We start from the raw sequence: 62,196 nt of genomic DNA on the forward strand, positions 1-62,196 counted from the left end.
GGTAGCTATTCATATAATAGTATTAAGTGCATTTTTACCATATTCAGAGTCTCTGAAATTTGGAGTGAACTTAGAGTGAGAAGATCCGGATTAGAGGCTGGGTCCTGCCACTTCTTCACCATTCCTTATGTCCCTCTGTGTCTTGCACCTCTCCTCCCTCAGCATGGGGGAAGGGAAATCTGCTCCACTGTGTTGTGAGGACCAAAAGAGACAACCCCGGGAAAGGGTTTTGTGAATGGAGTACAGTGTGGATTGAGACAATTATGAACCAAGGGCATTCCTGGCTTCTGTCCCGTGTCTGCGGTGAACACTACCTGGTACCCAGAACTTCCTCCCCTCCCCTGACGTCTTCCAGTCCCTCTTGGGAATGAAGTGTTTCCACCTGATTCTACATTTGACTTCTCCCCAGTCTCCAGTGAAACTGTAAGTCTCTTGAGGACGGACCCATGTTTATACACAAAGAGTAGCCTTCCACTGCATTCAGGACACGCCCAGCATTCTGTAGGCATCATATCATGTTCGTCTCCCCAGATCCCTGCCAGGAAGGGACTGCTGTTATCCCCATTGTCTAGATGAGGGAATTGACACTTCGACGAGTTAAACACTTTGCCAAAGATCCAACAGCCAATGTCTGACTTTTTCACCAGGACCCACAGCACATGTTTGAACCTAGATCAGTCTGACCCCAAGCCAACCTCTTAGCCCCATGAAGAGCCAGGCCCAGGCAGGCACCCAATACATTCATTTTGCTTGATTACTTTCGATGTCTCTTTTATTCCCACCTCACACATATAAGAGAGAACCCCATGCGAGAATTCCCTAATCGTAACCCCACAGCCCTCTTGAACATTCTGTGGGAACTGAGAAATGCACATGGGTGACCAGTATAGGCATAGTCTCTGTCCTAATCCCATCAGCAGGTTTCTGAGTACCTATGATGGCCAGACCCTGTTGGAAGGGCTGGGACTATAGTCAGTGACCTAGTAGATGAGGTCCTGTCCGCAAGGGGTGCGTGTTCTGATGAGGAAGATGGACAATGGCCAGCAGTGAATAGAACTGTGGGGAGAGGAAGTCCCCATAAGATAAGGAGAATAAGGAATAAGGGCCGGAGTGTGACAGAGTGGTGTACTCTTCAAGTTGAATAGTCAGGGGAAGATGTCTCCAGGTGACATTTGAGCAGAGACCTGAATAAATGAGGAAATGAGCTACGTGGATGCCAGGGAAGGGGTAGTGTAAAAGGCATTCTAGGCAGCGTGAAAGGAGAGTACACCAATGCTAACAAGGGAACAGGCTGGGTCCACATAGACAAGAGCAAGCTGGCCAAGCGGCTGGTGTGGAGCCAGCAAGGGGAAGAAATGTCAGCTGAGGCTGAACCAGGGGACCACGAAGGAGCCTGGAGTGCTTGGTAGGCTCTGAATGAGACCAGATCCCCGGAGGTTTGGGTAGTCTAACGGAGAAACAAAATCACTCTTTGTCTTTCCTAGTAGAGGCCAGTGGTTCTCAACTGAGGGCAGTTTTGTGGGACATCTGGCAAAGTCTAGAGACATTTCTGGTCATCACAAATGGGGGGGGATGTGTGGGCTACTAGCATCTAATGGGTAGAGGTCAGTGATAATACCAAGCATCCCCAAATGCACAGGACAGCCCCCCTCCTCCCCAGCAAAGAAGTCTATGGCCTAAAATGTCAACAGTGCCAAGGCTGAGAAAGATAGGTATAGGCCCAAGCATGGGCAGTATGCTCTTGGGAGGACAGCCAGGACTCACCCATGCGGGGTCCAAGTCCCGGGAGCCCTGGACTCGCCCAGAGTCAATATTCCCTGCACTACTGTTGGTATTTCCTTCTCTGCTCCAAGAACCACTTAATTGGGACACATTCCAGGCCACTTCCTGCTGTGTGGCGCCTGCTGTGAGTCTCAGCTCAGGATGATGAATTTTCTGTGCTCAGGGCCGTCTGTATGTGTATGCGGCCTTGACGTTTTGTGCGCATCCTGAGTCCTGAAGTGTAATTTATTAGGCCTAAGCCCTGTCTGGGGTAATGGTAAGTCCTCCCTGTAGAAACGCTGGGGAAGAGGATATGCCCCATTATTATTTCATTAGGACACCGCCGGGTATTCCGGGAGTCCCTGAGTAGGGATCACGTGCTCCTCGGATGATTTAGGCAAGACAGCTGGGGAGCCGCGTTCCTCCCAGAACTCAGGACAAATAGCCCCAGATTTCCACTCAGGCATCTTCGGCTCTCTCCTTGCTACTGAGTTCCTTCTCTTCACTTCATGCCGGCGTTGTTCTTGCACAGCAGGAGAATACACAAACACCTTAAAGAAAGCGTCAGGCATTTCCTGCTTTCTCAACAAGGCGAGTAGTAGATCGGAGAGCTGAACGTCAGCAGCAGAGGTTCGAACCTCACAACGTGTGCCTCCAGGTTCCCTCTGAAATCGGCGTCGATGGAGGCTGCTAGGGCAAGTTGGCATTTCATACATTCTCGGTCCTCCTTCGGCCCAGCCTGTCTAAACATGTGGAGTGAGGGGAAAGGCATGGAACCATCAGGAGACTTCCAGCCCCCGCTTCCCTCAAGGATACTCAGCACTCTCTCAATCATCGGGCTTTGCTCTTCCTTCCCACCCCACTTCTCATGTTCAGGGTCAGCTCTAACATGCCCTGGGTGGTAGGTATGAAGGTCACTGCATCCTAATTCCCTAACTCATGAAGATAAATTGTTCTTTGCATGTTCATTTCAGCTCAGAGATCCCTTCTTCTGGGTCCTTCTCTTTCCCATCCTATTGAGTCTTCAACTGATTTGAGTTGGGATGGATTTATGGACCTTCCTTTTCCTAATCCCACAAGGGGCTCTTGCTTTGGCCAAGGCCCCACTGCCACTCAGCTCACAGTTTCACTCATCACTATGGGCAACAGGTGGACCAGGAACGGGCTGAGGGAGGGCTGCAAACTCAAAACCTTGGGTTCCATCCACACTACACCTCAGTACCTGTACTTTAACTCGGGAAAGTCTTTTCCCCATTGTGAGCCTCAGTCTCCTCATCTGGGAAATGGGAAATGGGAATCACTGTACTCTTTGTGTTGTGTGCTGCAGAAAGTGAAACAATGCATAGCAAAGCAGTTTTCAAAATGCAAGGAGCAACTTGGAGGTTATGATTCTATTCTAACACAGTAGCCCCCTCATCCACAGGGGATATGTTCCAAGACCCCCAGCCGATGCCTGAGCCATAGATAGTACATACGTACATACAAACGTACATACAGGATACATACATACCTGTGATGAATTTATTATAAATTAGGCACAGGAAGAGATTAACAACAATAATAAAATAGAACAATTATAACAATGTACTGTAATTGAAGCTATACCGTATTGTCCTGTATTCACCCGTCTTCTGTGTGATATGAGACGATCAAATGCTTCAGTGCTGAGATGAAGTGAGGGGAATGGCCCAGATGGCCCAAGCACTGTCACATAGTGCGAGGCTACCATTGACCTTCTGATGATCCGTCGGGAGGAGGATTGTTTGCTGCTGGACCACGGTTGACCGCGGGTAACTGAAGCTGGAGGAAAGCGAACTGGTGGACAAGGTGGGGGGACTACTCATGCCATTTGCCTGTGACTCATGGAACGAGAAGCTGTAGGGGGTATGAAAGGAATAGCTTCTCTTCTCAGGGTTTGGCCAGAGCGCCCGGGGCATGGTCTGTGCTGGGCAAGGCTGTCATGCCCATGGTCACCATTCGAAGCTGAGTGGGTAAAAGGAGAAGGGAAAGGCTACTCGGCTCTCCTTGTTGGGCAGGTTCAGGGTTCCGCATTGAACCTCCTGACGGCCGGCCTTTCTGCAGGAGGAAATCAGCTGATAACAGAAGACAACGTGAGGACCCTCGTTTCCTCCTTTTACTTGATGTCCGGCAATGCAGTTACGGAGGCAAGTTCACACAGTAAGTTTGGAAGTCGTTTCTGTCTGGCTCATCGATAGTTGCCTTATAAGGACTCTTCATGCCTAAGAAGCCTTGTAAGCCTTTTTAAGCTCCAAAGATTAGGGCGAAACAGGGAGGGGCATGGGAGAAGGACAGATAGACAGCACACTGGAGAGCATTCTCCATGCAGAGAAAGGGATTCTGTACTTCGGTTAGCTTAATCCCCAAATTGAAAGTGGCCGTGAGCATTGTTCTGAGAAAGGAGAGCCCAGATAATAGAAAGCCCCTCCGCAAAGCCCCTGCATTGAGCTGTTTGTGGAAATGAGGATCGTGTCCTTTCCCTGCAGCCAAAAGACGGGAAGACAAGCCCGCAGAGGACAAATAGAGGGTGAGAGTTTCCTTGGGACAGCCCGGGAAGCAGGAGATGGAGCGGCCCCACGGTGGCCCCACGGGTGAGGCTCACACATTCTGCCAAACCACCAGCCCATCTTTCCTTCTCAGCCTGGGCACCCCCAACCCACCCGTTTTCACACCATGAGAAGCACAAGCGTTGGCTTCTTCAAAGACCGAGCAGCAGGACAGGCCAGCCTTGCTTCCAGTCCACCTGCAAAGGACCCGAATACACGCACGAGAAAGCCAACCCCTCTCTTGTGGCAAACTTGGTTTCCAAGCCCAAGACCTCGGTCTTGTCGGGAGAGGCAGGCTTTGGGTCCAAAAGACTCCTCCAAGTCTATGCTTGAAGGCTGAAGGTTGCCATCAGAGGGGCTAACGGGACATGGGTGGGTCCTGACGTGATTCATGTGGCCTGATGAGAATTTGTGGGTCATCCAAGAGAGCTGAGAGTTTCCAAGAAGACAGTGCTCCTTTGGAGGGGCCGGTGACTTAAAATAACAGTCACAGGAGCTCATAATCCCACCTAAGGAGACTGCACTTCAGCGTCTGCGGTGGGGCCCCGCCCGCTCCACGGCAGGGGCAGGGATGTGACGAGCCAGAGCAAAGTAAGACCCTGCAGGGGGGGCTGGCGGGGGCAGGGGCTCCAAGGGCCGCAGAGTGATGGGCCCAGTTCTGTTACAAGTTGAGAAAGAAGAGGAGGAGAGTAAGCGTCAGAAGGGCATGAGAAGGCTCCTGGCTGGAGGAAGAGCTGCCGTGTTCCCATCCACTTCTGGAACTTTGAAGAACGCTGGTTGATTTCAGACCAGTCCAGGACCATGGACGCGGAGAAAGGGGGGGGGGTGATGCCAGCTCCCCATCCTCACTCCTCCAGGCTCTGTGAGCACAAGGACGGACACCTCCCCCCCCACAAAGGGATTTGGGAACCGCAGGGACATGTCGGTTTCCAAGTGCTGCTTACTGACTGGGCTCAGGGTCCCTGGGCTTCTCTGTAACTGGTTTTCTCCACCCACAATCAGGTGGTGAGGAAGGGTGTTGGGCTTGCATGCCTTTCTGAGATATTCCCAGGAGCACAGGGTGGGGGCAGGATGGGGGGAACCTGCCAGAAGAGCCAACAGTCTGTGCAACCTGCCCAGGGAGTCTGAGGAGAGGTACAATGATGGCAACTCCCACAGTCTTACCTTGTTTCCCAGGTTTTACGTGGCACCCAGCACATTCCTTTTGACCTCTTCCCTTTACCCTGCTGCCATTTTTACCTGTCTTTACCTTTTGGGGGGAAAAAATTAAATGTATGAATATTTTAGGAAATATAAACTATTTTAAAATATTTATGAAAACCACTGAAATGATACACCAAAAAAATTTTAATTATATCAAAGTCCTATGTACACATGATTAAAAAAATAATAGCATCCAATGGCATCTAATGAAAAACCACCCTCTTCTGTCAAGCCCAGAGGCCACCTCTCAATTTTTCACATCACTTCTGTTTTTGGTTCTTCTGGTGATCACCCCCACACTCCAAATCTGCTGCTGTTTCTACCACTTCTTGCCTTATCAACGGTGCACTTTATCTCCCACGCTTCTACTTGGAGAGATGAGGACTCGGCTCACTCAGGAACACTCGCCCACTTCTCATCCTTCCTTCTTCCTGATAGAACTAAAGCACAGTCTGACTTCCTCTGTCGGTCACCTTTGTCTACATAATGCGTTCATCTGTGCTATTTTAAAATATCTACTGTTTACATACACCCGTGTGTGTGTGTGTGAGTGTGTGTGTGTGTATGTGTGTATCGACCAGAATGTCTCTCTTTCCTGTCTTTCATCCTCTCTCTTACCATATCTTCATCTACACAATCTCACATAGCTGAAAAACTCTGGTCGGACGGGTGGAATCGAGCACGCACAGGCTCGCTGCTGTCCCGGAGAGAAGCAAACAGGAGAGTGAAACGTGAGGAGCTGGTGTCCCCAGCCCTGGAAACCGGCCCAGATAAAACGAAGGCATCAAGGTTCGCCCCGCTTTTACCTACACACATCTGCCAGTGGACGGTCAGATGCCAAGAGAAGGGCTGGAAACAGAAAATCCTGGAAGGGAGATCCGCACAGGCGGCTGCTTCTTGCCCGCAAGGACCCCCAGCTCCATCATCTTCCCTCTTCACCAGCCAGCTCCTAGCTGTTGACTCTGTGTTCCTAGCTACGCCAGGAACAGTCACCCCAGGAATAGTCATTCCCAGGAATGGTCATCCCTGGGAACAGTCACCCCCAGGAAGTCGTCCCCAGGTTCAGTCATCCCCAATACAGTCACCCCCAGGTACAGCCACCCCCAGATATAGTCACTCCAAGGAAGAGACCCCCAGGTATAGCCACCCTTAGGAACAGTCCCCCCCAGGAATAGTCACCTTCAGGAAGAGTCCCCCCCAGACATAGTTTTCACTCTTCTTGCCGCAGTTCCCACCTCTGCGTCCCTGCCTCCTGTCCTTCGTCAGCCTCTCACAGATGCAACAGATAGTCACCAAGCAGCCACCCTGTGCCTAGACACTGAGAACAGAGGCACGTACAAGACAGACAAGGTCCCTGAACTCTGGGAAAGGGGCTTAAGTGGCCTTTGAAAGGACACTCAATAAATAAAGTAACTACACAGTGTAGAAGTGCCTTAAAGGATGTCAAGATAGAAAATAATAGAACTTCTCTTCTCTGAAAAGAAATGCCACTAGGCATTTAAGCTGAGACCACAAAGACAAGGAGCTAGGCTTGCAAAGGCAGGAAGGCCTGAAAGAAGGATGGAGAAGAGGAAAGTGAATGTGCAAAGGCCCTGTGGCTGTAATGGGGAACAGGGTGTCTTTAGGAACTGAGAGGAGGCCCTTCAGCTGGAGCTTGTCAGGCAAAGGGGAGAATGGTCCAAGGTGAGGTTGTCAGAGGCAAGGGCCGGACTTTGCAGGCCTCGTTGACCAAGTAAGGAGTTCGATATCAGTGGAAACACAATATAGAAAGGCACTCAATGCTTTTAGCAGAAAAGAGACATGACCCCATTTTTGTGCTTTAAGGTGTCCTTTCCGAAGAACGGCTGAAAACATGGGGATTCCTCTGTCTTAACTAGAGCCCCATTTTTCTTGGGGATAAGGGTCTCTCCAGGTGGTATCACCCAGGACTACCAAATGGTTCAGGGGTCTGGGAGAAAGGAAGGCGGTTAACAGAAAAGCCGTTCACACCAGGGTGCCTGCTTGGTCACATTTCACAGGGAGACCTTCGCACCACAGACAGCAGAAGGTGCCCGGGGTCTGAGCGTCCTCACCCTGGGTGAGTGGGGTCCGGCTGGCGAGAGAAGCACCAGCGTGAGAGCGTTCTTCCCGGGATTGCAGACTCAGGACCTGAGGACTGGAATTACAGCCAAATGCATTTCAGTCCTCTATTAACATTCTTTTTTTCTTTCTTTTTTTTTTTTTTAATCACCTGAACTCTTTTCCGGTCTCCCTGGCTCCACAGCAGGGGTTCCCATGTAATTTCTGCCGGGATCCACCCCCACTTTCAGGGACCGGGTTTGAGGCCCAGCCCCTCCACTTTCAAAGCCTTTCCCCTGGTCATCAGAGAGTGTCTCATTGGGGCTGGGCTCTGTGAAATCCTGACTCTCTCTTCTCGCCCCGCCTCCTCTCTCTTCCTCTCCCCTCCTTCCACCCCTCCGTTTTTTTTCCTGTCCTTTATATTGAGTTATCTGTTCAGAGCAAAGCCATCTCCCGGAACTGTGTGGATGGGATCTTGCCTCCCATCAAAGCCGAAGAACCTTTCTCCAGTTAGTGGTGTCTGTCAAAACTTGAACTGCCGCAGCATTTCGAGGCCGCACTCCGCTCCTTGGAGCTGTAGGCACAGGTGTTACTCGTGAAGGCCCAGCATGGTCTGCTGTCAGTCCCCGGGGCCGGGAGGGTCATGGGGGTTGATTACAGCGAGGCCTGAGCCAGCCCCCAGTTCTGGAAGGCACTTGCCTTGGTGAGCAAGGGCTCTGTACAGCCCGACTGCCTGGCTCCGCATTCTGGCTGGTTTGTTGACTAGCAGTTGGGTGGACGGCAGGCTGATTAACCTCATCCAGCCATTCCTCAGCTGCTAGAGGGCACCCCCATTCTTGGCACATGGCCCTCCTCCCCCATCCTCGAAGTCTGGTCTCTCTCACACTTTGAATTTCTCCTTTTTTTTTTTTTTTCTTCTGTCTTGTCCCTTTGACCCAGCCAGGAAAGTTTTTTAGGGACTTATTTCTTTAAGAAATTGGGCCCACCCAGATAATCCAAGATGATCTTTCCATTTCAACGTCCATACCCTTACCCACATTTGCAAAGTCCCTTTTGCCATATGAATAGCTTCCAGGTTCCAGGTTCCAGGGAATTTGGGCATGGGTATTTGGGGGCCATTTCTATTCTATTCTATTCTATTCTATTCTATTCTATTCTATTCTATTCTATTCTATTCACATTCCCTTAAAAGCCCAATTCAAGTCTTACAGCTTCTAAGAATTCCTGCTCAACCATTTCTCATTTCTCCTCTAAGCCACTGAGCTGTGTAACCCTGAGAAAGTCACTTGATCTCTGTTTGTCATTTCTGTTGGGTACATTTGTGTGCTCGTGAACACTTAACAGCTGGCTCTCCAGGGTGGGGGAGCCCGGATCTGCGGCATTTGCCGATTTCTGTGTGGCTGATTTCAAGCTACCAGTGTGGTGCTCCCAAAGGTCAACCTGAGAAGAGATGTCACGGTCAGCTCTCGGGAACTGGTATGGGCCGGCTCCAGCTCGCACTGTGTGCGTGCCTGTAAAGCGAGGAATTGACTAGGGGATTCAAATATCACTGGTGAATCAAGGATTCCTCAAAATCTTGGAAACTTCTGATAGCTTTCCATATAAGTGTGTCCCTCTCGGCGGCGGGTGGCATCTCCAGTGTGAATGTTGGAAAGATACCTCTGTGAGGAACATGTGGGAGAACTGGTCTCATGAGAAAGACTGGAAGAAATGCTATCTAGAAAGAGATCTGAAGACCTCTGCGGTCTGTCGGCCACATCACAAAATGTGCTTGGCTTTAGGAAAATACGTGATTTTTTTTCTAGAGACGAATCCAGATGTGTAACGGTTTTATTGTGATTTCCTTAGGTACACGCAAGCAAGAGTTGGACTCCGATGAAGAACGCCAACCTCATGGAAGAACCACTAGGATGTCACGTAAAGTACGTTAACCTTGCCTCGCAATCTGAGCATTTCTCTGTGGTGGTGGGAAGCCCTGCTTTTCGGCAGCCCAGGGAAGTAACGGCCGCATCTGCTCAGTCTTTACTGCATGCCAGGTACTGGGCAAAGACCTTCGTGCATATTATCGAATTCAATCAGCCTCCTGGGTCCCTGTGGGTTGGATAACCGACCAGTCCCAGATCATTGAGCTAGAAAACGGAGGCACTGGGTCCAAACCCTGAACTCCCCAGCTCCACCATTCCTATGTGTGAACACCAACCCACAAGACAGGCTCACAGCAAAGGTCCGCATGGGAGCCAGCAGGAGGGGTCAGCCCGAGCCCCCACTGGCGGGAACACGAGTATTGACAGGGAATCCCTGGGTGCCTGTTCCTGAAAGAAGCAATTCCCGTGAGCCCACCGACCCATGCCCCCCTTGTTTATTTGCTGTTGCTGCCACTGCTATGTATGTACTCGAAGTCAAGGGGAACCTCTGAATAGGCTCAGACGAGGTTTGGGGACCTGTCATCCCCAGAGGGCACCACTGCTTGGTGTCTAAGCCTGTCTTCATCCCTCTTCTCCTTCCTTTGCCCCCTTCTGCGGTCCCTGGGATCTCAGTTACCCCTATGGTGACAGACACACCTCCATAGAAGCCAGAGGCTACTGCAACAGTCTGGGTAGGGTTGCTGAGGGCGCGAGCCACACCGTGGCAGTGCTGGCAGAGCTGAGAGGACAGACGTGCGAAAGATTCGGAAAGCGTATGTACAGACGGGCACATCACCTGAATCCTTTACAGGGACCCCCTGCCTGGGGCTGGGGCTGGGGGTGGGGTTACAGGGAGCTAGAGGTCGCAGGAGAAAAGGAACTCTGGGGAAAGGAGGTGATTCGAGACAAAATCACCTGTCTCCAGGCCAACAGATAAGCCCAGACAGCACAACTGCACAAGTGGCTGCTGGGGAAAGGCACGGTGACAGCACACACATCAGTATTTTACGGTTCGGGAAAGAGGGAGATCAACAAGGGCGAGCGGAGAACCCACTCTTGCATTCGGAAGGTCATTGTGACCATGAAGCATTCCAGCCCTTCCTCACCACACTGGCAAAACTGGTGGAATGCACGACCTTTTCGTTAAACTATTGAGGCTTCTGGAAGTCGCCGATTTGCCCAGAGGCACCAAGTTGTCACAAGAGGGCGTTAGAACTAAACTCGGATGTATGGAGAGGGAGACCCCCACTCAGCTTCTGGCCACAAGGTCCTGGCTTCCTCTTCTCCAAGTCTGCTACTCCTGTTGGCTGCTCCATGTGATCTAACACTTGGCCAGTCTCTATGTCACGGGGAGGTAATGGCTTAACATTTGAGGTCTGCGCTACGTGGCAGGGGCTGTGCTAACCTGACCCAAGCCATCCGTTCCACAGCTGTCCGGCTTTTGGGGGAAGCACGAAGAGTCTCTGCTCATTAGAGGGGGATGGGAGTTGCATGGCTCCCAACCTGCTAGCTGCTGGCATTGTGATAAAAGCAGTCTGCCACACGTAAAAGGAGGCATCAAATCACCCACGTGTGGGGCCTCGTATGTCTCAACTCTGCTCTCGCAGGCACTCTGACAGCACTCTGCAGGGAACAGTCACTTTGCCAGGGTAGGTCAGCTGGCCTTTGGTTGCACCAGGAATCAGAGCCAAGACCAAAAGGAAATCTAGACTGAGAATTTTTCTCTGCAGGGTTGGACGGCCAGCTTCACCAGATTTTTTTATTTTGTGCACACCAGGCCAAGGTGCCCGCTCCGTCATTTCAGTCAACCTGCTATCTCGAATATCACTCATTTCACCCCCCAAATTTATTTTTTAACATCCTGTATGCTAATTAACAGGGCCTTTGGTGCAGCTTTAGATAGGAGTATTTGAAGCCCCTACCATAGGCACTCTGGAGGGTAGGTCATTTAACAAATGTTTGTAAAACATTCCCTACGAGCTGGAACAGTTTCAAGCATTTTGAATTTTACACACCATAACCCATTTAATTGTCGTAACAACCCCATGAGGTGCATACTAATACTGCCCTCATGTCCCAAATAAGGAAACTGAGTCATAGAGAAATTATGCCTCCCCAGATGGGGGGGTGGGGGCCTTGAAAGTAGAGACTGTGTGTGTAATCCATCCTCCAATCTCTATCCTCAGAAAGACACAAGAAATACATGTTGGTGATCGTTAGTAATTACCAACATGGCAACTGATTTTACGAATGGTGTGAGGTTGGAGTGAGTGGGTAGGTATGAGTGTTAGCTGAATTATTCCACAATGAACAAAGGGACCCACATTGCACCTCCCGTTCTTCCAATATGCCTTCCTCCAATTTCTCTGTGTCCTGCGTGGCTCAGAGTTGGCCTCAGCAAGGACCTGGTTTTACAGCTGTTTGTAGATTTCCTATTTAGATTTCCCTTGACAGAGATGGAAATCTCCATGCATATTAGAATGCCATAGTACCCCCCACACTGAGTGAGTTCTTCCAAACTCAGTGAAAGAATGCGTGATTCAGGGGGGCAGATCACACACCTGCATGTCTGTGTGTGTGTTGTTTCCACTTCTAACTCCTTCACATATATCATCACATTTAATTCGCACAGAAATTATTTAAGACAGGCTCAGAGAGATTAAGAAATTTGCTCAAGATCACACCACAAGTGTGTGGCTTGGCCACTGGCTCTAATGCCAACCCAGGCTCTTGCCACCACAATACAGAGCCAGCGAGCAAACGTGCTTAGAAAAGATGTCAATGTCAGGCTGCATCTGCTACATATTTTGGGGGGGTGTTCCAAGGTCTGTCACCCCCAAAAGGGAAAACGCTTTTGAAAGCAGCACATTCTGCTCAGAAAGCCGACAAGTCTAGACAAAAAGGGACACCCAAATCTCCAAGTCCCACCTCTTTTTCAGGTTTTCTATTACACTGAAGTGGGGAGTGGAGGGCTTCCCAACATGCAAAACGTATGCAGAATTTTATTCAAAAATGTTTAATAAATCAAAGGTGCACTTAGAACAAGGAGCATCACACAGCCCAGGTGATAGCCCTTTGTGAGTCTGAAGATCCAAGGGGGTGGACTTGTGTTTTTGCAGAACTGATTGATGGGATGGGAGAGATCGGGGGAAAAAAATACACTCCCTGCCATAGACAACCACCGAACAGAGGAAATTTAAAATATGAGAGGGAAGATTGAAGTCCTGCTGAAAGATTAAAGAAAGGAAAGAACTACAAATGGGCAGATCAATTGTTGTGTGAAGATCCTGAGGTGTTTAATTCATATCGGGCTGTGCTGTACTTGGAAGTCACATGGTTGTGCTGCATGGATGGTTCTTGTATCTTTCCAAACCTCGTAGATCACAGGAGCCACAACCACCAATGACCAAAGACCAGGGTTCATTTTGGCTAGAGATTGCCAGCATGTCAGTGGAATTCCCCATATGCTGTTTACCCAACTCCAACCTGTGCTCATCAGATCTTAAGGGTTTTGTTTCTTTTTTTTAATCAAAACTGACCTGGAATTGACCAAAGAGGGGGAAAAAAAAACACCCTTTATTTTTCCTGGAAAACTGATTTAGTATAATGAAAATCATGCCAGACGATCAGGGTTTTCCTTTATCTTTGGCCAACAGGGAGCTTAGCTATAAATTTGTAGCTTGGCTTATTAACTGTGTAACATTTATGATTTCCATAATAGCAGTCTGGTTTTCTGTTTGATACTGATTGCCCCAATTAAACATCTGCAATTGCTCCATGGACCTGGATCAGCCTGGCCATGTTTGTGGCTCCAACCATCTCGAACTAGACCAAGGATAGACGGGGGATTCTCATCCACAACTTGACTGAGCCATTCAGGTTTCCTGACTTTGGATTTGCCAACTAAGCAATGTGAAGGAAATTTCCAGTCAACAGTTGGAGTGGATGTTGTAGAGTTCCACCAATCCCTCTTCACAAATGAGGCCCACTTTCTCTCAGCTGCCTGGTGTTGGCTCCTGAAGGCTCTCAGTTGAGTTCCTCTTGGAGAATTACCCTTACCCAGGGATGCCTTGACCAAACTCATGTTCCTTCCATGGGGATAGCCCATGTCCCGTGACACTGGGTGTTATACGCAACTAACGAATCATTGAACGCTACGTCAAAAACTAATGATGTACTATATACTAGCTAACTGAACAGACTAAAAAAAATAAAATAAAGGGTCAGAATAAAGATTAGATAACTGGAAAAAATAAATAAAATAAAAGGTATTATAACTCCTTTTTGACAGGGTGATCCCAGTACAAAATCCTACCCCATGGCTCATGGCAGGACAACACTGAGGGCCAGTCCAGCTCTAGAACTTTCCAGGGGATGGGCCTCTGTTGTGACTACATGGCAGCCCAACTTCTACCTGTCCTGCTCCCCTCATTCCCCTATGGGCGTTGGTCCTAAGAGAATTCCCCTGTAAGCTTCCTGCCCACAAATCTCAACATCTCCATCTGTTTCCCAGGAAACCAGCCTAAAATACTAGTGGCTGCTGCTGGAGGAGGACAGGGTTTCTCCACTACCCACTGGGTACATGGCCACCCCTAAGAATATGTAGTTGCCAAGATGGAGAAAATGTGGAAATTGGCCAGGCAATGGATAATCTTTGCTTTCAGATATGGTGTTTTCTTCAACAAGTTCTTGGGTGGCTTGGAGTAAACGGCAAAACTACCACCCCAAGACCCTGGAGTCCATGCAGTAGAGTGGGAGGGGCTTCCAACCTGACTCCGTCTCAAGCTGGGTGACCTGGGGCAATTTATTGAACCTCTCTGAGCATAGGTTTCTTTAACTGTAAAATGGGTCAGATCACCTTGTGGGGTAGTTATAGAGACTATACGAGCTTAGGGTTATAAAGGCCCCTGGAACACAGAAGCTGCCCTAAAATGTTGGTTTTCTTTTACAAACACTGCAAGGTGGTAGACATCTAGTATCTTCCAGGTAAGAAAAGAGGGTGGGCAGTACCAATGAGTTTACCATGGATACAAACATCCTGGAGAGCTTTGAGACAGCATGGGAAAAGGTTACCCTCCCATGACAAGTTAATGGGGCATCTCCCCATCTCCCTTCCCCCCAGAGGAGGGTGCCCCTGGAAGTTAATGGATCAGGCAGGGGCCTTTGGAACAATGGGAAGGAACAGTGGCACTTCCCTGCAGGATGTCTTCTCTTCTCTGATTAGGAATGACTTTAAGAATGTAAAGGAAGGGGCTTCTGGGTGGCTCAGTCAGTTGAGCGTCTGACTCTTGGTTTCAGCTCCTGTCACGATCTCTGGGTCCTGGGATCAAACCCTGCGTCAGGCTCTGTCCTCAGTGTGGAGTCTGCTTGAGATTCTCTCCCTCTCTCTCTCTGCCCCTCCCCTGCTTGCACACATTCTATAAATAAATAAATAAATAAATAAATAAATAAATAAATAAAATCTTAAGAAAAAAGAATTTAGAGGAAGTCCAGCCGTGTGACTCTGAGTGAGGGTCATTATGAGAATGTCACTTCATGAGGCTGGCACCTGGCATGTTGTAGGTGGCCAATAAATACTTGTGCGATGAACGAGCACCCATTGAGTCCCCACAGCCCACAAAGTTCTGATGATTCTGGAGCAGGGGGCTTAACTTCTGGGGGAACCCTCGGAGGGCAATGATGTCACATTGGTCCAGGCTCCACCCCTGGTTTCCGGTGTGTCTCCACAGGGACCCCTGCAAGTTGTGCAACACTCCGGCTACATCCCATCACTTTCTCCTGGGTCCGTGCGTCACAAGCCATGGCCTTTTTTTTTTTTTTAATTAACTTTTTTAGAGAGAGAGGGAGAGCATGAGTGGAGGGAGGGGCAGAGGGAGAGGGAGAGAGAATCTGAAGCAGACTCTGTACTGGGAGCAGAGCTCAATGCGGGGCTCAGTCTCAGGACCCTGAGATCATGACCGGAGCCGACACCAAGAGCCAGATGCTTAACCGACTGAGCCCCCCAGGCGCCCGCCATGGCTCTCTGTTCGTAGATACTGTGTCACCGGGACCCAGCCACGCTCACGGGTGTAAGGACTCTCGGCAGCTACTTCTGAGTCACAGTCCCAGGATTGAGGAGTTACTGAGAAATGGACGGCAGGAAAAATCTAAGATTTTTATTATCTAGCCCTTTCAGGAAAGGTTTGCAGACCCCTGTCCTAGAGAGAACAAATGAGATAAGGGTTTCTCCCCACGAAGGGGCTCCTTCCTTCCCTGGGTTGGAGGCTAGACTTACTGAACCCAGGGCCCTTTCATCTCTGAGGGTCTGGGGGCTCAGCTAGTACCATCCCATAAAAAGACTTGACTGATGTCAAAGGCAACATGTTCTGCAAGCCTCGCCTATGCCAGCCGCCGCACGAAGACACCTCCAGGCTCTCAGGCGCGCCCCTCAGCAACGGCACGGAGCGGGAACAATATTATCCCTACTTTACGGATGAGAAAACGGAGGCCCAGAGAGAATAAATGACACCCACAGTGTCCCATAGTGGGGCTGTGGCAGAGGGGGGACTCTCCCAGGTCTGGTTTGGCTCCCAGCTGCTGTTCATGGGCACGCCTCTGTCTGCTCCCTGTGCTGAAGGCCCAGCAGGAGGACGGTTGTGACTTCAACGCGAGTAAACTTGAACCAGGTTGGTTCTGGCCCCACCAGTGGGTGGTGTGTAAAAACAACCCCTAACCCAGTACATGGAAGAGTGGGTATCCAGCCAGGGCATCAGGAGGAAGAGTCAGTCCATAGACACCCAGAGTCCCAAGCCCACCCAAGGCAGGATAGGGGCTCTCGCCAGCGGGATGTGACCCACTTCGTGAGCAAACGTCGCCCACAACTCGGACAGAACAGACCGACTTGATCGCAGCTGACACCCACGCCAGAATGAGGGCGAAGGGTTCTGCGTTTGAATTCAGAAGAACAGAGATCGCAGGTAGGGTGCTCCATCTCCCCAGATAAAGACAGACTGCACGAAAAGCTCACCCTTTTGTCTTCCTAAATTAAAAGGGCTACACATCTTTTAGCGAACACTCTCCTTTCGGGCCAGGCGCAGACGTTTATTCAGTTTCACATTGTTGTGATAACAAGACTGTAGGGAAATCAGAGGATGTGGGAGGCCTGCAGTTACTACACAGAGAGCAGAACTGTTTTTTGCTTGAGATAAAGGGAAGATCACATGTGAGGGGAATTAATCCGGATTAAAAAAACGGACAGCACGCGCCCAGAGGTCACTTCCAGTCGACACAGGAAGAAAAGCCGCTGGTCTGTTTTCTGAGACTCTGTCCACAAAGTCGGACGGTTTCAAATTCACGCAAAGCTGTGGAGGGGGAAAGAGATGCCCCAGTCACACGAGTGATGCAGCGATTCGACTTCGCTGAAAACTTCGCTTTCCACTTCCTGCTGACCGTAGGGGGCTGTGAAGTCCCCCAGATCGAGTTTGGAAAACAGCAAACTCCCTGCTGCTCTGCCTCTTGGGCCCTCGCTCTGCGGTCGGATAACCACCAGCGGGGTCCCCAGCCCCATGCGGGTGACCTGCTCTGCCCACATCACCACCTTCACTGCCTCCCCGTCTATGGAAACCTCCCACCCACAAGGATTTCTGGTCCGTGACCTTGTTTCCTTCTTTTTCACACCTGTCACTAACTAAAATGCACTCGCTCGCTTTTTCATTGTCTACCTGCCTCCAGACGGAGCGGGTGGTCCTTAAGAGCAAAGTTTGTGTCTGCCGGCTCTGTCCCTGCGTCGCCAGCGCCTGGCTCACAGCAGATCCCTGGTGCCTGTTCGATGGGTATTAATGGAGTCTTCATGCACAAGTTGTAGTGTGTTTAAAATTTCACAAATACTTTAGTTTTTCACATGAAGTTGGCTCTGCTGTTTTAGCTGTCCTGGTTATAAGGTACCCAACTGTCAGTTTAATAAAGTGCTTTTTCATTTAAGATATATTTATTGAACACCTCCCATGGGCCAGGCAAGTGCCCGACGTCTATGCTAGGAATTCAATGGCAAGCAAAATAGAATGTCCGTCCTCAGGAGCTTTGAGTCTGGTGGGGACAGTGGGGAGCAGGGATGAATGAAACAGCAATGCAAGCATGGGAGGCTGACCTCGGTCAGGGCTAGGAAGGAAAACCACAGGCAGGGCTCCTGAGGAAGTCATGTCTGTGCCGAAACCAGAAAGATGTATTATGCATTAACTAGGGGAGTTAACTAAGTAAACTTGCTAAAAAGGGATTAGGGTTGGACTTAAGAACAGAGTTAGGGTGGGAGTAAAGATTAGGGGAAGAATAGGGTGAGTCCAGAGAACTTTCCAGAAAAAGGGACTAGTGCATACATGCGTCATAGAGGTCAGGTGGATGTTGACCAAGAGTGAGTTGATGGCTGCCTAAAATAGGTGGAGACAGGCAAAATAAGTAGAGAAAAGAAGACAGATTTTGGAGTTATTTAGGAGGTAAAATGGCATGGCTCGGTTTGTCCTGCAAACATCTGTTGGCCGAGGCATTGAGTTTGGCCTTCTCCTGGGCTGGTTCCTGTGGGGCCCTCCATGGCCAGCAGCCTGGCTTCCAGAGCTGAAAGCAGCCACTGAGCTGTCCGAGCCCATGTGCCAAACAGGTTAGGGCAGATGGGCAAGCGGGAGGTCCAGGTGAGCCCCTGCCTGGGTTGGCAGCAAGGTTTTAGAACTTGGATTCAGGACCCGGGCGGGAGGATTCCTGGAGCCCTTACATAGATTACTGTGGGCAATCAGGTGATTATGAGAGCTCAAGATGATGCCTATTAAAGAAATCAATCGTGTTCCGGAGAACCCACGCTTCATAGGTAACACTGCTTTATATAGCCGTCCCTGTAACCAGTGTCGCTAAATAAGGAACAGAGGGAACGATAGGCCCCAAATATGAGCGTCGTGGTTTCTTCACCCTCTTGATCAAAGAAAGACTCCAATGAAAGGGAAAAAAAATTAAAAATAAAAACCTTATGTAATGAGATTTAAAAGAAAACTTTTGAAGCCAACAAGCAACCACGGGCAATGCTTCAAAGGGCCCAGAATCAATGTTTGTCAATAGCAGTTTTGCATCCTTTATCTTTCATGAATAGAAAGTGTGATGTTATTAGGAGCCCATCCATGCCTTAATTCTGTTTCAGATTTGATGAATCAGAACTCTGTTAACATTCTGTCTGAATCAGCAATGGCCAAGGCCCATGGCAGAAGCCTTCCCCAAACCGGGGCTTTCATCCTGCGACTGGGATGGTGGTTAACTCTCGCACCTTCTGCACTGAACCCTCAACAGCCCCCCGCGTGCACCCAGGGGCCGGGGCTCTTGAACTCTGCCACTTTCTTTGGAGACTTTCTCCCCAGAGAAGAAACCACCCCATGACTCAGCCTAGCTCCAAAGTTACCATTTGTTTAATCAAGATAGTTGGTTTGCAAAACATTAAACATTAAACAGTATTTGATGCCTAGTTAATAATTGGCATCCTCTTCATTTGTTCCTGAATCCTTGGAGACTGACATTTTCCCACCCTGAGGGCATAGACAACAAAAGAAATTGTGCGTTGGGCAACACAAGGGTTCTTGAACAGCAGAGACCCTCGCCAGAATGTCTGATCTCCGTATTCTGCTGTTAATGGTTCTGGCGGGAAAGACAGCCATCGGGGTAAGTGTCCTTTTCAAATGTCTGTAGTTGAGAGACTGAGGTAATGAGGAGGAGCAAAGCAGCTGGGCCAGGAGTGACTAGAAGCTTCAGTTGTGAAGGGCTGGTGTGGCCATGTGGGCCATGTGGGCTACGGCCCGATCGTAAGGGTCAGCGCACACCTGCAATGTTGGCTGCTCTTGAGCGGCCCTTTCCATTAGGCCATGCAACTGACTTGAGCCCTCTTGGAGCAGAGTCTCCATGAGCACCTTCCAGCTAAAGGGACTGGGGCAAGAAAATCTGCTAAGACAGTGGGCGGTGATCTGGCATGGATCTTAGAAAACCCTTTGAAAAGCCTTTGAAAGCTACTGACTCTCCTGGGACCCGTTGATAGACCTACACGGTTTTCTAGCCGTTTCAGGCCATACTAGGGTAAGATGCCCTGTGATCTGGCTCTGCAGGAGAATCCTGCTGGTTGCATATGATCCTGGCAACAGGTTTACTTAGATGGATTCCTTTTGGAGAAAGCTTTGTGGGTAATACTGTTTCTCCCTTTTCACAGGACCCTAGCAGATGGGTCAGGGAGGGGAAACAGGGGCCGAAGGGAGGTGGTGATGAGTAGGGAAAGGCAGTGCCATCCGAGGGTCTTGCATGGGGATGCTAGGTATTTGGGAACAGGGGTAGAGATGTTGGCTCCTGCCCTGTGCCGTTGTGGTCCCGGAGTATTCGCTGGATCTCTGTGGGCCCAGGAGAGGGGCCATCAACAGAAACAGAGCCTCCTGGAGTGCCCTACCAGATGTGGTTGAGGCATGAGTGTGGGTTTGGCAGCCAGTGCCTTGAGTCACAGCTTTGCCACCTTCTAGCTGTGGAATATTGGGCAAGCGACATAATCTCTCAGAGCCTCAGTTTCCCCTACTGCAAACCAAGTGATAATCTCTCACAGATCTGGGGAGGGCCACGGCTGATTGAATGAGGCGATGCATTGGCCTTCAATAAATGTTAGTTCTTTTCCCTTAAAAGTTCTAGAACGAACACGACTTCTCTATAAAAATCAGAGAATGTACCCCTTTGTGGGGGGGGGTAGGGAGTGGGTAGAGAAGGGGCAAGGGATGGGAACTGAATTAACAGTCATACCCTCTTTATCTTACGAAATACCTTTGCCTTTTATTTCCTGTTTTACTCATAGAGATTTTCCTGTAGAAAGCAGATTCGGTTTCAGGTTTTCTGATTAGATACTTTAAAAACAAGAGCCTCTCCTTCCCTTTCAGTAAACTGTCCTTAGCCCCATATTAACCTGTCAAGTGTCTCACCTCTGAGAGAGTTTTCTTTTCCGATGATGACTTGTATATGTGTGCTGGGGTTGCAATTACACGTTTTCAAGCACCTACCTCATTTGATTGTTTGGGGACGTCTGGGGCAGAGACCCAGCAGAAATAGCACAGGTCTAGAGGAAGAGATGGAAATTATCAGAGGCCCACAAGGGGCCCAGAGAAAGTACCGGTCGGAAAGAATTAGAGCCTAAAGTTTGCAGTCAAGGAGAGAGTTGATACAGTCTGTTTGAAGTTCACAAAACGATAATGGTCCCAAAAAATCCCTTTTTTGCAAGCCCCAATGAATTTTTAGGGTTAGCAATGAAATTATAAGTCAATAATGGATAAAAGAGAAAATATGAGAGATAGCCTTCAGGCAATGAGCTTAGTCGGTTCCAGAGAGAGGATTCAGGGCTTTGGAATGTTTTCTTACCCCAGATGTGTGCCAGACAGGTGGTCGGGAAGGAGGCTTGCATTCCACAGGCCAGGCCACAGACATCCAGGGGAAAGCGGCCAACTTGCTCAGATGCTTTGGAGAGTTCAGGGGCATCATCAGGGGGAAGAAGCCACACCGCCAGATGGGCTGGGCAGCCTCTCCCACCCCACATAGCTAAAAATAATAAGCAACTGCTGTCCTTTAATGAGAAGTCCTGCGAGCCAGGCTGTGTTTTCGGTGGATCAGTTCATCTCGGGAAAGACCATGAGAAGGAGGTACTGCGAGGGCTCCCATTTCACAGGTGAGAAGATGGACAGCTTGGCCTCAAGTCATACCCCTAGGAAGTGGCAGAGCCGAGCTCTAGACTATGGGCTGCTGTCCACTCTCTGGACCAGGTCTTTTGCCTGGACCCTGGGTAAAGATGAGATTTCTTCTGCCCACAGAACTTCAAGGGCATGGTCCTTTGTGCAGAAACAGGAAGCTCTTAGACCAGGGGTTTGTTTGCTGGTTGGGGTATAACGGGCTCCATGTGCCTCCGGAACTTTGGAGAAAAGCAGTCACGGGGTCTGTGATCACTATCCTTTGGAAGGATGTATGGACACTCTCCCATGAATTTAGGTCATGCAGCAAACCTTATAATGCCTTCCCTCTGAGCTCATACCTAACTTAGATTTTTATTCAGCTATCTGTGATCCAAAGAGTTATAGGTCAAATATGATTGCCCTTAACACCAGCAATTCATCCATGGGGCCTTTCTGGCTGGGGCTAGATTTGGTTTTCCTTAATGAACACCTGTCCCCAGCACAGCCTTGTATGGTTGTCCCCATTTTGTGGGTGAGAAACAGACCTAGAGTTGTTAAACTAACTTCCCAGCCAGGATTGAGGCCCATGTCTGCCCGACTCCTTCCCCATGACAGGAACTGTGTGAAGGAAGGGCACTGCCAACCAGGGCTCAGAAATCTCTTCTTGCTGTGGGCCTTGGGTGAATAGGGGGTCCTGCTGGGCTCAGCCATAATGGAATTTGACCTCTTCCAGGGACAGGAGCCAGAGGACAAGGTTTGTTCAGGCCTGCCCTACTTAGCTCGGCCCGTCACCAGAGAGGACAGAAGACAATGGCTCCTCCTCTCTCCAATGCATTTGCTCCTACTTCTGGACTTTTTAAATCCTAGAGTTTAGACCTAAGAACTCTAGAACTCTAGCATCCTCCCAGGGGAGCAGAAATTTTTGAATAGGCCAGAGTCTGAAAATTGGCAGCTTGGGGTATATTCCACTCACAGTCCGAGTTCTATTTGGTGGGTAGAAGGTCAGCCTAAGAGAATTTTAATTTCCTTTCAATTGCCTGGCAACATTTGCAAATCAGAACATTTCACATGGAAATAAAAATTCCCGGCTTCTCTTGAAAACTAGACATTCTAGTAATGTGGGGCTCACATTCCTACTTGGCACCAACCGGCTGAGGGGCTATTGCCCTCATTTCTAGAAGGAACTCAAGCCCCCCAGTCCACAGGCCCTACCACTTTCTACTGTTGACTCCCTTTTGCTTGACAGATGTACATTATCTGCCGGGTCCTAGCTTGGGGAGAGAGAGAGAAACAAGAGAGAGCCCGGCTTCTCTGTTATGACGAGGAACTGTGTGGATGCTGAAGGATTGGAGCCAATTTTGGATGGCCGAGTAACTGGATTCAATGTCTGATTAATTTGAGCATCCAAATCTCATGTCCCCCCCCAACGAGGACTAAACCAGGCCTTTTATGGGAAGATACAAGCCACCCCTTTCTAAGCCTCAATGTTCCAGAATGTCCAAATCTCTTTCACACCCAGGAGGGACATCCCTCCCTCTTGCTGGAAACCACACAGCATCTTCCAGAAAAGAAAGGGACTGAATTTCACTGTGACTTCTCATACATTTTTTTTTCTTAACTGATCCAAAGCACAATTCCAACTCATTAGCTTCGGCGGTGTGCACTGGTATTTAGGGAAATCAGGTCGCGGGAAATCGCATGTGTATATAGGCAAAGATATATTTATATTTTAAATTCATTAGGGTTTCCTAAATGCAAAAACGATGCTGCTGTCACAGAGAAACAGCACAGCGGAATATTCGGCAGCCGGGATTTTAAATAAAACATGCTTTTCTTCATAATTAATATAACAAGGTTTTCTGGCTTAGGACCTGGCAAGGATCCCAGGAAAAATGAAGAGGTGGGGGTAGATGTGACGTGCCTCTGACCCTACAAACAAATGCCAGGAAGAGTTTATGCTTAGTGAGCCCTCCTCAATCACTCCCACACTAGAAAAGAAAAGAAAAGAAAAGAAAAGAAAAGAAAAGAAAAGAAAAGAGAAAAGAAAAGAAAAGAGAAGAAAAAGAAGAAAGAAAAAAGGAAGAAAGAGAAAAAAGAAGGAAGGAAAGAAAGAAAGGAGCTCCAACTCATTGATAACAGTGGCTAATAATCATAATCATAGTGGCAACCATTTATTAAGTTTAAGTCTCTACCATATGTACTGTGTGCCTAAAATTTATGATCTCATTCGAGTTTCCCAACAGCCCCACGAGTTAGGGACATGTCATCCTCATTTGACAAATAAGAAACTAAGCTATAGAAAAGTTCAATAATCTGCTGCAGACCAGGGAGGGGTGGGGTCACAGAGTCGGGATTCAAACCCGGGTCTGCCCAATCCCAGCTCCAAGCTCATGACCACTGTGCTGGAGGTTGGCAATGCCAGGTGCTACCCAAGAACAAAGGAGAAGGTTCAATGTGGCATGGAAGGTGTCAGAAGAGGCAACATCTCAGACTCCAGCTTCAGGGAGGAGACAAAGTTACTCCTACACGGAAGCAACTTCCACAGTCCCTAAAGTTTTTCTTTCTCACGCCAGAACCATCGAGGCTTGCCAGATAGCTAACCAATCAGTTCAGTGTTTTCAAACCTTACTCATGAATGAAATCTTGCTAAAACCAAGCCAGTTTCTCAATATGTTCCTTAAACATATTTATCTTTTCTCTATCTCGATAGATTTATTTTTAAAGGAAACTGTCCCTACTATAAATGGAAAAAAAAAAATCACAGAAAATGGTGTCATCGAGTTCTAACTGGCTACACTTGTCACGCAGATGCTTACAGCTTGAAGCCTGCTTTCTCCTTGTGGGAAGGCGAAACTAGCAAGAGAGGGAGAGGATAGAGACTTGCCAGCTCCTCCGAGCTTTTCTTTGTGATGGGTTTGGAAGGGNAATCACAGAAAATGGTGTCATCGAATTCTAACTGGCTACACTTGTCACGCAGATGCTTACAGCTTGAAGCCTGCTTTCTCCTTGTGGGAAGGCGAGACTAGCAAGAGAGGGAGAGGATAGAGACTTGCCAGCTCCTCCGAGCTTTTCTTTGTGATGGGTTTGGAAGGGTTGACAGTAAAATCGGGAAGGGAGTGAACGCCTCATGCTGTGTTTGATGTCACGCCTTGGCCAAGCGCCACCCGAATCAGCTTGGGGATCCCCGGTTCCACCTTAACGAAAGCACAGCCTCAGGGCTGGACTGGGTCCCCATCAGTGGGAAGTTACTTTTCTGAGCCCCTGGGCTGTTTGCTGAGGCCAACTGGCCAAGGTTAATGTGGGGGATTACACCCACGTGGCAGGCCTCAGACCCATCCTACTCTTTCGTTTTATTTGTTTATTTGCCTTTCCAAGGGCCTTCCAACTGCCTTATCATATCCAGAAAGGAGTGTTTGTGTCTAATCTCACCATCCTGGATTGACCTTACGCCCTAACCTTCACTCCTCCCCAATCCTTTGCAAATGCTACACTCCCCACGAGCAGCCGCATCTCCTCGAATAAAACATCAGGGCAAGGACATTTTTACTTTTACAATGGGGGAAACTGAGGCATGGGGAGATCCAACGCCTTGTGCAGCAGCAAAGATCAGCCCACAGTCTCCTTGGCCAGGAGCTTCACGCCTAAGGCAGGTACCATCAAAGCGAGGCTGAGGGTAAAGTCAGCTGGGAACTGGCTGAAAGTTCACGTCCTGGGCCCGCTCCAGGACCCATGGATGCCCAGCCTCTGCTGGTAGGGCCCAGGAATCTAAATTCTCATCCAGCTCTCCAGCAAGGAAGGACAAGGCCGCGGAGCTCTTCCCTCCGCCCCACCCCCTCTCTGCTTGTCCCAGGAAGCTGTGGTCCAGCCCCCACTTACTGGGGCGGGCGTCTGAGTGGGCCCTAAAGCTCTGAGCCGGAAAGCAGAGAAGCTAGAGAGAGTGTCTCTCAGCCAGGCACAGGGGACTGACTTCCGCGCAGGGAGGTCTGGTCTCAAGTTCCCCCCGCCCCCCCAGTCAGCTCAGGCCTCGCAGGACTACTACACACGCACACAGCCCCCGGGCCTTAGCTTCCTCCTCCGTACGTGAAGGCTCTAGACCCACTCCTCTCTCCTCAATTCACCCCTGTTGCTTGCTATGGACCTGCGTCGCCCAGGCTCCCGAAAGGAAACCACCCACACAGGCCACCGGCCAGTGCTGTCTGCTGTGGCCTCCATGTTTCCCCCTTAGAGCCTTGCCTCCCTGCCTCCCTGCCCCGAGCTTCAGATGAAAGCAAAGCCACAGTGAACCTGACAATCCTGAGACACCATCGTGTAGCTTCTGTGCTAACGCAGGAAAGGCAAGACTCCTTGTGACTAAAAAAGGACCGAGTGGCTCCACTCTGCCACCTACTAGGATGGCTAGAACTTCTTAAAATGGGAGGTAGCCAGGGTCGGTGAGGATGCGGAGAAATGGGAGCCCTCACGCGTGGCTGGTGGGAATGTAAAATGGCGCAGCCATTGTGGGAAACAAGGATGGTGGTTTCTCAGAAAGTTAAACATAGAACTATCCTAGGACCCAGAAAATTGCACTCCTAGGTTTAACCCAAAAGGATGGCAAGCAGGGCCTGGAAGCTTTCTGGACGCCAGTGTTCCCAGCAGCTTACTCACGATAGCCAAGGACATAAACAACCCAAGTGGCCCTCAACACATGAAGGGATGAACAAAATGGATGTACAATGAATCTGACTCAGCCTTCGAAGGAATGAAATTTCAATATACGCTACCAACACAGATAAACCTTGAGAACGTTGTGCCTCATGAAATAAATCCAGTCACAGAAGGACAGATATGGTGATTCCACACATATGAAGTACCAAGAATAGGCAAATTTAGAGACAGAAAAGAGAGCGCACCTTGGCTGGGGGCAGGGAGGAAAGAGTTGTTGTGTAATGACCACAGACTTTCTGTTGGGGATGATGAGAAAGTTTTGGGTGAAGGTAATGGGGACAGTGACACAACAATGGGAATGTGGCTAATGCCACCGAATGGTTAAAGTTAAAAAGTACTGTGTTATGTGTATTTTATCACAGTTGTTTGTTTGTTTTTCCAAAAAGGACTAAGCGGCTTTGCCCAGCTGTTCATTTCATCACCTAGTTTGTCTGAAGCAGGAACCACAGGGCGGGGATGGATGGGGCAATACTTGGGCTGGTGACCGCAACCCTGACAACCTCTGTCCTCTGTCACCATCACCACCTCTCACCCTGACCTTGAGCTCTTTGTTCAACAGTGAGGACTGGCCTCCTGAACTGTGCACTCTTGTCTCTGGCCCGCCTTCTGGCCCCGGGGCAGACTTCTCTCCCACCCAGCTGCCCTCGCAAGGAATGAAATTCTTCCATGTTGATCTACCACCAGGTCATGGTAGAACATCCGAGAAGGAAGGGATGGTGGGATTAGAGTCCCCGTTTCTTACTTACCGGAGAAAGGTTTTTCTGTTGTTGGCTCACGCTAAGCCAAGCTTCTGGCCCCAAGGGACCGGTCCAGCGCTCCATATCCCGTCTTCTGCTTCCTAAGCCTGGGATTCATCAACTCAGAGTTTCAGCCTCGGCCCTTTTGTTTGTTTTCCAGAAGATTTAGAATTCTGAAAGGTAAAGGAAGAACCAGAATTGAAATAACCTAGAAAAAGATTAAACTACATTAAAGAGAGGACAAAACAGATTAGACCTCAATGCTCTTGACCCCCAAGGAGATTACGTTGTAAATCAGTAAGACTCCGAGACAATATCTTTCTCTCTGCCTTGTCTTTCCCACTGACCAACCTTAGCCTAGAAGACACTAGAAGATACTAGAAGCTCCTATTTTAGCCCTGCTGAGACGAGGACGACAAGCGGCGGAAGAAGCAGGCAGTGGCTGGCACGCCCCTGGACCTGGATGGAGACATGTGTTGGGAGGCGTTAACCACAGTGGACCGGCCACGGCTGGAGCTCACTTTTGTACCTTGCACGGCTGTCCCTGGTGCCCAGTGGTCCTCTCTGTGTCCTGCCAGGCCTGGGCTAGTCTGGACAGGCCTTTCATAAAGCTTTCCAAGGACAGGGCTCCGATTTGTCACCCAGTTCCAGGCCGTGCCGCTCTTAGAATTAGGAAGCTCTTCTCTTTCCTTCTCCATTCTTCCATTCCAGGGAATGCCTGCCATGGCTCCCACAGCCCTCCTCGTAATGGAGATTAAGACCAAGGACCCTGACGGAAGGCTGGCCCCATTCCATCCTGGCTCCAGCAGCTGGCCAGCTGAGTTACTTTGGGCAACTTAATCTCTGTAAATCTGTTGGCTCACCTGTAAAATGGACATAATTATAGAACCTCAATGATCAACTATTGTGTACAATAAACGAGACCAAACGCATGTACATTTAGCACACTGTCAGCTCTTAATGCTGAGATCACAGTTGTCTCCTCCTTCCTCTTATTCTTTTGCGTTAGGGGTCTTCCTCCTCGGACGTGTAAGTCCCAGGGGTAGGAGTTAATTTCCCCGTCACCGTGGATAACGGAATGCCATGGGATGAGAGGAGGCAAATATTGTGCCCACTCATTCCCCCAGCCCCATGACCCAGTTTAAGTGTCAGGATGCAGATGTCCGGCATAAATACGGGGCTACTGGCCTGGCCTCTTCCACACTGTCCCCCAGATATCCAGCCTGTGTTTGGGGGCCCGTTTCCACATTTCACTGCAGGCCCTGCCAGTGGACCTGGTGATTCACGAAATAAGTGGGCTGGCTTCGGATCCCTGGGACCCCCTGACACACAGCCCGTGCTACTCAGCTGGGTGGTAGCTGCTTCCGACTCCCTGAGAGCCAGCGGGATCCGCAGGGCCCCCAGCCCCGAAAGGTCCCGCTTTCTTTTTGTTCAGTTTCCCTCAGAGCGGTCGCTCCAGCTCCTGGGAAGGGCACATCTGCCACCTGCTGGCTGTAGGCAGCACAGCACCTGGCCTACCCTCCTGGTCCAGGTCAGAGCTAAGATGTGGGGCTCTGGCCCAGGCACAGGTGTCAGAGGGCCTTTTCTACACTGGGCCCTGGGGAAGTCTGTTCCTCAAAGTCCTCTCTCCTGTCCTGCCCATTTCTTGGGGCCGACAGTGGAAAGGCAAGGCCCACTGTATTCAGTTCAAATGGGAGAATTCAGTGGATACCTCCTTTGGGCTGGGCAAATGCAGGTACAGAGGGACAGGCCGCGCCCTCCAGACAAGCTCCCTGGAGGGAAGCTGAGGCGGGGCAAAGGACAGGATCAAGGCAGAGTCGGCAGGAGGGGTAACGTTGGCACCTGGGGCTGTCTCATGCCCTCAAGCCTGGAGGGGTCAACTTTAGACGCTCCCCATTCAAACCCCCAGGCCCGGGAATACCCCTGAGACCTGAACTTGCCCTTCCTCTGTCAGGCTCCCCAACATCAACCCCCTTCCCACACAAAATGCTCAGCCCTCATCTCATTCTTTGCAGAGACCAGGCCAGGGGACCGTGAGGCAATTAAATGGGGCATGCACAGTGCAGACAGCAAATGGCCTCTCTACCTTTTGCATCCCTCTCCCTCCCCAACCGTTTGTGGTAGAATTTGTCAAATCTGCAGAAAGTGGAAAGAATAACACACTGAATATACATATATATCTATTCACAGTACCATTATCATTCTCGAGAATTCCACCTTGACACACTAATAGTCCCTAATATAAGACTATATTCAGGTTTCCCAATTACCCCAATAATGTCCTTTATAGCTTTTTTCTTTTTTAAATCAAGCATCACTCACTGCATTTGGTTGTCACGTCTCTTTAGTCTCATTTAATAAAAAACAGCCTTCCCATCTTCTTTGTCTTTCATGACACTGACATTTTTGTAGGGTCAAGACTGGTTGTTTCATTGAGTGGCCTCAATCTGCACCTGTCATATTCCTCGTGGGTAGATGCAGGGTAAGCACTTTTGTCAAGAATCCCACTTGTTGATGTCGTCTGCTCCGTACATCCTGTCAGGCTACATTCTTTCTTTCTACCTGTCTTTTCTAATTTATTGTCCATCTGCCTAATTCCCAAAAGTGGTTAAAGAGGCCAACAGTAAAACAAAATCAAAACTTCCGCTGGCGGGGAGAGGAAGGTTGATGTGGGGACTGGGAGGGTGACCACATTGACCGCAGCTTTTTGGTGGCAAAGACCCATAGGGAGACCTGTCAGGGGCTAGAACTCTCCTTTTCTAAATCGGAGGTCAGCAAACTTTGTCTGTAAAGTGCAAGACAGGAAATATTTGGGGCTGTCTGGTCTCTGTCACAACGACTTTGGCGGTGTAGCACAAAAGAAGTCTCAGACGATACTTAAAAACGGGCATGGCTGTGTCCCAATCAAATTCAATTTATAAAACCACACTTCCGGGTTTGGCCCCAAGGGCCTGAGTTCGCTGACCCTTGAATTAAGTAAAAGCAAATATTCTAGCTATTAAATGAGTAAAACTTTCTTTTTCTGGTAAGTACTCCCTTCTAAAAGGAACAGTTCATAACACTATTTATCTATTCAGCAAAAACTCCGAGGATCGTCACGTGCTAAGCGCTATGCTCAGGATGGGGTAATACATCAGTGATGAAACAGACGGGATCTTTGCCTTTCTGGAGGACAGAGTCAATGTGAGACGCAGATAACGTGCAGATAAACAAATGTAAACTACATGTTGCAATAAGAACAATGGAGGAAATGAACAGATATAGTGACAAAACAGTGAGGGAGGGGGTCATACCTACAGGGGAGTTGAGGAAGGCCTCCTTGAGAAGATGACATTTAAGCTGGGGCCTAGCGATGGTCATGAGAGACAGCTTTCCAGGCAGAAGGAAGAGCAAGTGCAAAGGCCCTGGGGTGAGAGGAGCTTGGCTAGTGCCAGTTGGAACCCAAGTGTGGCTGGAGAGCAGTAAGGGGCAATGGAAGGGAAGGGTATGGGAGGAGGTTTATAGCTTGTGGCAGGGGTTTGTATTTTATTGGAACCCTGGGAAGCCACTGGATAGTTTTAAGCAACTGTCCCTCCCCAGCCTAAGGGGCTGTTACCCAAAGCAATCACATAGACTTGAGTGTGAATCCAAATCCTATCACAACTATGTGAGCACTGAGCCTCAATTTTCTCATCTGTCAATGGGCTAAGAATAGCCTCCTTGTAGGGCACTTATAAGAAGGAGATGCAGGGGCGCCTGGGTGGCTCAGTCATTAAGCTTCTGCCTTTGGCTCAGGAACATGATCCCAGAGTCCTGTGATCGAGCCCCACATCAGGCTCTTCCACTATGAGCCTGCTTCTTCCTCTCCCACTCCCCCTGCTTGTGTTCCCTCTCTCACTGGTTGTCTCTCTCTCTTTGTCAAATAACTAAATAAACAAAATCTTTAAAAAAAATAATAATAAATAAAAATAAAAAATAAAAAAGAATGAGATGTAACAACACACAATCAGGAGACAGGAGATGCTCAGTCTGTGCTCCTCACTGTCCCTGACGAGATTGTCTACACCTGGGTGGCCACGCCCCGGCATGGGAACAGGTACGCACGAGCACCACACGTCCGCACCAAGGAGGATGCTCAACCCGCACAGGAAGAAGGGAGCATCTCCAAACAGGCCCCACTCTCTCCCTCCCACCCATCCCTGCTACGGCCGTCCCAGAGCGCCCAGCGCTCCTGGTCCTCCCACGTGACCCAGGGGGGTTCCTCTTGGCTTGTGGGAGCTCAGGGAGGCGCCCAGCCAGTCAGCTGACTCAGCCTTGCTCAGCCCTGTGTTGGTTTGTTTTTTTGTGTTTTTCAGTTCTCCCTGATGTCTTTACTCATAGACCCAGGGGGGTTCCTCTTGGCTTGTGGGAGCTCAGGGAGGCGCCCAGCCAGTCAGCTGACTCAGCCTTGCTCAGCCCTGTGTTGGTTTGTTTTTTTGTGTTTTTCAGTTCTCCCTGATGTCTTTACTCATAGACCCAGGGGGGTTCCTCTTGGCTTGTGGGAGCTCAGGGAGGCGCCCAGCCAGTCAGCTGACTCAGCCTTGCTCAGCCCTGTGTTGGTTTGTTTTTTTGTGTTTTTCAGTTCTCCCTGATGTCTTTACTCATAGACCCAGGGGGGTTCCTCTTGGCTTGTGGGAGCTCAGGGAGGCGCCCAGCCAGTCAGCTGACTCAGCCTTGCTCAGCCCTGTGTTGGTTTGTTTTTTTGTGTTTTTCAGTTCTCCCTGATGTCTTTACTCATAGACCCAGGGGGGTTCCTCTTGGCTTGTGGGAGCTCAGGGAGGCGCCCAGCCAGTCAGCTGACTCAGCCTTGCTCAGCCCTGTGTTGGTTTGTTTTTTTGTGTTTTTCAGTTCTCCCTGATGTCTTTACTCATAGACCCGGACCCAGGTGAGTGTGTGGATCGCCCTGGGGCTTCCTCACAAACTGCAGGCTGGTTCTGGGATGGAAGAAAGGGGACCCACGCGTGTAAGTGTTGGCACAAGCTCAGGGTTCAAATGGTTCAGACGTGTGGCAGACCCCTTTCGAGAATTTTCCCAGAAAAATGCACTCCCAGTGTTTGTCCTTCTGTGCACGTATACCATGCTTGACTAAATTTTGAGTTGCCCATGGATGCCTCTGGTCCCCCGTCTCAGGACCCCAAGGGCAGAATTACTGATACAGTTAAATCCCTTCGTTTTACGGAGAAGGAAACTGAGGCTCTGGGAGGGGAGGCTGCAGGTCACACAGCCCATTAGTGATGATAGGAGATGAAAAGGCCAATGCAAAGCGAGGGAGGCATTGGGCACTTACTGGCTCCCGGTAGGCCAGCCCTGAGCCCCCACTCGCTCCACCCCTTGGGTGGGGAGCCAGGTCCTCCATGCTGTGCCACGCAGGAAGTCCCCAGGCTGACCTGCCCCTGTGGTGGCCTCCCACCTGCACCCCCACCACAGCCCCCTGCCCAGTGCCCTCAGCTGTGCCCAAGCCGAGCAGGGCTGCTCCTTCTGCCATCATCCAATCTTGGTCTCTGACTCTGGGCCCAAGTTTCCCTTCACTGCTCTGAGGCCCAAGGGAGAAAACTCCACACACAACTCCATCAGGGCAAAGGCTGGCATCCCCCACTGGCAGTGACCTGTGCTGGTCACCCACAAAGGCCCAGGGCCAGGGAGACGGCACATGGAGAGGGCAGTCACGTCTAAACTTTGGGTCAAGGGCTTATTTGGACAGGGGACAACTGGGTCAAAATCCACGTGAAGGTCAATATTCTCCAGCAGCAAAGCCACGGATGGACAGACACAGTTGTGCTAGCTCAAGGCAGGTGATGTCTGACCTTCGTCCACCCCTTAAGCTCAGGGAATGTTTGTGGAATTGAGCATGGCATGTGGGTTTTGAGAGGGTCTGTGTCTTTCCCCAGAGCAAAGGAGACTGTTCTATTCAGCAACATATAATTTAGTTCCTTGAAGGGATTGTGTTCCAGGAGGGCTCCTCCCAGTAGCCCGGATCAGCATCCACATGTGGAGTCCAGTGGCGGGGGGTGGCAAAGCCAAGAGGTGGGAAGAGCTGCCCCCTCCCCGGCCTTCAGCACACACCAATCAGGCACCAGGTGTCAGAGAGACGGAGCTCCAGAACTGTGGGGTCACACAGCCAACGAGGAGCATAAAAGAGTCAGAGACCTCGCTCTCTTCAAGGATTTGAAAAGGAGACCCACCCCTAGTCCATGCGGTCAACTTTGTGAAAATTAAGAGATGTTTTTACCTCAAGACACTGTACTGCCATCTTTCAGAAAATTGCAGAAGACGTCGACAGTGGCGACGAGTTTCTGATACCCTGGCACTGAAGTTGTGCAGTGAACAACTTGAACAACTGGAAACAGTGGTCCCAGTGAACATGGATCACAGAAAAGGGAGGATTCACTATCTGTGTTCATAAGGCTTTTAGCTTTAATGAAAGAGATTAGAAGCCATAGGATCAGATTTGGTCTGCAAACAGGGGAACTTCCTCACCATCGGAGTCGTCCAAAAATCTGTACGGGCTGTTGGGCTCTTGGGAGGTAGTAAGTTCTCCGTCACTGGTGGTATTTAAACACAAGCTGAAAAACCATTTAGTTGGGAGTGGACAGTGCTGGATTTAACATTCTGAAATTCTAGGCTCTAGAAGAACTCTATCAATAGCTTCTACCAAGAGTTTGGTGAGTAGATGAAGGGATCCTGGAGGCTGCCATCCCTGGGCTCCCAAGTCCCTCTCGAGGTGTTCGGTCAACCTCTGGCTGTGGAGCAGGGCAAGACATAGTAGCCAAGCCTTTCTGCAAAGAGCAGGTTCGGTTTTCAAAATGTCCCTGCCCGTGTCTGCTCTAATTGCACACAGGGGTGGTGCTTTGATGGAATTTGTCAGATCCCAGCTGGCTTTAGAAAGCAGTGTGGCCAAGGAAACACCACGGCCGTGTCCACAGGCAAGCTGTTTCTGTAGCTCGTCTGGCTGGACACAGTGCATGGCGGGGGTTTTTGCTGGAGCAGAAGGCGCCTAGGCCACGGTCCCCAATGGGTGGCAGAGGACGTGGCCATCAAACAGCCCAGACTCTGCTCATCTCCCCAAAGCAGGTGCCGTGACAGCCAACGGGCCTACGGAAATGCCTCTTCAAAGCTGGCTTGGCTCTGCCCAGCAGCACAAGCTGAGCCCATCCATCAGCTGTCCTGCCGCCTGCCAGGGAGGGTCTCCGCTGAGCTTGCCCTGTCAGCCGGAATGGAAGCGTCAAATACAGGCCAACAGGGCTGGGGTTTGGGGGAGGCCCTCGGAGGAACCGTCTGTGCCACGATGATGGATGACGCCAACAGGGACAGCATTCCAGAGAGTTTTCTTCCGTTCCGCACATCTGGCAAGTTCCTTAACCAGAGCAGCTGCAGAGCCCCCATCGCACAAGCTCTGAGCTTTTTCCGAGAGACCCCGGTACAGACCACAGTAATCCCGGTTGAGGGACTTGGAGCATGTGCTAAAGAAAGATTTCTCGACGTGTGTTACTTGCTGGAAGCTGAAACCCACGGAGCTTTCACGAAACACAAACTCACAAGAGGCTCCTGGGCCAGTAGAAAAGCAAACCAGACTTGGAGTTAGGCAGACCCCCGTTTGGATGCCACTTCCTCCTGCTCTCGTTTTCCCATTTCTGTCAAATAGGAGTAAGAATGCCTATGCCACGGGGTTTCTCCATGGTTAAGACTATGTGCCACCCCATTTATTTAGTATAGTGTCCAGTACGCAGAAAGTTCTCAATAGATAATAACCAGTTATTGGGATGATTTGAGTTAGCTCCGGATACTCTCACCATCCTTCCTGATAAGTTCTAGAAACAGTCTGATAAACAGACAAATCCACAGGGATTTCTTTTTATACCTGATATAAAACCCTCCAGACAGCTGCTCTCATTCTTCACCCAAAGCATTCTCCTTTTCTACAGCCTAGAGAAAGTCTCCAATAATCTGTATTTGGACCTGGAATGTTTTCCTCCAATCCAGCAACGGAGGCAAATTCTACGTCAGGCTATAATCCTTCTTGATGCAGGAAAGCACTTGGACACATTTCTAGACCCTACAGAGCTCACCAGGCATTTTCTTCACCAAATGCCTATGCCCCAGATCTCACGTAGTTTCTCTCCTAAGTTCCCTGTTTCCTCTGCTCCAAGCAGATACCAACTTTGCTGGCCGAGCTCCGTGCCTGCTGTGTGCTGGCCAGTCAGAAGGAAGGGAGGCCCCACCGCAGAGGGAAAAACTCACTTGTCAAACACATCCATTAACTGGGCTCTGTGCTGGGTCTGAGGGGTACAAAGAAGAATAGACCTGGCCCTCGCTCTTAAGACGCCAACTATCTAGCTGGCGGGAACAATCAGATAGACGAAGTTGAATAATAAACCACAAGAAAGAGGTGCCACCTGAGCTCCAGCCATGAAACCAAACACTCTACAGCCCTCTGGGCTGCCGAGGAATGCTGCAGTGTCTAAAATCCTTATCCCACTGCGACCCAGTATCAGTCAAGCCCTCTGTGTTCATTCGTTATTACCGCAGAGCATACTACCCTAAATTTAGTGGCTTCGACCATTAATATTCTTAATAGGATAAGAATAACGTCTCAATTCTTTGGGTTGGCAATTTAGACCTGGTTCAGTGGAATATTTCCTCTGGTCTGGACCGGACTCAGCAGACATTGGCCGCGCCTCCTCACGTGTCTGGCGTCAGCTAATAGATCAGCTGGGCTCTCATATGCCTGAGGCCTTGACTGGAAGTGCTGGGCCTTCTGCTGCCCCACACATTCTCTTATCCTCCACGGAATAGGCCAGACTTGAACACATGGCAGTCACAGGGGTCTGAGAGAAAGAGAGAGAGAGAGAGGAAGTGGGCAAGACCTGTTGAGACCCAGGCTTGGAGCTGGCACACTGTCCTTCCAGCACATACTATTATTAGTCAAAGCAAGTCCCAAGGTCAGTTTAGACCCAAGCGGTGGAGAAATCAATTCCATCTCTTGGTAGGAGGAGCTGCAAAGTCTCGCTGCCAAAGATGAGGTGACAGGGAAGGGGAGCGAGCCGGGGACATCTTCCCCCATCGGATTGGCTCCTACGGCACTAAAGGGCCAATGTGGAACGTGAAGGGACCTCATCCAGCTCCCCTGTGTCTCCACTCCCCGCTCACCTCCTTTCTGGGCTGGCTTTCTTCCCCCACTCACCCTGGCCTGGAAGCACCGTGTTGGAGGCCACATCCCACTCTTTTCTATATATCTCTCCTCCCAGTGCCTTCCAGAACATGATGTCATACTTGGCCCATCGTAGGTGCACAACACACGTTTCTTAGGTAAACAATGGGATTAAGTGCCAAGAGCATAGAAGAGACAAAATAAACTTTAAATTTGGAGGCGGAGAAACCCTGCTGGGGACCCTTCTATAAAGCACTCTGAAAACATGGGACAGGCCCCCCAAAGCTAAAGGAGCTTGGTGCGTTTCCTTGCCCAGAACTCCAATTGGCTGGCTTCTGGTGACCTGGGGCCACTGAGCCTCTGTTGCTTCTCTCCACCTTCACTAAGGGCCCTGGGCCTCTCGGGGAAGAGTGGGGCCTTTTTGCCTCGTTTAGCAGAAGCATGACTCAAAGCCTACATGCCTAGTGAGGCCTAGTTTCACTGCGAGCTGAGCAGACCTTGTTAACAAGGCTGGATTCCAGTTAAATTCCTCCAGCAGACATTTCAGCCATCCCCTGCCACCTAGAAAAGTCACGTGATTCCATTTATGTAAAAACCTTCCCCGTTTCCAAATATCTGCAAAGGGAGTGATTCTTAATGGCTGAGCTGAGATTAGCCCAGCTGACCTTCAACCTGTGGGAGGGATGGGAGAAATTATGGGATGGCTCTGAAGGCACTTATCTATAAACACCTGTTGGAAAAACAAAAATAAATTCTCTAAACCAAAAAAGAAATAAATAAATGATGTAATCAGCTCATTACCAGCCCATTGTCTCTCCCAAATGTCAGTTTGAAATCTTTCATGTCAAACTCCGAAAAATGTTTTTTTCCCTCACTTTCTTACTCTCTTTCTCTGCTTTATCGTGCTAGATGGAAAGAAACTTTATTTCCTCCAGGAAGACAATGGCCTTATCTTCAACCTAGATCCTCGTCCCTGGAAAGGTGGCCTCCTCTGGGAGCATTTTCATAGTGGGGAAAAGCAGCTCGCAAGAAATAATGAGCAAGCAAAGGGAGTCTTGACTTGACACTGTGATAAATGAGGTGAAACTTTGGCAAGGAACCAGAGTTGGCGTATTCAAAAAGGAAATAAAAAGATCGTTCCATTTTAATGGGAAATATAAAACAGCCATTGTGCAAAAGTCGATTTTTCAAAAGCCAAAGAGATAAAGACTATAAGGGAATGACTGAGAGACGAGGGAGATAATGCGGTTGATAATCAGGCAGAGGGAAAGTGCCACGCTCTGAGCCACCGGCTGGCTCTGTGGGAGCGCCTTTGCAAGTCTCGTAGCTGCATTTCTGCCTCATTACCATATGCATCTCCGGACAGCTTCCTTACAGCCTTAGCTTGCCGCCTTGCCACACTCCTGCCAGCCGAGGAGAGCAAAGTCAGCCCAACTTTCTTCAAATCCCAAACTCTCTCCATGAGCCACGGAGCTACCAGCATCTTCTAAGTCCCCAGATGACAGAAAGCCCGAGCCCAGCCTTACATCATGCACTTGTTCTCCCCATGGACCTGCCTAGCATGAGGTTGACACATCTGGGCAGTGCCACACACTGCCCCGTCTCTCGCTGGGCCAAATCTATGACCTTCTCTCGGTTGTCCTTGGGCGAGTCCTAAATAGTAGGCTGAGTATGTGATGGGGATGGTTGGACCCCTTTCCCCAAGGGTAAGTGTGAATTAATCGAGGCAGTGGAAGAGGCCACAGCTGACGTAGTCGAGATGATGCAATTTCGGGGTTTTATGGGGGTCAAATGCCTTAGTCCATTTTCTGCCGTTTATTCACCATGTGAAATTAGCTCTGTACAATGCTTACCACAGGGCCCAGTACATAGTAAAGGCTCAATCAATCCTAGTTGTTAGGATGATGCCTGAGATAGAACGAGAGTAATTTGATGGTGTGACCAAGAGGAAAGTGACGAGTTTCCTTGACTTCATAAGCTAAGGTGACAAATAAAGGCCCAGGGAGAAAGTTTATTCACAGAGGCGCCCAACAAGGTGATACTGGGTCTGACCTTGGGCACCTCTTGTGTAGGACCTTGGACGCCTTCTAGACCCCAATCATCCTCCTGCTGTTTACAGATAAGCAAACCGAGGCCCCGAGAATACAAGTACTTGTCCAAGCTCACAGTCAGTGGAAAGCAAGCACTTGACTTCTCCCCATTTCCAATCAGGCGCTCTGGACCCTGCCAAATGCCAACACTGCCTTGCTGGGTCATAACACACCCCAGATGAAAACTCACGACGCCTAACCCCTTCTGTCCACCCCATCAGTTGGGAGCTAGAAAGACACATGATCGTCCTTCAGGATTTGGAAATCTTTAGGTCTAATGATTAGGGTTTCTTCCATCCTCTTCCCACTTCTGCAGATTGGACCCCTGACTACTACGAGAATAGCTACGAGCAACACGACCAGGCAGAGAGCAGCACTAACACTCCTGCCTACCAGGAGAATCCGGACTGGTACTACACGGAGGACGGTAGGTGCCCACGCTCTTTGGGGAGCCCCTGGGGGGAGGCCAGAGCAGCTAGAAGAGAGTTTGTGTGCAACTATATGCAGGTGCCTCTCTCTCCTCTCCGACGGGCGTCATAAACTGAGTATCGAATAAATGACTTAGACTGCCTTTTTTCAGTCCCAATCATATACTAGCAGGATGGGGGAGGTTGCTAGAGACTCTCTCTCCCACCCTCAAATGACAGATGATGCAGGTGAGGAGGCCAGGGCTGGAGTTGACTTAGCCAGGGTCACACAACAAGTTAGTGCATCATCATCTGGGTGTCCTGACACGGTGAGTGAAAGTCATGTTCAAAATCACTCCCCAGCTTTGATTACAGGTAGGTCCTAATTACGCAGAAGGGGCTGGGTTAGCATTCAGCATCAGATTGTAGCTTTCACAAATTTGGCATTGAACCTCCCTTCCCCTTGTGCTGTGTTTTTCTTTCTCCTTACACTCCTGGGAAGCTTTGCACCGTTGTTGGTGTGTGTGCATGGGTGTGTGCGTGTGTGTGTGTGTGTGTGTGTGTACTCACACGTGTGCTTCTACATTTGTTTTGTTTTTGTGGCTTCTTAACCCAAGCAATGGGACAGAAGGAAAAATGAGAAGTGGGGCCCAAGCAAAACCATGTGACGAAGCCAGGAGAAGGAATGGAATTCACTTAGCCGCTAGAATAAAAACTGTAACTGTGCGAAGTGGCCTGGAAGGCAGGGCCAAGATACAGGGCATCAGGGGAACATCAGAAGGGACCATCAAAACAAGAGCTGGGCCCAGGGATCCTAGTTCCTGAACCAAAGAACAATGTGTGTGAACAGAAGGATAAAGAATTCCCCAAGGGAAGATCCATTCAGACAACCATGAAAAGCCAAAGGCACAGATGAAATATGACAAAATCTAACTGAACAAGTAGTTGAAGAAAGATGAAGGCCACTGGGTCATTTCCTCCTCGCCGCCAATTCTTCTGTCACCCTCTTGCCTTTGGTCTTCTTTCCTGATGTTCAGAAAGCTTGTGTTTCATTAGGGGTGGGTTTTCTTTCCCCACTCCTGACCTCCACCCCCGGGCACTGGGAGTAGGGGAGGTCTTCAGGCTTATGAAATGCCTTCAGCATCAGAGGCAGACCCCGTGGCACTCCCAGCGAGACTGGGAGGAGAAAAACACTGATGGTGGAAAAGGGGAGTTTCTCAATGAGAAACTCAATGAGATTCCTTCTCGCCTGTCCTCTTACTAACCTGAATCTCTCTCTGGTCCTATGACTGCAGTTTTCCTTGCTCTTTCAGGGCAATTCACGTTTCCCCCTTTCCCCATCATTCACTTTCTCATTCGGGGTAGGAGACTGAAATCTGATGAGCAAGTAGGGGCTTCTCCCCTGCTATTCATTGCGATCATTGACTTCCGCCCATGTATCATAGATCCGTGCCTGTCCAACCCCTGTGAACATGGCGGGGACTGCCTTGTCAGCGGGGACACCTTCACATGCAGCTGTCCAGCCCCTTTCTCTGGAAACAGGTGTCAGAATGGTGAGTGCTCTTTCACTGGATTCCTTCTTCCCTCTGAGTTGAACAAGAGGCAGTTCCTCCTCCAACTCAAGGGGGTAAAAAGGGCTGAATGGTTCATGGAAAGGGTTAGAACCATACATGTGGTATCATCTATAATGGACTCCTCAGCGTGAAAACAAGCAGCATCTCATTGAATCCTCACCCATGCATATTGGCTAGATGGGTATGTCCATTCTATAGATGGGAACACTGAGGCTAAGAGGAGATAAGAGCTGGACTCTGACCAAGATGTATTCTACACTCAGGACTTTTTGCTTTGAGTGTTTAGACTAATTACAACAGAGAAATACTGTTCTCAATTGAGAGGGCAGGAAGAACGTGAGGGCATATGAAGCCCAACCCAGTTAGAGAAAGGGAGCCCAGAGATACAGAGAGCCTTCTCATGGTCACACAGCTAGTTAGGAGAAGGGCAGATATTAGCATCCTGCTGCCTGGCTCCCATCCCCATGCTCTTTCTTCCTGCCATCCTCACTTACGGAGACTCTGATAAAAATGATGTCTGCCTCGGTGACCTCTTATGGGCATAACATGAAGCCATGTTGAGAAGATACAGAACTCTTATGGGCTAATTGCACCCCTGGAGAAAACATGGATTTTGTTCCATCCAGTGACCATCTAACTGGGGTGAGGGAGGCAGTGAGGATCTTTAAATAGGGCTTTATGGTTATCATCTTTTGTTTGTGCCCTCTTCACCCCTTCCTTCCATTTTCAGTGCTGTCAGTCCTTCAATAAATGTGTCAGGATGGTTTGGGGTATCAGGCATTAACATAGTATCTGGGTTTATCCCTCAACTTCCCCAAAGAACGGCGAAAATGTAAATGAAATATAAAATCAACTACAAAGTAGAGAAACTCAAATTGCAGCTTTGTTTGTTGAAGGTGTAAAAATCATCCAGGTTTTTTATAAAAATAGAGTAAAAAAGAATATGAGCCCTGGAGGGAACTGGGCTGCAATCATCCATGACCCAAGGATTTATTTAAAAAAAAAAAAAAACTTTTTTTTTTTTTTTTTTGGTCCAGGAATAGCATGGTATTTCAGGACCACAGACAAGGGCATGCGCTCTGTCAGTCGCCCCTCACCACCCCCAAACATTGTATTGTGCAGGTACCCCAGTAAGTAAAAAGTGTCCCCAAATCATGTCGCTTACTTCTCAATGGATCTCCTACAGTGCAAAACAAGTGCAAGAACAACCCATGTGACCGGGGCGAATGTCTCATTACCCAGAGTCCTCCCTATTACCGCTGCGCCTGCAAACACCCTTACAGGGGTCCAGACTGCTCCACGGGTAAGTGCTGGAGGCCCCTTCTATGCTTAGGTTTTCTCTCTCTGGCTTGTGCCAAGGATGTCTGCAACCTATTGTGTAGAAGTCCAGATATCTCTGATGTTTTAGTGGCATCCAAGATGACCCTTTTAACTAGGACTTTTTTAAAATGTATCATCCTGCAGCGCCTGGCTGGCTCAGTCAGTACAGCATTCGACTCTTGATTTTTGGGGTTGTGAGTTCGAGCCCCACATTGGGTGTAGAGATTACTTAAAAATAAAATCTTGAAAAAAATAAAATACATCACCCCTGGAGAGTCTAGGGGGAATTGACTAACCTGTGTCCCCCTCTCATCCAAAAAGAATAATCGTGAAACTCTTTTCCTCCAAGAAGTAAGCCCTGGTCTATTCCTGGAATGGGCCATATAGGGGATTAAATCTGTACTTAGTCACTGGTATGAGTCAGGCATTGTCCCAAGAGATTTACATTTTTTCTTACATTCTTCCAAAAATACCACAAGGAAGAGCTTTACAGATGAAGGAACTGAAGTTCAGAGAAGTTAACTACCTTGCTTACAGTCACGCAGCTATCAAGGGGCAGAGGCAGGTTTCGACCCAGCTCAGACTGGCCGCCGGGTTCCTGCTCAGTCTATACCTCTTATTCCTTACTGAGCTAGCCATCTACTTAATAGGCATGGCCTCCATCATATTGCCTCACGCATGTTTGTTTATGTTCTTAAGGTTCATGTGTACGTTTGCTAGAGCGTCAGTGGGCCTGCTTTCCTCTTTGGTAACCCAACTTTTGTGAAAGGGTGGGCACCAGAAGAGTGCCACTGATATCTCCTCATCATCTCCGATGTAGCTGCAACTCCTTCTGAAAAGCCTTCCTGGCCCCACTTCCTGTGTTCACAGTGGTTCCTCTGTGTAGGCCAAATCCCTGCCAAAATGGCGGCATCTGCTCCAGGCACAGGAGGAGAACCAAGTTCACCTGTACCTGCCCTGACCAGTTCAAGGGGAGATTCTGTGAAATAGGTATGGGTCTCTACCTTCACTTCAACAGAAACTCGGGACCACAGTAAGGACTATGGAATCCTTTTATGTTTGGGTTTGGTTCCCAGAATGGGGTTCACGTCAAGATTCCCAAGCTCTACTATTGCCTCTGCCTTATAACCTAAGGGCATAGGGTGCTCCTGGCTCCGTGTAAATAAAGTCATAAACTGGGATGTAGGGCAGGCAAATCAAACACACCTGGGCCTCGCTGGGCCTCAACCCACAGGCCACCAGCTCTTGTGTGAGCCCAAACTAAAAAACTAAGTTCCATCTACCCACAACCACCATGTCTCATGTTTTTAAGCTGGGCTGAATGTGGAATATACAAGCCACTTCCTTTCTGGAATTCATGGTGGAATCTCGGGGTGAACAATATTCAGAACCGGGTCCTCTCCCCACTTGATTACACCTGCCAGGTCCTTTTCAGGAGCTGCATGCCAGTCCCTCTCAGTTCCTGTGTTCCTGCCTGCTCTCTCCAAGGTCCTGATGACTGCTACGTTGGTGATGGCTACTCTTACCGAGGGAAAGTGAGTAAGACAGTTGAGCAACACTCATGCCTTTACTGGAACTCCCACCTACTCTTGCAGGAGAATTACAACATGTTCATGGAAGATGCTGAGACCCACGGGCTTGGGGAGCATAATTTCTGCAGGTAAAACCTACCTTCTTCCCCATGAAGAAGAACCCCTGGGGTACTTCTTATTGTAAGGGTTTGTCTGTCCCTTTGCCCTGCTCCTAGTGTCCTTGGGCCAACTTAGAAATTGGGGGGTGGGCGGATCACTGAAACTCATAAGCTTTCTTTCTAGGAAGGTTTTCCTACACAGGATAGGCTAGGGTGTGCTGCTATAACAAATAGCCCCCAGATCCCAGTGGCTTGAATACCTCAGAGTTTAATTTTCATTGTGGTTGCATGTGTTGTGTGGGTTGGGAATGAGGGTAACTTAGCTCCACAAAGTGACTCAAATACCCAGGAAAGGCAAGGAGAGACTCAAAAATGGAGCATGAATTTTTTATCACCTAAACCTAGAAGGGACACATCATTTCTGCCCACATATTTCATTGGCCAGAAATAGTCATGCCATCCTGCTTAAGTTCAAGGGAGAGATATAGAGGATAAAATGTAATGTTTGGTGAACATTGCGATCTCTGCCACAAGGACGTTCAGGTTTTTCCATGTCAGGATAATGCCATTTCTATCCCCGGTGACGACTAGCTACCTTCATCTTCTGCTGCCTCCAGACTACACTGTTGGCTTTCTCCAGTGCTCTAACTAAGGCTGAGGACACATATCATCTGCATATAAGGGGCAGGAATTTTTTGTATGGCTTTAAAGTGGTTCCATTAAGCCAGAGGACTTCCCTTATGAAAAGCAAGTTACCTCCCACTTTCACTCACTTTGAGCTGTTCCCTTCATGGAAGGGTTTTCAGGGTGATGCCAATGGCAGACTTCCTTAGATAATAACCACACATGGAATTTGAAGGTCTGGGCAGAGGAGCCCTCCTCTCACCATGCGTCTGTGGATATTTCACTTTCCTGGCAAAGGAGAATCTTCAACAGGGATCTCATTTCTTTTCCTACAAACACTTTGATATGTCCCATGGATCCGGCACGAGTCTTGTTAACTATTTTCTGGTCATTGGGATTTTCCTCTGCAAGTTAAGGTTTTGCCAAAAACACTTACGTGCCAGGGTTTTTTAATCTGTTGGAGGAATGGAATGGAATGTGGCCCCTGGGGGAACACAGGGACTTGTTACTTTCTTATCCAAATGTCCTTTGATGAAGTTCAGGGGCTTCACCAAGCCTTGACCATGGGTTATTTCATATTTTCATTTTAGAAACCCAGATGGAGACAAAAAGCCCTGGTGTTTCATTAAAGCAAACAATGCAAAGGTGAAATGGGAGTACTGTGATATCTCAGCTTGCTCAGCCCTAGGTAAGACCATGGCTGTCCAGAAACCCCAGTAATGGTGAGGCTACAGGTCAATAGATAGATGGTCCTGTCACCCCATTTCTTCCACCCGTTTACCCAGCACACCTGCTTTTCCAATCGTCATCCCAGTAGAAACCCAAATGCCCAATCCTCTGCTCCCCTTTCAGGATGTCTAGCAAGCCTGGATACCTTTGTAAACTGAGGCCAGTGATCCAGCTATAAACTCATGTTTCCTTACTCCCAGTCAGTGCACTCAGCAAATACTTATGGATTGCTCACTATGTTCCAGGTACTATGTCAGGTCTTCAGTATACAGCGGTGATCAAACATTGGCTGAGACTTCATAGCTTCTCAGGGTGCAAACTGGACAGAATTCCAGCCTCACAATCTTCCTGGCAGGCTTCTCTGACCCACCTCTCTACCCGTGTCTCTACCCAGGATTACCTCCCTGGATAGTTTCAATTCTGTGCCTTTGCTCTCATGGTCAGCTCTGTCTAGAATACTCCACCCCAAGTCTGATTTTGTCCATATCCAACCAGTCTTTAAAAATCAACTCAAGTAACCCTTACTCCAGTGGTAGGTTTACATATTTACACACACATTTTTGTACAGATGTCAAAATAAGAACTAAAAAGCAACATCTTCATTGTTAATTCTATAGACTTGCTTCATGGGAATCCATGTGTTAATACGTATTAACTGTGCACCTACTATATGTCCACCTTGTATGCATCAGTGCAATCTCTTAACTCCGAAGCTTGCTAGGCTGCTGGACTCAGTGTCATACCTCTGACAGGTTCCTTCTGAGGCCCTGGAAGGAAAGTGAGTAGTGTGACTTTTCTTTCTTGTGTCCCACAGACATTGCTGACCCAGAAGGAAGCCCCACAGAACCTCTGACCAAGCTTCCAGGGTTTGACTCGTGTGGGAGGACTGAAATGACACAGAAGAAGGTCAAGAGGATCTATGGAGGCTTTAAGAGCACAGCGGGCAAGCACCCGTGGCAGGCATCCCTGCAGACCTCGTTGCCACTGACCGTCTCCATGCCCCAGGGCCACTACTGTGGGGGAGCGCTGATCCACCCCTGCTGGGTGCTTACTGCCGCCCACTGCACCAAGTAGGTGCCTACTGAAAGCAGAGGCCAGGGAGACTCAAGTCCCTGGGGAGTGTTCTCCCCTTCCCATCTGAGCAGCATTTTGGTGACTCTGGCAGGATCAGAGGGGCTGATCTAGGTCTAAGAGCAAAAGAGTGGCTCCTTAAAATGAGATAGAAAAGAGCTGCCATGTCTAGAATGTTTACCACGCGCATTGCATGAATTATGACAGGTAATCCTGAACACTATCTACTGGAAGACAAGCTGAGGAAGGACAGGGATTCTTAACCTTTATTAATTGTCATATACTCAATGCCTACTGCAGGTGAAAAAGTTGATTGTTATTCTCATTTCATAAACAAGGACCCTGGGTCTTGGGAAGGTTTAGCACTTTGTGTAAAGTCATGGGGAAAGTGAGAGGGTAAATGGGATATGAACCCAGACTGACCTGTTTCCTTAACCTCTCCAGTGTTGCCCTGAACAGAGAAAAATAGCATGCTCCTATCTGATGCCACTACCATGAACTCCTGGTGGTGTGTGTCTTCGGCCATGACACCTGTTTGGCCTAGAGAAGCCAGCACCTACTTAGGAGTCTGAATTACCACCATTTCCCCTGATTCCCCAAGTTCATGGTCAGGGCTGGTCCCATGCAGCCCAGGTTTTGGTGGCAGCCTTGAAGATCTTCCTATCCATCATCATTAAACAATTTCTTCTGGGATTCCTCAACCATGCAAACATTAGCCTCCACAAAGAATAGTTGTTCTAGAAGTTAATTGACTGCTCTTTAGCAAATACCAGGGGGAATGGGCGGTCTCTCAGGAAATGTGGGATACACATTACAGCTTGCATTTGGAGACCATGTTTCCTCACATTTTCTCATTTGGACCACACAGCAGAGCTCTGTGAGCAAGATGACAGTTATAGATGAGGATGCCAAGGCTGCAGAAGCTCAGTCATTAGTCCAAGGTCACCCAGCTCACTGGGACCAGAGCCAGGGCTTAGCGTCAGACTCTCAAATACCAGACCATCTTACCTTCCCTTGCAGCATAAAAACCAAACATCTGAAAGTCGTGTTAGGGGACCAGGACCTGAAGAAGACAGAATTCCATGAGCAGAGATTCGGGGTGGAGAAGATTTTCAAGTACAAACACTATAATGAAAGCGAAGAGATTCCCCACAATGATATTGGCAAGTGTCCTCTATGGTGGATCTCCCATGGGTCTTGTCCTGGGTAGATTTCATTATTGATGGAAAGCTGAGGTTTGGTTCTAGAAGGTGCTTTTATCTTCTTGGTCCCTCACAGACACTCTAAGGAAGAGAACTGATTCCAGAGCCTTTTAGTTTGAAAAGTCTGTGTTGATGGTATCGATAAATGGGGGGGAAGCTGTGCTAGCAAGGCTGTATTGTGGAAAGACCTCAGCCTTGACTCCCAGCTCCCTCCCTTACTAGCTGGCTTCACTTCTCCAAGCCTCAGCTCCTCTTCTATAAAATGGGTACACTGGTGTACAACGCTCCGCTTCCTGTGTGTTAAGTGACATGGTGTGCATGTGTCCCGTGTACATCTGGCATCTGGTAGGTGCTCGGATGTAGAGGCAAAGATGTTAAGCTGCTGGCTGCTCAGTGTGTACCCCAGTTCTCCATTCCTGGGACCTGTCACTCTCTCTCCTTCCTCAATATCTCTTTTTCTTTCCCTCTTGAAGCCTGTTCTTAAAAAATTAAAAAATGGATTAAAATGGATTAGAAATGATTTCAAACTCCACAATTATTTTTTTGGTATTACTCTCAGCCTGAAGTGTGCCTCCTCCCCAGGTGGAAGTTGAAAGAATGCAGTGTGGAGGAGCAAGGCATTTGTTTGATAGGCATTGGGAGTGGGGCCCTGCTATGTCTATCTCCTGACCAAGCTGAAGCTAATGACGGAAAGGATATCGTCCTTCATTTCCTCTTTCTCTCCCTACCTAGCTTTGCTCAAACTGAAGCCAGTGGATGGTCATTGCGCTCTCGAATCCAAATATGTGAAGACCGTATGTTTGCCCGATAGTGTTTTCCCCTCTGGAACTGAATGCCACATCTCTGGGTGGGGTGTGACAGAAACAGGTGAGTCTGGCCATGCACCCTCCTGAGACTCAGGTGAGTTGCACTAACCAGAGAAGAAAGGGGTCAAACTCCACATTGCTTCTGAACTTGAAATCAGTATTCCATTGAAGGTGTATTACCAAAAGGAAGAGACTGCCTCATGGCTAAAGCTCTAGATAAATCTTATCACCTCCAAGGAGCCTTCCCTGATCTTTGTATCTGTCCCTGTCTCCAATCTTGACTTCCATCAAGCATTGATCCCATACCCACGAGATAGCTCTCCTTCCCTAGGTAGACTGGAAAGAGAATAGGTTATAAAGATGGGTTTGGCATCAGACAAGACTTTGTTGGGTTCTTGGCTTTGTCGCTTGGACAGTTGAGTTTGAGTCCCTCCATAACCACACTTACCTCCTAGGTTTGCAATCATGATAACAGGAGCTGATAGAATTATATGGAGATATTCACTAAGTCAGCCCCGAGGGTAGGGTCTGAACTCATTCATTTGTCTCCCCTGGAGTGCTTTGCTCAGGGGTCTCCACATCATGGGCATTCTATAAATTTTCTTAAGCCAAGCTATTGATTTGTCTCTAGGATGTGCTCTAATCTAAAAAAGTAACCACAGGATTAATTTCCTCATGAGCCGACAAGATTATAATCTCTAACATACAAAATTCAGAGGCATATTTCAAGTTTTTCTCAAAGACTCAAAATACATCTCTCTTCCCAAATCTTGTCCTAATAATGGAAAGCAAGTAACACTTTAAATATACCTGTATTCGTGAAGAAAATGAAATGTAACATACAAATTTGTCAGAAAGCTTTTGGGAAAGAAGATTTTGGGTTAATCAGATCTAGGGTTAGCCAGAGACCAGTCTTCATAGCGATCCTCACTGTCGCACACATAAACTTTTCAATATCACTGTGCTGACCAGAGCAAATTGAGCAGAACAGAGGGTCCTCAGGGGAAGAAATCTGCGCTCTGGGAAGTAGGTAATCTAGAGGAGTGACCAGGGCACTGCATCCATCATTAGGAATCTACTGTGTGCCANTTCACTGTCGCACACATAAATTTTCAATATCACCGTGCTGACCAGAGCAAATTGAGCAGAACAGAGGGTCCTCAGGGGAAGAAATCTGTGCTCTGGGAAGTAGGTAATCTAGAGGAGTGACCAGGGCACTGCATCCATCATTAGGAATCTACTGTGTGCCAGCCCTCTGCTAGGAAATTTAAAAAATGGTTTAAAAACTATCCCTGCCCTTCTGACCTGATGGTCTAGTTGGGGAGACAGAAGAGGGAATAAATGATTCTGTTCCACTGTGCTATAAAAACAGCATGAAAGGTCTATAAAACCACAGTGAAGACTGGAGGCCAAGAGCCCCCATCCTTAAAAGATGAGGTTCCTCTGCCCATCTCCTGGAGAAACCTTCCTTTCTGAGTTCAGACCTGTGGCCATCTTATCAATGCTAGCTTCTGGTGAGGCAGGTGTCACCCGGGTCCCCACAGTGGTGACTTCTTTTCTCTACCCCACAGGAGAAGGATCCCGCCAGCTCCTGGATGCCAAGGTCAAGCTGATTGCCAACGCTTTGTGCAATTCCCACCAACTCTATGACCACATGATCGACGACAGCATGATTTGTGCAGGAAACCTTCAGAAACCTGGGAAAGACTCCTGCCAGGTCAGAGATTCCAAGTGGCACTTGGAGAGGAGACATGGGCAGGAGCTTATGCTTGGCAGAGGCCAGACTGGGAGCCCATGGCTGGGAGGCAGGTTCCGAGGCTCACCTGCCATAAAGCTAAGAAGGCACAGGCAGGCATACCTGTCCTGAGGCAAATTCGAATCCACACCCATCCAGGAAGGTCCAGCATAGTAACTGTTGTGGTCACTTTGTCTGCTTTGTCTAATTTAATTCTCGTGACACTGGTGAAGGGGATGTCATCATCATCATGTCACAGAAGCTTAGAGAAGTGATCTTGGCCTATAGCACCTGGCTGGTGAGTGGCAGAGCGGGAATTTCCTTCACTGTGTTTAAACTTGAAGATGGTGCTTCTGGCCATGGTCCTGGGCAGCATCACTGAAAATCCCAACAAGGAACTATCCAAAGGACCAGTGGTTAGAAGGAGAAAGATGATAGGCTCAGAGAATTCTCTGCCAAGCCCTCATGGACTCAGGCACATACGGTGGTATTCATTTCTCTCCCTTCAGAGCTTTGTGTCTTAGAAGGCTTCAGAAGAGCCCTGCCACCACTTTCCAGAGAAATCCACTGGGGCGATTTCACCCCATCGCCCCCTGGCATCTCCTCATGGAAGGTGGAGGGTGTCTCTGAATGTATTCTGATTCACAAAGCTGAACTCATGTCTCTTTTTCTCCCTTAGGGTGACTCTGGAGGCCCTCTGACCTGTGAGAAGGATGGCACCTACTACGTCTATGGGATAGTGAGCTGGGGCCTGGAATGTGGGAAGAAGCCAGGAGTCTATACCCAAGTTACCAAATTCCTGAATTGGATCAAAGCCACCATCCAAAAGGAGGGTGGCTTATAAGGTGTCTTCTGAACCTGAGAGCCCATTGTCCTGAGCACCCAGACAAGGCCAGGCCTCATGGGCAGCACCGGACACGCTGGGAGCCCCCAGGTGGCCACACAGCTGAGGGTCCATGCTCTGAGCAGAGACAACCGCCACCCAGCCTGGGGATCCCTGGACCAGCATGTCTACCGCTTTATCAGGCTGCTTCGTGGGTAGCCCAAGAAATGCCAGAATCAACCCAACAGATACTTTGTTGGCTTCCCTTCAAACGATGGTACCTTCCAGAAAATCACAGACCACAGTCACCTCAGACATTTGCAAATGTGGGATTTCAGAACGACCGGAGCCAGTGGGAGTCACCTTGACATCTTTATTCCTCACCCCAGACACCCAAGACACGCCACAGACCCAGCCACCCCCTTCCAGGTTCAGACGGGGGACCAAAAATACAACATTCTCCGTGGCTTTCTGAGAGTCATTGTTTTAGTAAAGGTTGCTCGGGGATGGGCTGATGCACGGTTTTTTCAGCTCGCTCAAACGGAAGCATGTCTCTGGTGGGCACATTTCCTCCGAGCCCCCTTCCCAAAAATCCTCGGTGAACGCTGCTCACAACGGCAGAACCTTCCTCCTGTTGACGTGCAGAATCTCCGTGGCATCTGGGTTCACGTCCCCCCTCTGATGATATGCGGGCTCCATAGCCTCTGGCCCCCCCTGCGGAAATCAAACATACCTCCCTGGGTCAGAATGAAGCTTCTGCCCAGCTCCCACAGGACAAGCAGCCTCAGATGCCCTGGGAGCATTTCAAATGCTCCCCCTCCCCTGCCCTTCCCCTCCTCCACCCTCCCCAAGAGAAAGGATCCTCGAGGCAAGAAGGAGAAAGAAGCAAAGCCAATCTCTCATTTAGATGTGGCGCCTTTCTTCTGAACAAAGTAGGGTTCAAAACCCAGACTGTTGCAGCCAGCGAGTCCCTGACCCTTTCTGTGGATGTAACGAGCAAGCAGTCAGCACAGCCTGGGCTGCCGTGGCCCGTGACTGAAGGAGCCCCGGTAGGCTTATCTCCGCACAACTAATGGCTGCGACTTCAGAGAAAACCCTGCAGGAAGTTTAACCCGGGTGTCATCAGCCTGGTCATCTCAGACCCATGAAATTAGGCGCCTTTCTCCAGCTGCATTTCACACTTCTTTAGAGTCAGCTGACCTTTGGCCAAAAATAAAGTTTGAAAAGAAACAATGAGTTTGCCTTTCCCCACAGCCTTGTTGGCTGGGATGGGTTTGCGGCTGGCTACTCACAGAAGCCCCCCGGAGAACCAGGCCCCCCGCCTTGGCCAGTTCCGCTGCCCGCCGAGCCATTTCCACTTTGTAGGAGCCGGGAGGTGTCCAGCCGATACCTCTGGTCAGGTTCAAGTCTGATTTGTACTTCACCTTAGGGGACGGAGGGAAGCAAGAGGAATAGGTCAGCAGGGTCTGGGGTGGTTTGGCCACACAGTGGCCTCTGTGGAATGGAGCATATGCCGTCGTCAATAAAGCCAAGACGAGGAGGGGCAAACTCCTCCTAAGCTCCCTGGCACAGAGGGCCCGATGCGCTGTGAGCTGGGCCAGCATGTCGCCGAGCTTTGTGTCTTTCCGCTCACGCAATGAGAGCGACACTGGGGGTGGAAGGTGGGGAGGATCGGTTCAAGTCTCAGCCCCGACCTCCACTCACTCTGTGGCCTTGGGAAAGCCATTTCCCTTCTCTGGGCTTCAGCTGCCTCCCAGGGAAAGCGCAAGGACCGAGTTAGGGAACTGCTAAGACCTCTTGGAAACAGCATGGCAGAACCATTGAGAGCTTGAGCTCCCACATCAAACCAAACAGGGTTCGTATCTGAGATCTGCCACTTATTTGCTGGGTGATCTTGAGTCAGTTCCCTAACCTCTCCAGGCCTGCGGTTCCTCATCTGAAAATGGGGCAGGGATGGGTTGCTGCGGGAGCTCCGTGGCGTGATGCTTGAGAAAGCATTTGGCACTGAGCCTGGCCGACGGTAAAGACTCAACAAATTACAATTATTATTCCTTCTGGCACTACAGTGTTAGGTCTCCCGGGCTCTATCTCAGCCCAGCTCCCCCCACCCCCAGAAGGTCATGTGGGATGTGGTGTGGTGGCCAAGGCAGCGGAGGAAGGCTCTCGGTCTGGGGGGAGCTCACATTGCTCTGCAGCTGGTGGGCCTTCTGTGCGTGCTTCAGGCCCAGCTGCTCCGGGTCGCAGGTGGGCTGGGGCAGGGGCTGCCTGTAGCACACGTCGCTGGCCAGCTGCTGGCTCCTCCTGGCCTGGAGGAAGCCGGGCTGGTCCGGGCGGCAGTGGAACAGGGACCGACTCTTGGCAAAGTCCTTCTTGTACTCATTGTCACTCTGGAGTTTGCCGACGCTGAGGAAATGCCTCATCCTTGGGTCGTCGTTGACGCTGCGGTAACCAACCTGCAGGCCCCGGTCCCGCAGGAAGGCCTCTTTATACCGGAACTGTAGGTCAGAGGAGCAGAGATGGGTCCTGGGGGCCTGCCTCCCCTCCCGGGCCAGCCCACGAGATTCTCAGCAGGAAGTTCCACGATGGGGTAAGAGCACGGCTTCAGATTCAGGTAGACCTGGGATCTAGATCTCCCTCTGCTACCTTCTAGCTGTGTGGCCTGGGGCCAGTTACTGAGTCTCTCTAAGCCTCTGTTTCCCCACCTGATAAAACGGGGGAACGAGCCTCCGCCCCACGGGACACAGAGAGGATTCAACGAGATGGGGGCTGAGCTCCATGTCTGGCACAGGTTCATGCCCACTGAGTGGCGGCCAAGGGTATTCATGCTGCTGCAATGAATAACCCAACAGGAAGAGAAATGTGCCCACTCTCTCAGCAGCCACTCTTCCTTTGATTCTCCCCAGCTTATAGGGGACCCTGTCCAGGTTCCTCAAACCATCTCTAGGGAAGGACCAGGTTCATTTTGTTTTGCTGTTTCAATTTCCAATCCATCAAAGTCCCATAGGTGCTTCTACTGCATCTGATTAGTATGTAGTGGTAACACCCAAACCAGCCCCTGCCTGCCTCCCGGCGAGTCCACCAGGCACAGGCTTGGTTGTCACAATGGCTAGTTGCTAAGAATGTCTCTGAATGCTTGTTCTTGATTTCTGGACTGACTGTGGGCAGACACAAGCTATTCATGTGTGATCCGTGATCTACCTTCCTCTTCCATAAAAATGGCTGCCATGGTTTGAACACCTGTTACTTGCATGACACTATAAACCATTTTGTTTTCAATCCTCCATCAATCCTAGGAGATGAAAATTAAATTCCTATTCTGGAGATGGAGAAATCTGCTTTCAGAGAATGTAAGCAGCTTGCCCAACACCAGACAGCCGAGTCCTAAGTGACTTGAGCCAGGATTTGAACTCAAAATCAATCCAGGGGAAAAGCTCAATCTCTTTCCACCCTGTCACCTTGCACTTCAGCTAGAAGTCCCTTTATTGTGCAACAACACACCAGTCACATGTTAGTTGACTTTTAGATACACATACGTCAACTTTTAAGAGTGTCCCCCCCAATCTGAAATTTCTGGCTAAGGTACTAGAAAATAAGGCCTATTTTTAATTTCATTTGAAATACTTGGTCAGTTTGGGTTCCTGGTGGTTTGCTTTTCAACAGAACTGTGAAAAGCAGTCAAACCTATCAGTGACAGGGGGAGAGCCTGAGGTCTTACGTCACTGGCGATCTCCCTGGATGCCCGGGCAGTCTGGAATGGGATGGCGTCCAGCCTGAAGTCATAGCTGCCAGCCCGGGTCTGTTCCCAAGAGTTTCTGTAGGCTTTCTAGATGGGGAAAAGAGAGAACTGAGTGAGCAGGGAGTGAGAACGCCACACCGGGCATTAGTTGTTAGTTCTGAGCAGAAATGAACGCATACCCTCTATCCTGCAGGTGTCCAAGGACAGAGCCATGACCCCACATCCATCCCAAGGACGTCCCCAAGCTCTGGGAGCGGTGGGGCTGGCCATGAGGGCTCAGATCTAAGCTCCTGACCCGAGCATCAGGCCCTTCTCTGGGGGGCCTGCAGTCTGCGGGTCTGGCTCATTTGCTACATCCTGTTGGTACCAGAGGTCCCCGCTCTACTCCTTCCTGTCTTTGCATTTACTTTCAGTGCCTTGGGTTTTCAGCTTCTAGATGCCGGAACTCGAAGTTCAAGAACTCTGCTTCTTCCTCATTCTGAAAGCCCTATTCCTTGGGTCCTGGCACCCATGTGTTTGTTAGCTCCAACGACTCCGCACGGGCCCCTCGGCTACTTCTGAAGCCATGTCACACCATCTCTATGAAGCGTGCCGCCTCCCATAGGCACCCGTGGTGCCCGCACGGAGGGAAGAGCCTCCACCTGAATGAAATGGATTGCCAAGAACCTGACCGAGTTCCTGACCCATGTATTTCAATCTTCCTCTTTCATTTTTTCCCTTTTGAAGTTGTTCTCGCACACCCTCCAGGAGTCTGTAATCACATCCTCTTGGTCCTCAGGTAGACCCACATACCCGAGACAGCATCAAAATCTCCCATGCCTTCATGTAGCTAATATTTTTTTTTTCAAGATAAGGGAATGGCTCCATGAAAGGAGCCATCTGGAGATGCCAGTGGAGGGCTGTCCTTTATTCAGCCACAGAGAAGGGAGACGGCAGGTGAGGCCCAGGAGCGGCAGGTGATGAAGTCACAGCCCCAGGCCGCGTCGGAGGCTCATTCATTCCAAGAGCCACGGCAGGTCAGGAGGCACCTGAAGAACCTTACTTTGGTCACTTGGAAATACAGGTCATGGCCGAGGCTCTGTTCTACAGGGGATTGAGGGGATTAAGCAAAGGAAGGATGGCAGATAAAAAGCAAAGTGCCTCGCCTCACCGCACAAGCGGTCCTGGAAGCAGAGCCGCCCCCGGAGCTGGAGCCTGGCCCGGGGGAGCTCCACATTGTTACTTCCTGCCATCCATCACCTTCACCTTCATCTTTGCCTCCAACTCCAACATCCAATACACCAACCATGAGCCAAATACCTGCTGTGTTCAGGGCCCTAGACATACAGAGCCAATAGTCATTGGAATAATCGCCTAATTGATGGGTCACAAACAGGGCCCCAAGTTTACTGGGTCACCACCAAGTTGAGCAGGCAGGACCGAGGGATCGGTAGAAGGGGAGAAACATTCAGATAATGACAGAGCAACCATCACCCTTAGCCTTATGCTCCCTGATACAGTGGCCCCACAAGTAGCAGTATATATAGCAAATAGAGTCCAAGTCCTTAGCATCCCCTGGGAAGGGGACAGCTGGTGCCTTCCCACAAAGGGCCTCCACACCGGATCTGGGCGAAGTAAGGATGCCAAACTTTCCTCAGCATCAAACTCTGACGTTGCCCCACTCTGGTGTCCAATGCACCCCAGCTTCCGAGCCTCTACAGCGGAGGGTCACCTAGCGAGCGTGGCCGAAATTGGGGTTCTCCCCAAGGCGCCAGCTCCCTTTCTCCTGCTCCTTCTCCCTGTATACTATTTGCTTGATTGTGATCACTTCCTCCCTGAGTTTTTTTTATTCTGTTGAGGTTTCTGCCTTGCCACTGGGAGCCTTTAGATTCCGTAGGCTCTTTGATTTGGAACCCTGGGCGTTCCTCTTCTTTATCACAGTGGGCGCAGTTTTGTCCTCATCCTCACACATTAGAGTCATTTGATTTTTAGTTATTTCGGCTGCCTTACACATCTCAATGGCTTTCTTTGCCCAGGAAGGTCACTTTCCCTCCACATCTTCCTCACGGAGCACTTGATCCAATTGTGTGCATTCTCCACGCCCCCGAAGAAGTGCTCTTTCAAAAGAGGTTCATGAGTTCTCCATATCCGCATGCCCCGGCGGCTAATTTCAGCTCCAGGACTCTGCAGACTGGCATCCCTCGTGAGCCGGAAGATGCTCTGTCACCAGCCCGGGGTAGCCGTCCTCCTTCAGCTGGGCCCCAAATGGACTGGAGGCTTTACCCCAGTTTTCAGGGCTCTGGGCCTCCAAGCATGCAGCCCATGGAGGCCCAGCCTTCCCCCATCCTCGAAGCACTAATACGATGGCTGTTTTGTCCCGGCTCTGCTGAGGGGGAGGTCCCGCTTCCCCCAGATGGAGGTCAGCCTACCAGAGCTGCTGTTCTAAAATTATCGCTCGCACATCCCTCAAAAGCCTCAAATGGTCATAATAACTCATATTTACAAAGCACCATCGCATTCACTGCGTGGGATCCCACAGGGCTTTACAAACGCAACAAACTAATACACACGCTAACTAGAAGGCGCCTCTCGCCGACCCCTGCAAGGCAGCCACCTCTGGGGTGCGCGGGAGCAGCTGTTGATCTGCACGGAGCCCCAGGATACAATGGTCAGGCCAGGGAGGGAAGAATGGCCGGACTCTGGGAGGCCCCGTGCGGCCCCAGGCCGACACACTCAGCCTGTGTGATTCTGATCTGACGGCGTCTTTTGATTCTGCCGCCTGGCTACCTGTTATCCCCGGATCACAGCTTTGCTGGCCGAGCGCAGCCTATTCTATGGCAACCGGGGGCCTCCAACCCCCGCTAACAACAAGCCTGGGTTTAGGAAACGGCATCTTGGTTATGCACGCAAAGGGCAGACATCTAAGGGAAACAGAAGTGTGGAGGCCACCGCCTCACACACAAAGGAGCCGCTTGTGTTTGTACCCGATGGACGACAATTGCGCGGTGAGAAAGTGCCACTGTGCCTCCAAAGTCACCCTGCTCTGAGGGCTGAGGAGACGCGTCCAGGAAAGAAACAGAGCAGGTGTCTATGCCTGCCAGGGCTGGGGGAGCACATGATTGCGGTCTTGGCCCTCACACCCAGAACCAGAATTTGCTAGCCAGAAGGAACCACAGGCATTGGTTGGCCCAGCTCCGTCCCATTTTCCAGTTGAGGAAACTGAGGCCCCACGAGGAAACGGGCTCAGAGTCACACATGGGGGCTGTCTCATTCTCGGTCCCTGCGTTCTTTCTGTCTCAAGTCCTCCTTCCTGGGACTTTTCTCCCCCCAACAAATAGAATCCAGTTTGGGTGTAGACGCAGTTGCAGGAGGAGGCACGTGCCCCATGAAGCATGACTTCACTTACGTCACTCAGATGCAGCGCGTTGAGGCGGGCTCTGGCGAAATCGGGGTGGTCGGGGATCAGGGTGTACCTGTGCAGGGATTCCGCATCCGCCGACCTGTACAGGCGCTGTGGGGAAGACAGGCTCACGGTAAATGCAGAACAGGCTCTGGCTGAGGTTACAGGTGAGAAGCAGGCTGCCCCTCCCCACCGGGTGCTGGTCGTGGGAGCAGAACCCAGCCCTGCACACAGAAAGCATCCCTCCAGAACCCACCGGCTGATGGAGAGGGCCCACGTGCCCAGAGCTACGTAGGGCCGGCTGGGGGTAAGGAGACCCTATTTAAAATATTTAACAAGATCTGCTCCAAATGGGCCCCAAACCAACATCCTGGTTGGCCACACCTGTGTGGTTTTACAAACAGTATAAGGTACGTGGCTCTTTTGAGAATCTTTGCAATTGAGCATTGTTCAAGGTTTCTACTAGTACCGAGATGTCTTAATGCCCTTATTGCTTGACATAAATAGTAATAATAAAAAGACACAACCACTAATAAGTCTTTTTTTAATCTTAAAATGCCTTAATATGTTTTCAGAAAATTAAAGTTTTCATAGTCTACCTGGGTCCCTGGAAGACACAATTTTAAAACTCAAGCTTTCCCTTAGTTGCTATTTTTAGAGCAGTGATCTAAGGGTTGCAAAGAAGTTTAGGAAGGGATTGAGTCTCATCTACTTTTAGTGAGGAAAATATAGTATTGAATATTCTGATCCTTTTCCAAATTGAATTTGGGCTTCGTGAACATAAACCTGTCAGTATATTTGGACTCCGTGTGACCAGGGGTCGGCTTTGTCACTGTGCGTGCAAAATCAAATCCTTTGACGAGTTCAGAGAAAAAATATTTAACTTCCTATACTTCGAAATAAATATAGGAGAGAAGAAATGAGGCTAAATCATACGGAGAGAGTAGAAGCAGAAAGAAGCTTTTAATATAGCTGTTCTTTTTTTTTCTAACTGGGTTATGTTCAGCTTTTAATTCCATCACCATCTATTAATAATTAAGACGTATCTCATCTAGTGCTGAGCAGATCATCAGTAATACACAGTATTATTGTTGCTATGATTACGAACCAAATCATAATAAGGGGCATGCATTGAGGACTTACTCCGTTCCCCATACTTGCTAAAAGCTTCACATTCATTTATTTATTTAATTCTCATTTAGTTCCCTTAATCTGATGAAATGGTGCTATCATTGCCCTCCTTTCAAATAAGGGAATGGAGGTTAGGAGAGAGCAGGTAACTGGCCCTAGATCCCCCAGGTAGTAGACAGAAGGTTTGCACTCCCAGCTATCCCAAGTCCGTGCTCGTAAGCACGGAGTACTGAGCAGTACTACCCACTCCTGGGCACCTAGGGTTGGTGATGAAAACATAGCCACCTCGTTGCAATGCATGTAGCTGTTCTTGGCATGAACCAGGTCCGGGGAGTCAACCACCGTGGTGAACTTGATACTATCTGGTCTCTTACGGTATTTGGTCTGTAAGAGAAAGATACGGATCCCACGAAACAGGTGAATATCATGCATTTTTCTGGATGCAGCTTCACCCCACCTACTCAGTAACAGATGTGCCAATGATGGTATCGGAAAACAAGTCTCTCTTCTTGGTGGGTAACTCACAGGGCTCCAAGCTGCCTCTGTGGACAAGCATTTACTCTCCGGCACAATTCCAAGGCATATCACAATAAAGGAATTCAGTAGAGGGAGGGGCTTAGCACCAACTGGGCCATCCTCGGACCCTGTCCAAATAAGTTCTGCTACTAAGAGATGGAAGAAGGCAGCGCCACCCTCAAGGGTATCCCTGGGCAAGAATCTCCAGGCCACCAATACAGTGGGGAGTTCGGTAAAGGTAACCATCCCTCTGCAGTGTGAAATGCCATCTGAAATCAGATAACCCCAGACACTGGACCCTCTGCATAAATTCTGTAGGTGGATGGCAAATTCTGTGCCCCCAAGAAAACAATGGGCCAGCTTAGCTCATAACGACCTGATGTACGTACTGAGAACCTTCTAGTGCGTCATCTGTCCCTCATTGCCCAGTATGGAACATGCCTTTGACGCCCCAGCAAGTGAACTCATCTGGAGGGAAGTCTTGTTCTGTCTTGCGATTTGGTTGCAAAAGGCCAGGAAAAACACTGGAGGGTCCAGTGGCCATGAGGCCCCTTTAGGGTTTCTACCCCATAAGCCGGTTCCCTCTTCAGGAGGAAATAAATGCCAGGTTGCATTTATGACAGAGTTGGGGGTGTGGTACCTCGCTGATGAGTTCGCCGGCCTTCTTTGCACTCTCCAACTGTGGGGAACTCAGCGTCAGCCATCCTGTCCCCTTCATGCCCATCAGGTCTGACTTGTAGTGAAACTGCGGGAAGAAGATCATTGGTTTTTACCAAAAGAGTGCCAAAGGCTGTCGGGTGATTTCAAGGTGCTTGATTTGTAATGGCCTCTGTATTCATCTCCATTGTAACACGTCAGCATCTCCTTCGGAGCACATCCTGCATATCGTCAAGTCAAACTGTGTGAGTGTGTGCACTCTGCCAGGAGCTAAATAATAGATCACACGAAGATCCAAGCAGGCCCCACCTGTGAGCGGGCAGCGTTGGAAGCCAAGGTAATGGGTGCATATGATCGCTTAAAGAAAGAGTGGAGGTCTACACCCAAGCTCAGCCATCAGCCTGGATGATTCTGTTCCCTTCTGGCAGTGAGGCGACTGCTTGCCTGCCTGTCTGCCTTCCTGCCTGCCTAAATAGAACAGTGTTACCCACCTTCAGGTGATCAAAGGGCCCAGAGCTCTGGGTCAAACCTGCTGGGACTCAGAGCAAATCACTTCACCAAAATGTGACTCAGTTTCTTTCTGTGATAGCTGAAGGTCATAACAACCCTTCTGTTCTCGTGAGAACACCGGAGAGGCCTCAGGAGCAAAGGCCACTCAATGCGTCGGATCTGGTTTTGTCTCGTGGTGGTGGTGGGGGAGCAAAGGGGCAGAGACAATGCCAGCAGGACTCTCAGAACCACACACACTTAGATACAACTGGCCTACAGCATGTGAGCCATTTTAATTTTTTTGTGCTTGGATTTACCTCCCCCTCCCACTGTTGTCTCGAGATTTGCTTGTATCACAAAGATGGGCTAGGCCTTACCATTTTCTTCATTTTAAGGACTCAGATGATTAGAACGACAGCGGCATTCCTGAGAGACAATCCTAAGCGGTGCTGTAGGACAATGGGTCTGATTAGGAGTCTCCTAAAACGTGAAATCTTATTACCATTCCACGATCTGTCCACCATTACCTAGGATGAGACAGTCGTAGGAATGCTTTTCTTCTTCTCTTTATGGAAATTAGGCATTTTTAAAGGTGGAAAAGGACTCTTTAAGGAAATCTCAAATCTGGATCTAAACGAAGTTGATAGCATTTCTCTAATTTAGATATAAGCTCTGCTGTAACATGGAATATCACTCCAGAAACCAGTCTTCTGGCCTTTTTAGTTTCCTTTCATTTCAGGATTCACAGCGTCCCTCACAGCTGGCCTCAAAGAGGGTCCGTTTCTGATCTACTGTCTGCTGGTTAATGCCCCTGTGCAAATTCCACTCTGCCTTCCGACTGGTGAAGGGAGGTATCACTCAGTTTCAGGAGCAGGTTTCAAAACCCCATGTCAGTAAGATTGCTTTGTATGCCGCGATCTTTCGGTCTACACCGGCAAAGCTTTTGCCTTCCACTCTGATAAAGAACAGAGAAAATTGGATAAATTTCTAAGTTAGAGAGAATAATCCTACAGGGCCTCTTCACAGCCAGGCCTTGCTCCTTTCATACGCAAGATGAAGTGGGGAGCACTCTTTCAACTCGCCTTTTGTTGAGCTGAACAGTACAATCGCAGCTAAGTCGGAAAGCAAGATGCAGGTTCCCCAAAGATCTGACTGGGCCTCAGACTCTCTTACAANACAGCATGGCAGAACCATTGAGAGCTTGAGCTCCCACATCAAACCAAACAGGGTTCGTATCTGAGATCTGCCACTTATTTGCTGGGTGATCTTGNGACCTCCACTCACTCTGTGGCCTTGGGAAAGCCATTTCCCTTCTCTGGGCTTCAGCTGCCTCCCAGGGAAAGCGCAAGGACCGAGTTAGGGAACTGCTAAGACCTCTTGGAAACAGCATGGCAGAACCATTGAGAGCTTGAGCTCCCACATCAAACCAAACAGGGTTCGTATCTGAGATCTGCCACTTATTTGCTGGGTGATCTTGAGTCAGTTCCCTAACCTCTCCAGGCCTGCGGTTCCTCATCTGAAAATGGGGCAGGGATGGGTTGCTGCGGGAGCTCCGTGGCGTGATGCTTGAGAAAGCATTTGGCACTGAGCCTGGCCGACGGTAAAGACTCAACAAATTACAATTATTATTCCTTCTGGCACTACAGTGTTAGGTCTCCCGGGCTCTATCTCAGCCCAGCTCCCCCCACCCCCAGAAGGTCATGTGGGATGTGGTGTGGTGGCCAAGGCAGCGGAGGAAGGCTCTCGGTCTGGGGGGAGCTCACATTGCTCTGCAGCTGGTGGGCCTTCTGTGCGTGCTTCAGGCCCAGCTGCTCCGGGTCGCAGGTGGGCTGGGGCAGGGGCTGCCTGTAGCACACGTCGCTGGCCAGCTGCTGGCTCCTCCTGGCCTGGAGGAAGCCGGGCTGGTCCGGGCGGCAGTGGAACAGGGACCGACTCTTGGCAAAGTCCTTCTTGTACTCATTGTCACTCTGGAGTTTGCCGACGCTGAGGAAATGCCTCATCCTTGGGTCGTCGTTGACGCTGCGGTAACCAACCTGCAGGCCCCGGTCCCGCAGGAAGGCCTCTTTATACCGGAACTGTAGGTCAGAGGAGCAGAGATGGGTCCTGGGGGCCTGCCTCCCCTCCCGGGCCAGCCCACGAGATTCTCAGCAGGAAGTTCCACGATGGGGTAAGAGCACGGCTTCAGATTCAGGTAGACCTGGGATCTAGATCTCCCTCTGCTACCTTCTAGCTGTGTGGCCTGGGGCCAGTTACTGAGTCTCTCTAAGCCTCTGTTTCCCCACCTGATAAAACGGGGGAACGAGCCTCCGCCCCACGGGACACAGAGAGGATTCAACGAGATGGGGGCTGAGCTCCATGTCTGGCACAGGTTCATGCCCACTGAGTGGCGGCCAAGGGTATTCATGCTGCTGCAATGAATAACCCAACAGGAAGAGAAATGTGCCCACTCTCTCAGCAGCCACTCTTCCTTTGATTCTCCCCAGCTTA

At 49.6% G+C, this 62,196-nt stretch overlaps 2 protein-coding genes and 1 long non-coding RNA gene across 3 annotated transcripts; 1 reads left to right on the top strand and 2 right to left on the bottom strand.

Moving 5' to 3' along the window:
* Positions 1 to 16,563: 16,563 nt before the first annotated feature.
* On the bottom strand, positions 16,564 to 26,962 carry LOC117802756. Its single transcript, XR_004626270.1, has 3 exons — positions 26,634 to 26,962; positions 20,879 to 20,974; positions 16,564 to 16,830 (listed from the first exon to the last, which is right to left on the bottom strand). It is a non-coding gene; the product is annotated as an uncharacterized LOC117802756 (long non-coding RNA).
* Positions 19,022 to 51,034, top strand: HABP2 (hyaluronan binding protein 2). Its single transcript, XM_011231832.3, has 13 exons — positions 19,022 to 19,159; positions 31,491 to 31,527; positions 38,197 to 38,307; positions 39,733 to 39,840; positions 41,048 to 41,164; positions 42,052 to 42,171; positions 42,670 to 42,841; positions 44,026 to 44,123; positions 44,979 to 45,234; positions 46,256 to 46,398; positions 47,170 to 47,304; positions 48,815 to 48,960; positions 49,658 to 51,034. The coding sequence occupies exons 1-13, from the start codon at positions 19,103 to 19,105 to the stop codon at positions 49,820 to 49,822; spliced, it is 1,665 nt and encodes a 554-aa protein (XP_011230134.3). The 5' UTR covers positions 19,022 to 19,102; the 3' UTR covers positions 49,823 to 51,034.
* On the bottom strand, positions 50,378 to 59,344 carry LOC117802755 (nebulin-related-anchoring protein-like). The gene is made up of 7 exons (XM_034663293.1): positions 59,204 to 59,344; positions 58,333 to 58,431; positions 56,923 to 57,027; positions 53,517 to 53,624; positions 51,985 to 52,296; positions 51,094 to 51,225; positions 50,378 to 50,515 (listed from the first exon to the last, which is right to left on the bottom strand). The coding sequence occupies exons 1-7, from the start codon at positions 59,324 to 59,326 to the stop codon at positions 50,411 to 50,413; spliced, it is 984 nt and encodes a 327-aa protein (XP_034519184.1). The 5' UTR covers positions 59,327 to 59,344; the 3' UTR covers positions 50,378 to 50,410.
* Between the last annotated feature and the right edge of the window lie 2,852 nt (positions 59,345 to 62,196).

This window comes from Ailuropoda melanoleuca, chromosome 6, assembly GCF_002007445.2.
Source record: "Ailuropoda melanoleuca isolate Jingjing chromosome 6, ASM200744v2, whole genome shotgun sequence".
Classification (NCBI taxonomy): domain Eukaryota; kingdom Metazoa; phylum Chordata; class Mammalia; order Carnivora; family Ursidae; genus Ailuropoda; species Ailuropoda melanoleuca.

Coding starts and splice junctions, on each gene's coding strand:
- LOC117802755 (XM_034663293.1), bottom strand. CDS start 59,326: ATGATCTTCTTCCCGCAGTTTCACTACAAGTCAGACCTGATGGGCATG. Junction 53,625..56,922: donor ACGCGCTGCATCTGAGTGAC/GTAAGTGAAGTC, acceptor TTCCCCATCTAG/AAAGCCTACAGAAACTCTTG. Junction 51,226..51,984: donor CCCACCAGCTGCAGAGCAAT/GTGAGCTCCCCC, acceptor CCGTCCCCTAAG/GTGAAGTACAAATCAGACTT.
- HABP2 (XM_011231832.3), top strand. CDS start 19,103: ATGTCTGATCTCCGTATTCTGCTGTTAATGGTTCTGGCGGGAAAGACA. Junction 31,528..38,196: donor ACTCATAGACCCGGACCCAG/GTGAGTGTGTGG, acceptor CCACTTCTGCAG/ATTGGACCCCTGACTACTAC. Junction 42,842..44,025: donor GGGGAGCATAATTTCTGCAG/GTAAAACCTACC, acceptor TTTTCATTTTAG/AAACCCAGATGGAGACAAAA.